This window comes from Pogona vitticeps, chromosome 2 (genome assembly GCF_051106095.1).
Source record: "Pogona vitticeps strain Pit_001003342236 chromosome 2, PviZW2.1, whole genome shotgun sequence".
Taxonomy (NCBI): domain Eukaryota; kingdom Metazoa; phylum Chordata; class Lepidosauria; order Squamata; family Agamidae; genus Pogona; species Pogona vitticeps.
The window spans coordinates 30,030,345-30,093,097 of record NC_135784.1 but is presented as its reverse complement, the minus strand read 5'-3'; the positions used below and the strand labels follow the sequence as shown (position 1 = coordinate 30,093,097).

The following is a 62,753-nucleotide window of genomic DNA, read 5'->3' as shown; positions in this document are numbered from 1 at the left end:
GACTTCTCACTCCTTCACCCAAGTCTGTCTCGATTTTAAATAAACAATCTGGAAGATCTGCTCTTCCTCTTTTTTTTACTATAGGACCCTCTTTTGGTAATATGGTAATGTGGCCAGATCCAAACAATCTTAGTCAAAAATATCCAATTTACTACTGTAGCATGGTCTAAACAAGGAGACAGCTTACAGACAATGTGTCTTTTTATATTTTATTACAAAAGATAACATTTCAACAAGCTAAGTTAACGTCATAACCCCCAGCCTTAGCCACCAGTTATTTCCTCTATAAAATGAAAACAATAAAATGTCTAACTATATCTTAAATAAGCATTCTTACGCAATCCTTTTGATTAAAGTTCTGTCGGCTGCATTTCACTCGGTGTCGTCTCTCTCCCTTCCATCTCTTCTCCGTCCTCCTCCTTCCTCTTTTTTTTCCTTTGCCCATCTTCCTTAAATTAAGCAGTTATGTCCTTGTCCATCGGAGCTGAGATAAGATAAGGGTCAACTTGCTCTTCTTAACTCTTTTTTTTTCTTTAGCTGGAGAAGAACTGACCTTGTACATTTTGTCTCTAATTAGCACCTGGGCATAAGCAGATTTCTAGTTTTTTCGTTGCAGCTCTGAACTAAATCCTATGAAATACAACACTATTCTATTTTCATAATCAAATTCATGACACCTTCCGAGTCCACAATTCTAAAAATATTACACAATTGGCTCCAGAATCGTACTCAGAGAGTGCCTCTCTCTGACTTCACCTAATTAGCTCAGGTGAGTTTGGTAGAGCTGGAGAAGGCGAAAATGTTATTTAGAGGTAAGGTTGGGGGGGGCACCACAGAATCCTGCCCTCCTGTTCACAAGAGAGCCTTCTGTTCCCCCTCCTCCCTGTAAAACAATGCAGCTTCCTCAGTTTTTAATTTTTCTCTTAGAGAAGTCACCACCAGGACGTTTCCCTCAGAGTTCAGGTTCCATCTAGTGGCCAGTCCTAGTAATAAATATTGGGTTTGTCGTATTACTCAAAAATACCAGGAACAGTAAAAATTATAAAAACATTGACTGGTATTATATCACAGATACAAGTTTTGACCAAAAACCTAAGTATGTATTATGTCCCTAATATTGCCATTTTTTGTAGCTCTGATGGTGGTGTGATTTCTGAGATCTGCAACTGCTTATAGTACTGTGTGAAATTTCTTCATATTGTTTCCAAAGCTTCACAGAAGGGGACCACAGAAGTGGGTTTCTTCCCAGGGCGAGATGTTTCAATTGCCAGGTCTCTGTACTTTGTTAGTTTTTCCAATTAGAGTAAAGATGAAGCCAGCCTAGATTCCTGTGGGAGGGGTTGCCAGAGTCTGGGTGCAGCCTCAGAGAAGCCCCTCTCCTGTGTCCCCACCAAATGCATCTGAAGGTGGCAGGATCAACAGAAAGGCTTTCTCGGGAAGGTGCGTAAAAGGAGGGTGCAGTCCTCAAGATAGCTTGGGCCCAAGCCATTTATAAGTTAGAACCACCACCTTGAATTCAGCCTGGAAACAGTTCTGAAGCCAATGAAGCTGCTGCGAGTGGGGTGGTGGTGGTATGTGGTCCCTGTAACCCAGGCTTGTCAACCTCTGGTCCGCAACCCGGTGCTGGTCTGTGGACTTGCCAAAACTGAGCCGCAGATATGGATCTCCACCTCCCCGCACACACGCACGGGGGGCATGTTGCATGCACCCAAGTGCAACGCACCCAAGTGCAACAGGCCCTCCTGCAAGTGTAACACGCACACTGCGCTCGCATGGAGCTTGCTCCCCCCCAACCGATCCACGGCCCCAAAAAGGTTGGGGACTGCTGCTGTAACCTACCCTAGTCAGCAATCTGTTGTTGCATTTTGGACTCAGTGAAATTTCTGGACACTTTCCATCGGTAACCCAGCACAGTGTGTGTTACAGTAATTCATTCAGGATGTAACTAAGGCCTGTGTCACTATGGGCAGAACAGACACTCCAGGAACAGGTGCAGCCTGCACGCTGGTTTTAATTGTGCAAAGGCACTCCTGGCCACTGCCAAAACCTGGACTCCCAGGCTCAGAGAAAATTCAGGAGCGTCCCCACGCTGTACCGCCCTGTTTTCAGAGGGACTGCAACCCCATATGTACTGTTCAATAAAATCTAAAGATATTGGGGATTTAAAAAAAGATTGTTGGTTTTTATAATGAGTGCTCATGATTCATCTGGAAATCAGACGAACTTTTACTGAGTTTACCTATTTTGGGGGGGGGAATGAAAAAGAAAATGTAGGTACCAATATTATAATGTTATACATGCTTAAAGGGTACAATAGTTGCTGTTCAGTAGAGCTCACAGAGACAGTACAAAAGAAGAAAAGAATGAAGAGTTAAAACAAGCAAATTATGTTAGCAGTTTGCGAAGTGAAATTTAAGACTATGAACAATATCATCTGATTTAGACAGACCTTTGCAAAAAATTACTTATTTGAACTATGGATTAAAGTCTACCCCGGCTAGCAGAGCCCATTAACTGGCAGGGTGATCTGGGGAGTTGAAGTTTAAGGTTCAGCAGGAAACAATAATGAGGTGGTTTTGAGCAAAGTAGAGTGATGGATTTATTCAGGGTGGATTTATGCAGGATCTCAGCTTAACTACGGAGCACCTTTGGAAACCATGTGTAATTTCAATCTTGTAGTTCCTCATAAAGCTGGGATGAGAAGAATGTGGAACAATCCACATGGAGGTCATCTTTTTCCATGGAAGACGGAGGATGTTAAGTGGGAAAGCTTTTTTATTAATTAAGTGGTCCAATGATTTCTTTGGATAAATATTATGTCTTCCTTGTTTTTAGGAAGTTTAAGGAGATCTGTAGGGACGTGGTGGCGCTGTGGGCTAAACCGCAGAAGCCTGTGCTGCAGGGTCAGAAGACCAAGCAGTCGTAAGATCGAATCCACGCGACGGAGTGAGCGCCCGTCGCTTGTCCCAGCTCCCGCCAACCTAGCGGTTCGAAAGCATGCAAATGCGAGTAGATAAATAGGGACCACCTCGGTGGGAAGGTAACAGCGTTCCGTGTCTAAGTCGCACTGGCCACGTGACGACGGAAGATTGTCTGTGGACAAACACTGGCTCCACGGCTTGGAAACGGGGATGAGCACCGCCCCCTAGAGTCGAACACGACTGGACAAAAATTGTCAAGGTGAACTTTTACCTTTACCTAAGGAGATCTGTGATAGAACAAATCAATGCACAAGGAGTGGCCCAGCCTCAATCTCTTGAAGTCTCCCCTCAAAGGCATGATGCAGCAAGAGATATGGATCCCATTTCTTTTTTTGAAGCCCTTGGCAATGGCCATCAGATTAACAGCTTCCAGGATTCCGACTGAGGACACAATACTGTGCAAATATATGTCAGCTGAAATGTAGAATTATTTTAGTACCAACCAAGCATTTTGTCACTTATTGAATGTTTCCAAAACTGTGCAACTAATAATACAGTGGTTTCTGTAAACATTCGGGGAGGCAGCTGGCTGATGGTGGTGATAACTAACTGTGCGTGACGCTCCTGCAAGACGTGGCCTCTTCCTCCGTTTCGTCATCCCACCCCATCTGTTGAGCACTGATAAGGTGGACAGTTTACCAGAAGAATCATACAAGAATATCAGACAAGGAGATGTGAGCAAAGAATGTGTGAAGAAAAGAGCCCTGATCCCTTCCTCTTTGCTTCTCCCAACGTCAGGTTGACAAGAACACCAACCCATAGGGAAATGCCTGACAATATTATTATGCCTCGTCAATGATTTCTGGGACGGCTGAACTAAAAGCGGTGGAAACGGGAGCCCTCTTATGGAGAGAATGAAAACAGGAGAAACCCTCAGAACTAGGTTGTATTTGAAGGAAATTTAAACCCAAAGAAGACCCAAGAAACCAGTCAAAAATGCTCCTGAAAAGGTAAGGGAAAATAAGAGAATTGCTGATTCTGCAATGGGTTAGATAGAGAGTTGATTCAACTTCTTTTTAAATACACGAAAGATGTAAAAGGAGGGGCAAGATCTGTTCTCAATCATTGCAGAGTTCAAGAAACATAATAATGAACTAAAGTTACGGGAAGCCAGATTCCATTTGAATATCGGGGGGGGGGGGGGAGAATCTTAATTGTTAGAGCAGTACAACAATGGAACCAATTACTGTACCTCAAAAGGTGCCAAGTGCTCTAATGCTGAAGACATCCAAGAGAAATTTAGACAACCACCTGGCAGATATCCTTTGATTTCTATTCCTGCACTGAGCAGGGGGTGGGACTCAATTGATCTTTACTCCTTGTTCTCTAAATTAATGTAATCTATATTTAGGTACTGTGGTGAATAAATCCCAGTTAGTTAGTTAGTTAGTTAGTTAGTTAGTTAGTTAGTTAGTTAGTTAGTTAGTTAGTTAGTTAGTTAGTTAGTTAGTTAGTTAGTTTGTACCCTGCCTTTCACCTTGAAAAGGACCCAAGGCAACTTACAAACAATGAAAGACAATATTTAGAACTGAAACGAGTATACAATGGTAGTTAACATCATTAAAAGAAGCATTTAAAACTATGAAAAATGAATAAGGCGGCATCTTACAACATTAACAGGCAATGTTAATGCAAAGATAAATAAGTATACCAAAAAAGTCATTCAGAAATGGAAAACACAACAGTACTAAAAGTGCAGCCAAAGCAAACGCACCTGTGAGGGTGGCAGGACCTCTCCTGATGATCTTAACACCCAAGGCAACTCATAATAGGAAATACAGTCTTTTGAGATAGCTTGGATCCAGGCTATTTAGGGTTTTACAGGTTAAAACCAGCACGTTAAATTGTGCCTGGTAACTGATCGGCAGCCAGTGGAGCTGCTGCAACGGGGGGTTATGGGATCCCTATAATCAGCCTCCATCAGCAATCTGGCTGCTGCATTTTGGACCTGTTGAGGTTTCCTGACACATTCCATTGGCAGCCGCACATAGACCACATTACCACTAGGGTGTGTATCAGAGTGGCCAGATCAGAACTCTCAAGAAATCGATGTAGCTGGCATGCTAGTTTTAATTGTGCAAGTGCACTCCTGGCCACTGCCAAGACCTGGGCATCCAGACATAGGGATGAATCCAGGAGGATCCTCAAACTGCGCACCTGTTTTTTCAGTGGGATTTTAATCCCATCCAGTACTGTCTGACCGACCGGCTGGAGACATGGCTATACAGGTAGGCCTTCCCTATAGCCATCACCTAGCCTATCTTTCCTTTTTCCTTTTCTTTTTTTCCCCATCTTGGATTCTGCTGTTAATTTGGGTCTTATTAGTACATTTATACTTTCATAGTTTATTTTTTATATTTTGTGTAAACAGCCCAGAGTAGACACGTTCCAGATGGGCGGTATATAAGTTTAATAAAATAAAATAAATAAAAATACTGGCTGCATCCCTGTTCCTTGATCTGCCTTAGGACTGACCAGAAGCACGTCTGTTTTGTCTAGATTAAGTTTCCATTTATTCACCCTCATCTAGTCCATAACTGATACCAGGCCTTAATCTAGAGCTGAAACAGCTTCCTTAGATTTAGGTGGGAAGGAGATGTAGAGTTAGGTGTCATCGGCATACCGGTGACACCGAACCTCAAAACTCTGGATAATCTCTCTCAAAGGTTTCATGTAGATGTTAAATAACCTGGGAGACAAAACAGAACCCTGGGGGATTCCACAGGTCAGCGGACAAAGATCTGAACAGGAGTCCCCCATCACCACCTTCTGAGTTCTCCTCCAGAAAGGAATGGGGCTACTGTAAAACAGTGCCCCCAAGTTCCATTCCAGATAGTCTTATAAAGTCCTGGGAAAGTTGCAAAATTGGTCTAGGATTACAACTTTAAGTAGCCATGTGATCCATTCATAGAAAGAACATTCTGAATTGTTTCAAGCATATGCTTAACAACCCCCGTTGAATTTACTTAGACTTGCAGCACAGTCTTGACATATGTCTATGAAAAAAATATGGAATGTTAACTCACATTCCATTCAGTGCCGATTGCTCTGCAATTAGTAATAATTCTGTGCTACCAAGTTGCTTCCAACTTATGGTGACTCTTCCCAGGATTTCCTAGGTATAGAGTACTCAGACGTGGTTTGCCATTCCCTTCTTTTGAGAGTACTCTGGAAATGTGCAGCTTGCCCAAGGCCACACAGGCTGGCTCTTCTACTGAGATGCACAGTGGAGAACTGAACTCCCAACCGGATGCTGAATTCACTTAGCTAACTAACCAGCCGTGCTTCATGGTAAGTGGATATACAATTAGAACCCAATGCATTCAAAATGAAAACACACTGATTAAATGATAACTAGAAGATTCAGGTGGAGGGTAGACAGAAAGATCCTGGCTCCAGCTTCCTCCATAAGTCCACTGCTGTGAAGAGAACATGGCTGATAGCACCAAGCTTCACCCTCAAGACAGAATCTTTTTTTTCTCAAAGAATGGTTTGAAGTTAGAATAAAGAAGTGTTGGACTCAAGGGGTACAAAATCTACCACAGTGCCTCGAACAAGAAATGGTGTTGCTAAAACAAGCCTGGGCAGTTTTACTCACATCTGAATTTATTAAACATTGATACATTTAAAAAAGTATAAAATCCAGTAACAAGGTTGGGTCAATCTTTATTGTAACACTGAACCATCATAGAGTCATAGAATAACTGAGTTAGAAGGAGCTCTCAAGGCCACTGAGTCCAACCCCCTGCTCAAGGCAGGAGTCCAAGTCAAAGTAGATTCAACAGAAGATTGCCCAATTTTCTCTTAAATGCCCCCAGCGTTGGGAATGCTCCCCACCTCCCAAGGTCATTGGTTCCATTTTTGTACTGCACTGTTAGGATTTTTTTTTCTGATATTCAGCCTAAATATGGCTTCCTGTAGCCAAACTTTAAAAACCAGACTGTATTAAAAAACATACAGGATTTTAAGTCCCACAAGACCCTACTGTCACCGCCCATCTTGAATAAAAGGTGCATTGGACTCAAAAATTCACCTGTGTTCAGTATTGTAGTGTCCAGTCATATTATCCACCTTTGTTTCTGGATTTTAAATCTCGTGTATTTTGAAGGAAAAATCATTTCCCCCTTCCTTTCTCCCTACTACATATATTACATATATTACATACTGTATATACTCAATAAAACCCTGTCTTTAAACAGTTAATGCTTTGGAGGTGAGTAGCCGAGTCTCACTCAGAGAAGTAGCTGACCAAGGAAACACACACACACACACACACACACACACACACACACACACACACACACACACACACACCCCAACCACAAGATATGAGAACCATAACAGCTTTCTTTAGATGTGCATGGTCAGGAATATAGATGAATGGAGAAGAAACCAGATAACGGGAAACAAAACTGCAAACTAAGTAACTGATATACTCATGACATGATAGCAACTAGAATAGTGACATTCAACGTGACCCATGTTCTGAGTACAAATTTGTTTTCCTCTCTACAGTATACATTTTATTAACACCATCAGTGACTTCAACACATATCAGTAATAAGTTTGGGAAAATTCTATGGCAAGAAAAAGTAAATATGGAGTCTGAATGGGAAAGATAGCCCTATCTAAACATCGCAATGCGATCGCTTTTGCGATCACCATTGCGACATCGCTATGCGGATTCGGCATTAAACGGTGCACTCGTTAAGCGAGGCACCACTGTATTATGAAATCCATATTTCTGTGTCAGGTTGTGTTTTTAATTCTCCCTCCAGGTATCCCAAAAAAGTTGGTTCCTGCCAGGGTAAACGCACCTACATTTTTGCAACACAAAGTTAACTGGTTTCATTTTTGTACTGCTCTAACAGTTAGGAAGTTTTTCAGCCTAAATCTGGCTTCCTATAGCCAGATTTTTTAAAAAGCATACTTTATAAAAAACAGACAAGATTTTAAGTCCCACAAGACTTTAATTTTGTTTCTGGATTTTAAATCTCATGTATTTTTAAGGACTAATATATTACTATTGTCTCCAGGGGTTTTATGACTACATCATTTATTTTAAAAAGTCTAATAGTCTGAGCAAAGGATAGGCCTCAAGGTGCCTCACAGAAACTTCCAGGACAGTCTTTAAAAAGAGGAAGGAGGCTGTTTCCCTGAAAGAAACAGGTATCCTGCAACCACATGTTATTTACAAATGTAAAAAATTGACTCAATATTTTTAGTGGTAATGTTTCTATTTTACCGAATTATGCAATCTCAAAGTAACATTGGTGCATCTTGTAGGCATGAGCTATCAAGAACCATTAAGCATAGACATTTTTGAAAAAAATCATAAATATTTTCAGGGAATTAAAGAAAAAGAGAAAGATGGACATTGAGGACAATATGGCACCATCAAATACCCTGTTTGTGTTACTTTTTAAAAAAATAATGTTCTATTTTTCACAGAATTTACTTTTGCTTCTGGAGACACAAATAAGAAAAGAGAGGAGATGGAAGTGCCTACCTCATCTTGTGATCCAGAAATGAGCTTCTTCCTACTTCTCACCATTTTCTTTGTAATCCTACCCATTAATAATGTGAGATCCGGTAAGAGGCCTGTGCGTAGCTTTGTAAAAATGTAGTGGTTCCTGCTGAAAATGTTTATTCTCAGCAGATGAAAGAAAAGAAGTACTATAGCTGCACATTAGTGTATCAGTGTTATTGCTCAGCGGGGCAAATGAATGTTCTACAAGGCAGTTCTGGAAATGGGGGCAGCTCAAACATAAAAATTATAGCTTTGAAACTGGACTGTATTTGGCATACAGGTAGCAGAGCATCTGCTCTTGCACTGTGCCAAAGGGTCTACATCAGGGGTGGGTAACTTCAGCAGGTCCATGGGGGGGGGGTAATGTCCTATCCTGGTGGCCACAGTAATGAAAAATGAAAAACAAAAAAATGCCACCCCAAAAGGAACTTGCCCCCTTCCAGTTTTCTAAAAATGGGGTGAAGTGGGGGTGTTAAATGCTGCGGGATGATGGGGGGCTGTGAACAGCTACTACTGGAGGGATCTGAGAGCACCTGTTCACTTTTTTTCTGTTGAGAAGCTTTTGGGGGGGCAGGGGGCAGAGTCTGATGGGCCTAAGGGCTGCAGAAAACAGCTGGGAGGTGTGCATGTGATCCCAGGGCCCTTTTTGTCCACACCTCATCTAAATTTGTGTTAGTCTCAACTACAGCAGTTTTCCACTAAATTCATGTGGATCATTTCAGAGGGCCTGACGGTGGTTTTTCTACCACTCCTAGACCGCCCATCCAAGGTCTGTACGAGCTCTAATACAAATGCAGTGGTGCCTCGCATAGTGACGATAATCGGTGCAGCAAAAATCGCTGCTAAGTGATTTCATCGCTATGCAATTTTAAAAAGCCCATAGAAACACATTAAAACCTGTTTAATGTGTTCCTATGGACTAAAAACTTACCTTTAAGCGAAAATCCTCCATACGGCGGCCATTTTAGCTGCGATGATCGGTAAGTGAAACAGGGAACTGATCATCGCAAAGCAAAAAATCCCCATTCAGACCATCGCAAAGCAATCGCAAAAAGTTAATCGCTATGCGATTTCGTCATTAAACGGGGCGCCCGTTAAGTGAGGCACCACTGTAACACAATGGATAAAATTCAAGGAGCCTGTCTTTACAACTAAGTTTTTGTTATGTTATTTAAAAAAGCAATTTCTTGAGGGAAAGAATCCAGAGGATATTGCAGTCACTCAGAGGGCCCTTTCACTTGCCCTCATCATCTAGTGTCACCATCATCTAGTTCTCCAAACCCAGTTTGCCTTGTCAAGCATATAGGCTCAAATGGAGGGGCATATATCCCACTGTTTGGTGCACTACGGAGGTCAATTGCTAGACTAAATGAAGCCATCCCTGGAGTGTCCTTACCTGCACCTTTTTGAGCTCCTGCTAGTTTTTGGTACAGATAGGTGTGCTCTGTTTACTCTATTTCCAGCACATGTGATTGCTGGCAATGACCATGTTGAGCTGTGCAGCTCTCAAAACTGTCAAAGCTCCTTTGGTTGTCTATTTCCAGTATCATGAAATAGCTTAATAAGTAAGCCACTATAGAATATTGGCAAATTGAACACTTTCCCTAGTCCTCTGCAGAGGACAGGGGAAGCAAAATTATTATTTTCTGCTAGATTATCACTGTTGCATTGAATCGCTTGGATTAAATAAAAACTATATATAATTGCCTTTGTTTGAAGTGCCAATAGGAACCATAGCTGTGAGCAGTTTCTCAATCAGCATTACACACAAAGCAGAGAAAAATATTTTGTAAAATTTAATCTAAGTAAGTGGTCCCTAACCTTTTCTGAACTGCTGACCGGTTGGTGGGGTGGGGTCTGTGTGTGTGTGGAGGGGTTGGGCACCACCCTTACGCTTGTGGGGGTGGGGCAGGGTTGCGTGCATGTGCAGATGGGGAGGCTGCACTCACAGATGGGTGGGGTGCGCTTGTGGGTGTGGAGGGCACCCATGCGTGCGGGTGGGCAGGCCGTGCATGTGGGTGGGGTACGTGGGGGGGTGTAGGATGGGCGGGAGGTCTTTCTCCATGGCCTGGTCCTGCCATGTCCACGAACCGGTAGTGGGCCATGTACCGGGGGTTGGGGACCCTTGATTTAAGTGATTCAGTGCATCAGCAACAGTATAGCAGTGGGAGAAATTATTTCATTACTCCTGTCCGTTTGCAGAGGAAGTGTTCAAATTGCTGATATCCTGAAGTGGCTCATTTAGCCATTTCATGATGCTAAAAAAAGGATCTCCTGAGGTCAGTATACCATTTTTGTGTGGGGATTGCACCAAAAGCCATATCACTCCTCCCCTCAACCTCAAGTGACCACGTCACCTCTTTGAACTATTAGCAAAATGCCCTGTTGCACAGTGGTACTTGTGAGGATTCCCTCAAACTCGCAAAGGTTTATACAGGAATGAGTTCCAAAAGTGGTTGCCTCCATATGGAGTGGTATGGACCAACATAATTCTGAAAATCTCATCTTTAATTCTAATGCCTGAGAGAGAAAATCCCACAAACGACATCTTTCCATCCCTTGCAGTAAAAGTACCATCTTAAATTATCAAATAATGTAATAATCTGATACCTTTTCGACACCAAAAACCTCACCATATCTAAGGACGAGGCTAACCCTGATGCATTCAACTCTAATGGCTTAATTTTTTCAAGGCATTTTTGTGATGATTTGTTCTGTGTCCGGCACTTTTCGCAGTCCAGTTAACAGTGAACGGACCACTCCAGCCAATCACTGCCTCCTTGAGTGGCGATATTGTACTACGCTGTCATCTGTCGCCCAGAAACAGTGCTCAAAATATGGAGATTAAATGGTTCCGCTTCCAGAACTCTTCATATGTGCACCTTTATCACAGTGGCAAAGATCATTTTGAAAAGCAGCAGCCAGAATATCACGGGAGGACAGAGCTTTTGAAAGATGGCATTGATGATGGAAACATTAGCCTACGAATTCTTAATGTCAGTGTTTTTGATGAGGGACAGTACCATTGCTCTGTGAAGAATGGAAGTTTTCATCAGGAAGTCACATTGAACATGAATGTCACTGGTAAGTGAGAAATGTTTTTTTTTCCTGGCTGAATTATATAATTCTTTCTCTAACACTTGGAGTTGTCATCTCATAAGACGCTTTACAACCATGTATTTAAGATTTTGACCCAAAATTGGAAAAAGTCAGATTATCTCCAGGAGTCCCTTCTTCACAGCATTTTTTTCCACATCCCTTCTTGATGTTTGGAAGGGATAAGAGCTCTCAACTCCACTTGGCTACAACTTTCCTAATACTGACCCAGCATGGCTAAGTGCTTGTTTTGACATATAAAGCCCTAAACAGCTTGGGCTCTGGATACTTGAAGGACCGCCTCCTTCCATATGAGCCTACCCAGCAGTTAAGATCTAGCCAGGGGGCCCTTTTGAAAGAGCCGACCCTCAAGGAGGCAAGAGGGAGGGCTTGTAGAGAAAGGGCCTTTTCGGCAGCTGCCCCCAGACTATGGAACTCCCTCCCAATTGAGATTCGTCTGGCACCGACGATGATGACATTTCGGTGCCAGGTCAAAACCTTCCTGGGTCTGATGGCAATTTTTAGAGTATATATTTTAATTGCATTTTACTTGTTTTGACTTTTTATAGTATTTTAAATGTTGTAAGCCGCCCAGAGACCGTTGGGTAGTGCGGGCGGCATATAAGTTAAATAAATAAATAAATAAATAAATAAATAAATAAATAAATAAATAAATAAATAAATAAATAAATAAATAAATAAATAAATAAATAAATAAATAAATGTTAAGAAAACTGTAGTCTGACAACACTTGGACACCCATATTTGGGAACCACTATCATAAAGCAATACCAAAACAGTATGAAACGAACAATACCTGTTAGAGAATCACTTGATGGGTATTAGAACTGGGTTTCTTTGCTTCACTGTTTCTTTCAATATTTATTCCATCAACTAAAAATGTTGGTGCTAATTGTGAATGGATCCAGTCTTTGGCATGATTATCTAGTACAGTGGTTCTTAACCTTTTGGAAAGAAACACCCCCTTGAGCCATTGAGGAAGTTATCATTGTCCCCTCCCCACGGCGATATTTTATTTATTTATTTATTTATTTAGGTATGTATGTATGTATGTATGTATGTATGTATGTATGTATGTATGTATGTATGTATGTATGTATGTATGTATGTATGTATTTATTTATTTATTTATTTATTTATTTATTTATTTATTTATTTATTTATTTATTTATTTATTTAAGACACTTAAATCCAATGACCCCTGAAAATAAAATTCAATTGCAAGAAAATGAAATACCCTAAAAAAACAGTAACATTTAATGATTTAGTTACAAGTGAATTTTAAGGTGCAAAAAGAAATATTAAAAGGGCTTAAAAACAAACCACAATGCAGGTTTGGCTTGCTCCAGTGCCCCCCTACCGCCCCCTTCTGTTCCACCGCCCCCACACCGCCCCTTTTCGTTCTACCGCCCACCTGAAAAATGAAATCGCCCCCTGGGGGGCATTATTGCCCAGTTTAAGAACCACTGATCTAGTATATGTTGTTTGGCTGGCATACTTTGTAATTTTTTGTAGTATTCTAGTTGCATTTTTTGTTTTGCCTTTGGCTGTGTGATGGTCTCATATTTCTGGATTTGGGGCTGTTGTTGGGCATGTCCAGATTGCAACACTGATGATTCACAGAGTAGGGTTGTCATGTGGGAGTGTCAGCCTTCTGCTCCTATTGGTAAGGACTACAACTGCAACACAATTTGTAAATTGTAATTTTAAAAACTTTTTCCCCCTTGCAGTATAGTGCTGTACTGATACAAGTACAGTGGTGCCTCACTTAACGAGGATAATCCGTTTCAGCGAAATCGCTGTAGAGCAAAATCCTCATTAAGCAAAATAAAAAATCCCATTGAAACGCATTGAAAACCCATTCAGTGTGTTCCAATGGGCTGAAAAACTCACCATCCAGTGAAGATCCTCCATGGGGCAGCCATTTTCGGTGCCTGTAAAGCGAGGAATCCGTCCAAAAACACAGTTGGGAGCCATTTTACACAGCAGGCAGCCATTTTGAAGCCTCCGATCAGCTGTTTTAAAAACGTCATAATGCAAAGAATCAGTTTCCGAAGCAGGGAACTGATCATCAGGAAGCAAATTTTGCCTATTAAAACATCGTTTTGCAATTGCAAAAGCGATCGCAAAACAGTCATCCTATAGTGGTTGCATCGTTTAACGAGGCAATCGTTAAGCGAGGCACCACTATACTCATTCAAATGCTTATCATCCCAAGATTAGACTACGCTGGATGACCTTTTGGCTTCTGGTGTGTCAGAGATTCTATTGCATCTCTTAATGTTGTTTAACTTCATGGCAGCTCTCATTGGACATAGAATTATTGTTTTTCAGCTGTTATTGTTCAGCACACCTTGTCCCTATTCCAAAAAGACTTTGAGCACACCCCTATCCCTTGAAATATTCATGCTTAATTTGTTTTCATCCCATATCCAGCATTGGGCTCTGCGCCTCTCATTTCCATTGAAGGTTACCAAGACAAAGGGATTCATGTGATCTGCAAGTCCAGCGGCTGGTATCCAAAGCCTGAGGTCCTGTGGAGAGATCCCAGTGGAAATCCTTTCTCTTCATGGGCTACACATATATCCCAGAAGAAGGATGGTTTGTTTGAAGTAGAGAATGATCTCATCCTAACTGGAAGTTCAAGTCAGCGCTTGACCTGTGTGGTCAGGAACACTCTACTCCAGCAGGAGAAAGAATCAACTGTTCACATAGGAGGTAATGTTAGAAAGAAAATACGAACAATTTTGAGATTTTGATGCGGATTTAGAGGAGGATTCTATGACAATCAACTTTGTCATTATTAGGAGTGAACATATAATCAAGCTTGCTATCAACACCAGAACATTCAGAGTGTAAATACAAAATCAATACAGCAGGATTTCCTTTTAAAATTTGTTTTTGCTCTTATTTTCCATCCTACTCCAATGAGTACCCAACCACCCTCTAAAGTTAAAAGAAAAAAAAAACAGAGAAAGGTTATTCAGGGAGGTTCAGGGAAGATTTGAGGCTAAATGTCCCAGGTCCCAGCACAACACTAACCATTACAGTGGTGCCTCGCTAGATGACGATAATCCATTCCACTGAAATTGCTGTTTAGGGAAATCATCGTCTAGCGAAAAGGATTTCCCCATTGGAATGCATTGAAACCTGTTTAATGCATTGTAATGGGGAAGAATAGTCGTCTAGCGACGATCTGCCATAGGAAAGCCGCTTTGCGAACCGCCAATCAGCTGTTTAAATAGCTGTCTTGCAAAGTGTAGGTCCCGAAAACACCCGTTTTGTGAGCACGGAGGGAGCTGTCAAAATCGTTGTCTAGAGAAAATTGGTTTGCGAAGCAGGGACCAAACATTGTTCAGTGAAATTCCCCCATAGGAATCACTGTTTTGCGAATCGCTGTAGCGATCGCAAAAAGTCAATGTCCAGCGAAAAACTGTCATGCGGGATAACTGTCTAGAGAGGCACCACTGTACATCACACTTTTTCCCTGATTTATCAATTTAATTTAGTTTAATTTAATTTAATTCATACTATCACACTGGTCACCTAGAAGCACTTGGGGCAGTATGTGATAGAAACACTTGAATGTTTCATAAAAGTGGGATCACAGAAATATTAAACAATTCCCTTTCAAGTAGGTTACTAGGGAAGAAAATGAAAAATCCCATGTTAAAAAATGAGGGGTAAGAACATGGCTCTTTGTCTTCTTCTGCCTTTGCAACCATGGGGCAAAGATATGGGGAATATGTAAGAACACTGATATACTGTATTACCAAATGCCATGAAATTATAATGTGTTTTTTTCCCACCAGCGATGTGATGAAATGAGACAATGGCTGGAATCTTACTGGTGTTTGTAACCTGCCATATCTGCCATAGCTAAATGTACGTAACTGATGAGGCGCCACGGTGTGTCTCAGCTGCATGACTAGGCATAGGAATAGCCACATGACTCAGATGTACCCTGAAACTTTGTCAAGTTACACAAACTTTTAACGAACACAATGTAATAGGATTCTGGCCAATTTGTCCACAAACCTATCAATCTGATTTTTCAGTGTACTTCTTTTCAAAAAACAATAACTTGACCATCAGATTCCAGGACGTTTCAAACTCCTTATAACTCTGCTGGTTTCTAGTTCACAAAATGTAAGTTTTTGCAATCTCCACTGGTGATGAAATCAAACTGACAACAATTATGCTGATAACATTTGGGAGTAAGCATAGTAGTACTATCTTGGGAACTGGATGGATAGTGTCCCAAATAATTCATTAATCTAAATAAACCCCAAACAATTGATTAATCAATATCTCTAAGATCAACTTCCCGTGCCACTCGCAGTTCCCAGGCATAGGTGCTGCAGGTGGACATCCCGAGGGGGAATCCAGGAAACCTTAAGTACAAGCTGAGCTTTGTCTGTAGTAGCCACCTCTTTATGCAATACTGGAGGTGTGGCAGGCCCTTTCTCTCCTAATATTTAGGAAACATATAAAAACTCAGCTTTTCAGGAAAGAATTTCATACTTGACTATACTGTCATCTTTTTTTAGCTCATTATATTCTGTAGTCCATATCTTGGTCATTGCCACCATCTTGAGTTTTTAGATTTGTCCTTTCGTATTGTACCTTTTAATTTTGATATTTGTGGATTGGACGGGAATGAGTTGTTTTCTTTATGTTTATTTTTATTGCTAGAAACTACCAGAGTAGTGGCAAGGGCACTAGATGGCACATATAAAAACAGAATGAATGAATGAATGAATGAATGAATGAATGAATGAATGAATGAATGAATGAATGAATGAATGAATGAAATGTGAAAAGCAAAACAGCAGTAGGGATTGATGGTAAATCATGAGCCCTTTTGTGGTCTACCTGCTATTCTGCATCATGGCTCACCATTGGCCAGACAGTTTAATTCTTCTGAGAATTCAAATTCAACTTCCCTCGCCTAAGCCTAAAGAATTGCATCCTTAAGCAAGCACACATAGATGTGCCCCATCACTTACAAGGTGAGTAATTCAAATTGTAATGCTGGAAAAGTTAGGGGCTATTCATGTTTCAACACCCCAGTGTAGGTCAGGGAAGTTAACTACTCCTGCAGTATGATCAGAAGGGGAGTCAAGTATGGTGACTCGTCATTGCCTAAACTTTGCGGTTTGTTTTCCTGTTCTTTAATGTCAAATCTACGGTCAATAATAATAGTGAAATTAACTGGTTTTTTTTTTTAATTTCAGATATCTTCTTTTCAAAGATTTCTCCCTGGGCTGTGAGTCTGTATATGTCCCTACTGGCTTTGCTTGGTTTCATGATGGTTACTCTTTATCTGTTTAAAGCAAGAAGTGAGTATATGTGTGGCAGTCTTAAAGAACCAAAAAAGGCAGGCAGGCAGAGAGGAAGAAATGAAATGAAATTGGAATCTTAACATCCATGACGTGTCATGGCATAAGCTTTCATGTAGATGTTTGTATTTTTGGTGGGGGACTTCTAGTGGGTGGGAAGTGTTTGGGGAATGTTATGTGTGTGCATGTGTCTGGTCTCTGGGTGTCTGTGAATTTCGTTGTATGGGTATACTGTGTATATACTTACAATGACAATAAATTATATTATATTATATTATTATATTATATTATATTCATCTACATTGTTTACTGTGTGAAATGCACAGATGTGTTTAGCTAAAATAGATAGATAGATAAGTTGGTTGGCTGGCTGGCTGGCTGGCTGGTTGGCTGGTTGGCTGCTTGCTTGCTTGCTTGCTTGCTTGCTTGCTTGCTTGCTTGCTTGCTTGCTTGCTTGCTTGCTTGCTTGCTTGCTTGCTTGCTTGCTTGCTTGCTTGGCTGGCTGGCTGGCTGGCTGGCTGGCTGGCTGATACATGCTAGAGGGAAGAGATTTTAAACAGTGAAATGAATTGCAAGGAGTCTGCATTTTGCACTGTTTACAACCTCAGCCATCCACCTCTACATGTGTATATAGAGATGAACACTGATAAATTGGGCAGTGCTCAAAAAGGCTGAATATCAGAAGTCTTTGTGGAGTTAGGTTTCTAGCTGTGGAGACAGAGGTTGGGAGTTCTCACAATGCCGAGGTTGGGATTTCAATTCCTCACAGTGCATCCCAGCAGAAAAGCCAGCCTGTGTCGCCTTGGGCAAGCTTCACAGTCCCAAGATGCCCCCACATGAATGCAATGGTAAAACCACTTTTGAATACTCTCTACCTAGAAAACTCTGAAAAAAAGTCGCCATAAGTCTGGATTGATTTGATTGCACACAATTATTACTATGGAGTCAGAATTCGGTTTCTGCTGTTAAGACCTAACATAAGTATCACTTTAAAAATGGTGTGGTTTTGTCACTAGGAGGCACTGAACGTATTGCACTGCTGGGGCTTTAAGGTTTTTAAACATTAAGAGCTTAATGTGTTAACTATGGATTGGGTGGAGCAAGGCATGCACCTCTCCTGCTGGCAGCAATGTCTTTCTGGTGAGTTACATTGGAACACAACCCAGCACCAAGTTAGGCAACTGCAAGGTTAATCCTAAAAAATTTCCAACATTTTTTGATCCAGCACCACTTCAGCTAACATAATGTCAGTTCAACTGGGCCTTGAATAGTGACGATTAAACACTGTCTTATACTATTAAAGAAAGATGAATTAGATTCAAATGAAGGAAGAGTGTGGAATTTGGTGGAAGACATATTAAGAATTTGAGATATGCAGCTGACACTATATGAACAATTGGCAAAAAAGCAACAGTCCGAAACAACTTTAGATTAGGCATCCTTCAGTCTCAAGAGACTATGGTAACGTGCTCTGAACAGCACCTAGTGTGGCTGAGAAGGCCAATTTGAGAGTGCCATTCCTTCCACACTGAGGACAAATAAATCTGTCCCCTGTCCAGCTCCCTGATCTGTCCCCTGTCCAGCTCCCTGATTTGGCTGCTTTTAGGACTGCCTCTTGCCTCGGCCTGCTGGACAAGGGTCTCTTCAAATTGGGAGAGGCCATGCTGCACCGCCTGCCTCCAGGCTGAACGCTTACATGTCAAGGTTTCCCATCTGTTGAGGTCCATTTCTAAGACCTTCAGATCCCACTTGCAGATATCCTTGTATCACAGCTGTGGTCTCCCTCTGGGGCAATTTCCCTGCACTAATTCTCCATACAGGAGATCTTTTAGAATCCGACCATCAACCATTCTCATGACATGCCCAAGCCAGCATAGACGTTGCTGTTTCAGTAATGTGAACATGCTAAAAAATTCCAGCTTGTTCTAGGACTACTCTATTTGGAACTTTGTCCTGCCAGGTGATACCAAAAATGTGTCGGAGACAACGCATATGGAACGTGTTCAGCTTCCTTTCCTGCCGTGCACAAAGGGTCCAGGACTCACTGCAGTACAGGAGTGTGCGCAGGACACAGGCTCTATAGACCTAGATCTTGATATATGCCATCAGCTTCTTATTAAGCCGTACTCTCTTTGTGAGTCTAGAGAACATGGTAGCTGCTTTGCCAATGCAATTATCCAGCTCAACATCTAGGGAGAGAGTGTCAGAGATTGTTGAACCAAGGTACCCAAAGTCATGAACAATCTCCAATTCTTGCACGGGGATGGTAATAGAGGGAGGAGAGTCCACACCCTGGCCCATGACTTGTGTTTTCTTCAGGCTGATTGTTAATCCAAAGCCTTGGCAGGCCTTGCTAAAACAATTCCTGAGTTGTTGGAGGTCTTCAGCAGAGTGGGCAACAATGGCTGCATCGTCTGCAAAGAGGAAGTCCCGCATGCATTTCAGCTGCACTTTGGTCTTCGCTCTCAATCTAGAGAGATTAAAGAGCTTTCCATCTGATCTAGTCCGGAGATAGACACCCTTGGTTGCAGTTCCAAAGGCATGCTTCAGCGTGACAGCAAAAAAGATCCCAAACAGAGTCAGTGCGAGGACACAGCCCTGTTTCACTCCGCTTCAGATGTCAAAGGGATCTGATGTTGAGCCATCAAAAACTACAGTGCCCTTCATTTCCTCATGAAAGGACCTGATGATGTTAAGGAGCAGAGGTGGACATCCAATCCTGGGAAGTATTTTGAAAAGGCCATCCCTGCTAACTAAGGCCTTTCTGAGATCTATGAAGGCCACAAGGAGTGGCTGTTGTTGTTCCCTGCATTTCTCCTGCAGCTGTCTGAGGGGGAATACCATGTCAGTGGTGGATCTATTGGCTCGAAATCCACACTGTGATTCTGGATAGACTCTGTCTACAAGCACCTGGAGCCTCTTCAGCACAACATGGGCAAGCAGCTTCCCTACAACGCTGAGAAGAGAGATGCCATGGTAGTTATTGCAGTTACAGTATATGCATTGATATCAAATTATGGTGCTGGTTCTAATGATGATGCTGGTGATGCTGTGCTGTACTCATACTGGTTGCAGACTTGCTCTTACTCACCTTTATAAGTTACCTGTAAAACGTGTTGAAAATCCATGGTCATTACACACAAAGAATTGATGGCAATATTGTATAATTACCATGACAATCACTATTTCCCCCCTTTCTGTTCTAGGAATGCTTGTCACTGAACTGAGTAAGTAATTCTGTCTCTTTTCAAAATAGAAAAACATTTAGACCACAATCCAATTCAGAGCCAGAGAGTGCAAACCTATTAATGTCAATAGGATTGGCCCTTCAGCACAATTCTTTATTTACCCAGAAGTACATCTCACTGATCTGAGACTTAGCCTCTTGTCTTTGTGCATTGGATTATTTCACAGCTCTGTTTAATTGTGCTTCTTCCCTTGCAAAAGGAATCCTGTGGGCCTAATTTCAGGTTTGTTTGTTTTTAATAATTGTAACATAGTATTTTAAGAGTAGCAAAATTGCTGGAAAGGAAAATGTTGAAATTGAGGCTGTCCTACTTTGGACACATCATGAGAAGCAGGATTCTCTGGAAAAGACAGCAACGCTGGAAAAAGATGAAGTCAGCAGAAAAAGAGGAAGACCAAATATGAGATAGATTGACTCCTTAAAAGAACCACTAGCTTCACTTTTCAAGACCTAGGCAGAGCTGTCGTGGACAGGAGATCACTCTTTCATAGGGTCGCCGTAAGTCGGAGGCAGCTCGGCAGCTCATACATAACAAGCATAAGCAAAATCCAGGATGGCTGAATGAATTGAATTTCACCTTGTATATACAGAAGGTTGTGCTTTTTTTTTTACCAGTGGCCCACCTAGCCTCAGTTTTGTTTACTCTGACTGGCAGTGATCCCTAGGGGTTTTAGAGAGGAGTGTTGCCCAGGCCGACTGAGGCTGGTGTGTGATCAATCACTGAGCTACAGTCCCACTCTATAAATAGGTTCAAATAAATGAGTGAATGTGCAGTTTAAATGATATTGAAAGCCCTTCATACTATTTTTTTAAGGTTATGGGAAAAAGAAATATTTTGCACAGAAAAATTGCCAATTTTTGACCAAAAACTGAACCATTTCCAGATGGTGGAGGAAAAAAAAATAATACATTGTGGCAAAGTATTGTTTCCAAATTCTGGAAATTTGGAAAAGTTTAAATTACAGAAGAGTGCTTTCTCCAGGCATACTTTTTAATTATTATTATTCATCTTAGGGACTGTAAATTCTTCAAACTTAAACTTCAAAATAAAAGAGGCCCTTGAAACCACTTCATTAGGATACCCATTAGCATCAATATAGAGCAAGAACGTGTGTCCGTTTTCGACAGAAACGTTTAATTAAAGCTATATTACTTTCCCCCTCAGTGTACCCTCAGATAAAACACTCACAAAGCAGAGTAAACAAACTAAGATTGTTTGTCTCCATTATCATAAAATCGGTCCAACTCTTATAGGAGGTGGTGTTCTAATGAGGTAGAAAAACATCTTGTGGTGACTTTGCTTCATAACAAGAAATACTGCAACCAACTTGAAGTGGAATGTATTATATGTGTCTTTTGTATTTGAATATGAATGATATGATTTTTTTTAAATTATATGGTTGCTTCTAGATTGGAGGAAGATGCTGGTGCCAATAGAAAAAGGTATATCTATCTACCTACCTACCTACCTACCTACCTACCTACCTACCTACCTACCTACCTACCTATCTATCTATCTATCTATCTATCTATCTATCTATCTATCTATCTATCTATCTATCTATCTATCTATCTATCTATCTATCTATCTATCTATCTATCTATCTATCTATCTATCTATCTATCTATCTATCTATCTGTCTGTCTGTCTGTCTGTCTGTCTGTCTGTCATTTTTCACCATAGGCTTATATTTCACAATTACACGGCCAGGTGAATGAAATTTCCACCTTAACTTCTCATGTGTTCAGATTACTGTGAACCACAGGGCTATCATGGTCTATTTACAAGCTCAGAACCTCAGTGAGTTTGAGCCTTAGAGGTCAGAGTTACTATGCATGGGAACTTAGATTGGGGCGGACAGAGTAGCCAATGGTAAGGAATTATGTGAGAACAACCACACTGAGAAAGCCAATTATCTCCATTTGTGCTTTAGAAGGTCAATGTGTATCCCTCCATTTTCTTCCAAATGTGGTAAACAAGTCCTACTGCATTCATTTGGGTTGCAGTAGGACCTCTTTACTTGTCAGAGCATCTTTCCCTCAAACTGGCTTCCCGTCCCACCCGTATTTCCCAAGCGATGATGCTACGGGTGGCCACTCCAAGGGAGCACCCAAAATCCATGACTAGGAACTAGGCCTTTTCAGTTGTGCTTGCCATCCTATGGAACCCTCTGCCTATGGAAGTACATCAGGCCCCAACCCACCTTCACTTCAAGAAAAAAGCAGACACCTGGCTCTTTATTCAGCCTTTTCATACTCCTGCCCCTGTTTAATTTAATTAAGTTTTTTTGTTTAGTCCTTCTTATTTTTGATGACCCATTATTTTATTGTCGATTATTGGTCTGTTGACATTGCGTATCCTATTATAGAATTAATTTTAGTTGGGATGTATGTATGTATGTATGTATGTATGTATGTATGTATGTATGTATGTATGTATGTATGTATGCATGCATGCATGCATGCATGCATTTATTTATTTATTTATTTATTTATTTATTTATTTATTTATTTATTTATTTATTTATTTATTTATTTATTTATTTATTTATTTATACCCCACCCGTCTGGTCTACAACAGTGGTTCTTAACCTTGGGTTACTCAGGTGTTTTTGAACTGCAACTCCCAGAAACCCCAGCCAGCAGAGCTGATGGTGAAGGCTTCTGGGAGTTGCAGTCCAAAAACATCTGAGTAACAAAGGTTAAGAACCAGATGTAGAGTGGTCTACAAGACTACTCTAGGTGGCTTCCAACATCACACAAAGCAGTAAAATAATACAAAATATTACATAAATCATAAAGTATGTCTGCTCTTTTGTTTGATGTCTCAATTGTTGCTTATTATTGAATCTTAGTTTATGTTGTGGATGCTTTTGTTGCAACGACCTAGGCAGTATAAAAAGTGAATTAAATAAATAAATGCATTCGTGAAGGCGAATTTAAATAAATAAATAAATTTTAAATAGATACAATTGGGGTAGGGAGGACGCTCCTTCAGAATGGATCCCTAGACATCGGCCTCAAAGTCCTTCTCTCTGGTTCTGTGGTTCAGTCCAAAAGAGGAAGGAAGGAGAGAACATTGTTCCACAAGCTGTAGTGGGGGGACCACAGTGTCATCCTCATTCCCTTTCTGAAAAGTAGGATTGATGGAAGAGGCTTGTGTTCTTCACTTCTCCTTTGGTAGAGGGGGAAATTCTCTGTTTTCTTCTTCTTACCAAGAACATGCAGTACTCTGCACTCAATCCTTCCCTCTTCCCCTTTCCTTATTGCCTCTTCCTCTTTCCTCTCAACAGCCAATGTCACTCTGGATCCAGACACAGCCAACCACGACTTGATCATCTCTTCAGACTGTAGGAATGTCATCCAAGGCTTCATGTGGCACAGCCAGCCTGACAACATGGAAAGATTTGACGTAGAGCGCTGCGTGTTGGGAAGGGAAGGCTTTGCCTCCGGGAGGCATTACTGGGAAGTGGAGGTGGGAGAGGAGGGCTACTGGGCTGTCGGGGTGGCAAGATCTTCTGTGAGGAGAAAGGGAAGACTCAGCTTGGACCCCGAAGAAGGTATCTGGGCTGTGGAGAAATGTCGGATCCAAATCGTCCAATACCAAGCTCTTACTGTCCCTCAGACTCCATTGATCTTACGGAAAAGACCCAGAAAAATTGGGATTTACCTGGATTATGAAATGGATCAAGTGGCCTTTTATGATGTCAACCACAAAACACACATCTTTACATTCCCCTCAGCTACTTTCAATGGGGAGAAGATTTTCCCTTTCCTGCATGTGGGAATTGGATGCTGGCTTACCCTCTGCCCCTAATGCCTTCCTTTGCATGAGGACTCATGTGTAAACAAGATGGGGGCAGGGCCGGCCATTCTACATATTCCACAGCCAGCCCTTCGATTGGGCAATAGTTAAAATAATTTGGCTTGGCTTGACAAACAATAATTCTCTCAGCCCTTCACCCTTTATAATGGACGTAATGCTGACCAGTTCCTAGACATTTTTGTGATAATAGTGTATTCATATATATTAAGATTGTATTTCCAGGAGGTGGTATCTGACCCTTGAGTTCTTTTTAAGGAGAAAGGTGAGATAAAAATATTTTAGATAAATAAATACATTTCACAGACTATAAATGTGGAAAGATAACCCTTCATAACAGGACTGCAGTTTTTTTAAATGGTTTATGTAATCAAAGAATTTAATTCATTGTTACAGGGTTGCTTTCAGATTTCTATGAGCAGGGCTACAGCTATGGGGAGGTCTAATGGTTTAGAATAGTATTTGTCCCAATTACAGTGGTGCCCCACATAGCGATGATAATCTGGTCCAGGAAAACCGTTGCTATCCGGAATCGTCGCTATATGGAACGAAAACCCCCATAGGAACGCATTAAACCCTGTTTAATGCGTTCCTATGGGGAAAAATTCACCGCTATGCGGAAGTCCTCCATCCGGCCGCCATTTTCACTGCCCGGTAAGCGAGGAAAGGGCGTGAAAACGCTGCGGGTGGCCATTTTTTCCGGCGGCCATTTTGGAACCGCCGATCAGCTATTTTCAAAACATCACAATATGAAAATCGGTAAGCGAAACGCTTACCGATCATTGCAATGCGATTTTTACGCATTAAAACCATCGCAATGCGATCGCTTTTGCGATCACAAAATCCACATCGCTATGCGGATTCGTCGTTAAACGGGGCGCTCGCTATGCAGGGCACCACTGTAGTCTTCCTCAACTGCAGTATATCTCCCATTATCCCTGGCATTGATCACAGTGGTTGAGGACGATGGGATTGTAGTTAGCTATGTGCCATCAAGTCAGAACCCAACTCCTAGCAACCCTAATAGAGTTTTCAAGTTTGCCTTCCTAAGGGAATATTTACTCTATGCCTCCATCTGTGTTCAGCCTGTATATTTGTGAATAAATGTACATGTTACAAAACACCGATCAGCTTCCAGTGACCTCCTTCAAAAGGGACTCCCACCCACCAATACTTGGTAAAGTCAACTTTTTGGATTTTATTCCGTATAAGTCATTACCTTTTTATCTGCCAGGGAGCATTGGATACACATGCGCATATGTATGTGGGAGGAGGGATATAACCACCCCTTAATTAAAAAGGTGTTTCTTGTTGTTTTAGGATGTTACACTATGTTTACTGAAAGCCTTTGAAAAGCCTGGGTATCACAAGCACAAGATGCATGAACTGTGTTACAATAATCCAGATGGGAAAGTAATTAATGGTGTGATCAGATATTTATTTAGCTCACTTTTTGGAGTGCCTATGACACGGTCTTGTTCAGTCCATTGGATGGCAACCAGATGACATTCAGGAAATTGCTACCCAGACCAACCCAGTTCCGAGCCCAGTTCAGACCTTTTTTTGGTCCAGCAGATGGGTTCTTCTTTTGTAGAGCTGGACTGGAGCATTTGGGACCGGATTGTTATGTGAATAGAAGTGTAAAGAGCCACTTTAGAGATAATATCCAATGAAGCAGTCCTTTCTGGAGTGATCGGACGTGGTTTTCAGATCTCCATCTGATCGCACCCTATGGTTGCCGCAGACACACTAATCTTAACTGTGCCATAGCATTCTTGATCGCAATCAAGTCCTGGCACCAAGGCTCAAGAGAGTACCCAGCTTGCAAATCTGAGTTTTCAGGGGAAATGTGACTACATCCAGAAGAGATCTTCCTTGTCCTTCTTTTCTTCTGGCTAGAAACACCTTCATCTCCTCAAGTTGTTTGCATTTATGCAGTTTACAGCTGACACTAGCAAAGCTCCGATCATCATATTCTTCCTGCAATGGGATATCACTAGTCCCACATTCATTCTGTTTTGGTCAGGCCTCACCTAGAGTATTGTGTCTAGTTCTGATCACTACAGTTGAAGAAGAATGTCAGGAAACTGGGATGTGTCCAGAGGGTTGGAAACAAAGACTTGTGAGGAAAAGTCGAGGGGAACTTGGCGTTTTTGGCTTGGAGGAGAGAAGGTGAAGAGATATAATAAACATCTTCAAATATTTGAAGGGCTGCTCTGTGAAAGGTGGAGCAGGCTCATTTTTGGCAGCTCTAGAGGGTAGGATCAGCAGTAATGGGTTCATGTTACAAGAAAGGAGACTTTGACCAAACATTAGGAAGAACGTCCCAACAGTGAAAGCCATTTAAACAATGCAATCTCCTCCCTCAGGTGGTTTGAGAGACTTTCCTTCAATGGAGAATTTTAAGCAGAGGCCGGATGGCTACCTATCAGGTGGATGCCCAACACTGGCAGGGGTCTGGATTCAATGCCCTTGGGGGTCCTTTCCAGCTCCACAAATCCATGGTTCTAAGATGATACTGAGGATAGCTATACCATCATATAGGAATCTTCTTTTGCAAGTGCATCACACTCATTTCACTAAATGCGTACAATGTGCCAGGATGGTTTTAGACCTTGCAAAAAAAAAATTTTTTAAGGGGGAAGCATGGAAATATTCATGCTTTTACTTCCTTACCAACTATAATTTAGCAAAACTGCTCTGTTCCCCATCACTTTCTAGTTATGAATGTCACAGCTCTCTGAACTTATGTAACACTTTCGATTCTGTTGCTAACTGTCCAGCCCAGTCATTTTGTGTAGAAGGCCCCAGACCTCTGAGTTTCTAGACCACATCCTTTGTCGATCAGAAGTATCACATCGAGTGAGGACATTTCACACGAGTCACCTCCTTCTCTCATTTTTAGAGGTGGCATTTGATGGTGCACACAAAGTTTATAATGGCCAAGAGGAAACAAATGTCAAATTTTGTATCCCATTAAGGGACCTTCCATCTTTTTTGAAGAAGAAGAAGAAGAAAAAGAGGAAGTAGAAGAGGGAAGGATTTTGGATTTCAGAGAGACTGAGATTGGAACAGTTCTGATACAAAATCGCCTGACCCTCTGGCAAAATGATTGGCGTCATTCTTTTATGGGTTCTCACAGGTAAGCAAAAGCAAAAATAAGATGACATTCTGTAAACTGCTTATTTGGGAATGGGGTTGGTTGGACGAACCTGTTGGTTATGCTATTAATGTTTGTGACATGCCATCAATTTGCATCGGACTTATAATGAGCAGGTCTTTCAAAGTATGTGAGACATTTAAGAAGTGGTTCTATCAGTGCCACCAACCGGATGAGTTTCCACAGCCAAGTGGGGATTTAAATTCAGGTCTTCCAAGTCCTAGTCCATCACTCTATCCACTGCAGAATCCTGGCTCTAGCTGATGGACTCATTAAAGGAAGCCTTAGCCTTATGTTTTTCACAAGAGTTGTGCAGAACTGTTAATGATAGGGCATTTTAGACATCATTCATTCATATAGCCATAGTAATTCAGAGTAATTCATAGTAATTCAGCACATAACGGCAATATTTTGAAGATGTCCTGGTGAAGTTTTTTTTTTTTTTGGTATCCTGAAAAGAAGCAATACGAAAAGGCATTGAATTTCTTCGTTTTCTGTGGAGATGCATAAAGCAGACCAGTCATCAACTTGATCTCCGTCCATATTTGTGGCTTCTGAGAATACTGAATAGATGCATTAATTTCATACGTAGATACATTTAACGTACACTCTCATTTTATAGATTAGTTTTGGGGTCTGTCTTTGAAGCAAGAGGTTACTGGAGTATTCCATCATTTAAAATATAGTTGGCTTTGTTTACAAAAGGACAACTGGAGCATAGACGTTAATAAAAAAAAGGTTCGCAAACATACAGGAAACCTATGGCTCCCACATCAGATCTCCACGGGGATCCTCTGGAGTTTTCGGAGGGGATTCTATCCACTCCTACCTTGTAGAGCCTCGTGGTGCAGTGGTTAAACTGCTGTACTGAAGCCAAAACTGTGCTCACGACCCAGGGTTCAATCCCAGATAGCTAGCTCAAGGTTCACTCAGCCTTCCATCTTTCTGAGGTTGGTAAAATGAGTACCCCGTTCTTTGGGGGGGAGGGGCAAAGTCTACCCTGCATAATTAACTTGTAAACTGCTCAGAGAGTGCTTTAAGTGCTATGGGGTGGTATACAAGCAGCATGCTTTGGTTTTGCTTTACCTTCACCCATTTGCAAACACATGAAGTGGATCAAGGCCTCTGACTCCAACTTCTCATGACCCTATGTCAGGTTTCCTCCTGAAACCAGACTGTTCCTTCCTACACCTTACTCCCCATGTTCCCGGGAGCTCCTGGGAGAGTCAATGTTGCAGGCAAGACCCCCTCCCCACTGCAAAAGAAAGGGAAAAGATCAAGCATTTTTTTCCAGCCAGTCTCCAATCCCCACATTAAAAATTGTGTCAAGAGACACACTCACTGACTGAAAAACCACATGATTACTACATGACATTAAACTGACTTCAAAAACTGTTAAGTAGCTCTCGATTTATTTCGATAGTGTAACCATGGCCATTCACAAGATGCTCTACTCTCAAATGCCCCTATTGGACATTGGTGGCAGCTTCTTACAGAAGAGTTTTCCACCATGAATACACCAGTCGATGTTACTTTATCAAAAGATTATTTCATGAGAATAATTAAAAAATGAACATAATGAAGAGAGATTGCTGAGATTAAATATATCTTTGCTCTATTGCCAATATTAAGCGCTCCAGATGGACAATGGCATCATACTGATTTTCAAAAATACTTTCAGGCATGGCAGCATCTTTCACCAACTCTAGAGCCAACAGCGAGGTAATGGCTGTTGTCCACCAGACGGCTCTGCTGCCCCTTTCCTTTCAGCCACCGAGCTCCTTCTGGGCATTCATTCGCATCAAATGGGAACGGATGGCCACCAATGGGAGTGTCCCCATCCTCGTCTGCCTGATAGACCGTTGCAAATCAAGCGGAGTCACTCACCAGTGGTGGGAAAGAGAATGCCTGAGTGACAAAGAAGTGGCCGGTGGATATCAGGAGCGAGCAGACATCTTCAGGAACGGGACACTGATCATTCAACAGGTGGAGCTAAAGGATGCTGGGATATACCTGGCGACAATACTGGCCACAGGTGTCGAACATGAAACAACAGTAAATCTTACGGTAACGGAAGGTAAGCATTTATTTATTTATTTATTTATTTATTTATTTATTTATTTATTTATTTATTTATTTATTTATTTATTTATTTATTTATTTATTTATTTATTTATTTATTTATTTATTTATTTATTTACCACCCGTCTGGCAGCCAAGGCCACGCTGGGACGACTCTACAATGACGAGACAAAACAATAAAAGAACGGAATAAAACAAAATCAACAAATCAAAAAGTGGAAAAGTGGGGGGAAAAGTTGAAGACATAGTGCAATACAGCATGGGATACAGGAATACAATATAATAGATTACATTTAACAGCATAAAAACATAAAAAGCATACATGTTGAATATTACATTTTTGGAGGCACTGTTGCATCAGGCTGTTATTTGTTCAGGAAAAGCCTGTCTAAATAGCCATGTTTTTAATAGCTTTTTTAAAAGAGCCCAGTGAGGGGTCCAGGCGATCTTTGGGTAGGAGAGTATTCCACAGCTACTGCCAAGAGGGCCCGATTTCTAGTGTTTGTTTTCTGGGCCTCTCTCGGGATCAGAACTCTCAGCCACTCTGTGGCTTCAGAGGACAGGAGTCTATGTTCAGGTGTAGAGTAGTTGAGTATTTGTAGCTGTGGGATGAGCTCTTTGTCCTTTTTCACGAGATTGGGTGATTATGGTGATCAGGGTGTTTTTTGTTATGTGTGTATTGTTGTGATAAGAGTGGGAGATGATCTGCCACTGTGATTGATGGGTGTCGTCAGCTAGTCCTTTGTGTGCAGTGATCACCAGTCCTTGTTGTTGGGTAGAGTTCATTTCTAATATAAAATGGTATTTTGTAGCAAATCAAATGAGGTATATAACATATATAGTGCAACTTTATAATTTAATATGGGTGAAGTTGCTCTGTCCCATGGCGGTTATATCATGGGGTTCTTCAGGGCTCAATACTGTCCCCCATACGGTTCAGCATCTACATGAAACCGCTGGGAGAGGTCATCAGGAGGTTTAGGCCGAGGAGTCAGCAATATGCTGACAATACTCAGCTCTACCTCTCGTTTTCCACCAATCCAGATGAGGCAGTTTCTGTGCTGAACTCGTGTCTGGACCTGATAATGGACTGGATGAGGGTTAATAAATTGAAACTCAATCCAGAGAAGACGGAAGTGCTGTTAGTGGGTACTTCACCGGACAGGTTGGAGGGCCATTTCCCTGCCCTGAATGGGGTTACACTCCCCCTAAGGGACAGGGTCCGCAGCTGGGGGGTGCTTCTGGACCCCAGTCTAACTCTGGAAGCCGAGGTGGACTCGGTGGCCAGGGGCGCCTTCCTTCAGCTGCGGAAATTATACCAGCTACGGCCCTACCTGGACGAGCGAAGTCTCATGACACACGGACTGGTAACATCTCGCATAGATTACTGTAATGTGCTCTACGTGCGGCTGCCTTGAAGATGGTCTGGCAACTGCAACGGGTTCAGAATCGAGCTGCGTGGCTGGTGAGTGGTGGGGCCGCTAGGGAACATATCAAGACAATTCTGTTTAAGTTACATTGGCTACCAGTTGCTGCCCAGACACAATTCAAAGTGCTTGTTTTGACATATAAAGCCCTAATGGCTTGGGCCCTGGATACTTGAAGGACCACCTCCTTCCATATGAGCCTACCCAGCAGTTAAGATCTAACCAGGGGGCCCTTTTGAAAGAGCCATCCCTTAAGGAGGTAAGAGGGATGGCTTGTAGACGATGGGCCTTTTCAGCAGCTGCCCCAGACTATGGAATGCTCTCCCGCCTGAGATTCGTCTGGCGCTGACGCTGATGACATTTCGGCGCCAGGTCGAAACCTTCCTGTTCCAGAAGGCTTTTAATTGAAATAATATCAGCTGTGGGTCCAATGAGAATTTTTAGAGTTTATATTTTAATTGCATTTTAATTGTTTTGACTTTTTATTGTATTTTAAATGTTGTAAGCCACCCAGAGACCTTTGGGTAGTGTGGGCGGCATATTAAATAAATAAATAAATAAATAAATAAATAAATAAATAAATAAATAAATAAATAAATAAATAAATAAATAAATAAATAAATAAATAAATAAATAAATAAATAAATAAATAAGAATTTCATAAAGCTGAGTGATCCATGTTAAAATTTTAAAAGAAGATTAAAGAAGTTTATTGCTAAAAAGATAGAGAACCCTTCCTTAAAAATATGGTACAAATCTGGAATGTAAGAAACTATTAAGCCCACTGATTTCGCCAATGACAGAATTAAAGCAATTTTCAGAAAACTTGAGAGGAGAATTGAGGAAAACATTGAAGGATAAACGAGTTATCAGATTAATTTATATAGTATCAAGACTTACATATATTTTCACAATTTCTTCCAGCAACTCTGGCCAGTTCCAAAGCCGACAGCCAGGTAATGGCTGTTGTCCACCAGACGGCTCTGCTGCCCCTTTCCTTTCAGCCTCCAAGCTCTTCCTGGACGTTCATTAGCATCAAATGGGAACGGATGATCGCCAGTGGGAGTGTCCCCATCCTCGTCTACCTGATAGACCGTTGCAATACAAGCGGAGTCACTCACCAGTGGTGGGAAAGAGAATGCCTGAGGCACAAAGAAGTGGCCAATGGATATCAGAAGCGAGCAGACATCTTCAGGAACGGGACACTGATCATTCAACAGGTGGAGCTAAAGGATGCTGGGATATACCTGGCGACAATACTGGCCACAGGTGTCGAACATGAAACAACAGTAAATCTTACGGTAACAGGAGGTAAGGAATAGAAATATGTGTCAATGTATACTCTATTACCATAAATGCATGCTGTCAATTCTGATTTCTGGCAATCCTTTCCCAAATTTTCTAGGTATGGAGTACTCGTAAATGGTTAGTCATTCCTTTCTGCGGGGAATGTGCTGTACTGTGCAGCTTTCCCCAATCTCCACAGGCTGGCTCTTCTCCCAGAACGTCCAGTGGAGAATCGAACTCCTGAGCTGTGGCTGTACAGGATCCAACCATCCAATATTTCTTTCTTCCATGATGTGAACTCTCTGGCTGGATAGCTCAGTGGTTTAGGTATCTGACTGAAGATTTAGAGTCTTGGAGTTTGATTCCTCATTGTGCCTCTCAGGTGCAGAGCCATGGGCAAGCTGCTCAGTCCAAGGATGCTCCCAGATGAAGGAAATGGTATACCACTTGTGTGTACAGTGGTGCCTCGCTTAACGGCCGCCCCGTTTAATGACGAATCCGCATAGCGATTAAGTTTTTGCGATCGCATTGCGATGTTTCTAATGGGGAAAAATTGCTTTGCGATGATCAGCAAGCTGTTTCGCTTACTGATTTTCGCATAGCGATGTTTTCCCAACAGCTGATCGGCAGTTCCAAAATGGCCGCCTGGTTAAAAATAAAGGCCGCCCGTTGTGTTTTTGCCCAGATTCCTCGCTTACCGGGCAACGAAAATGGCGTCCGTATGGAGGATGTTCGCATAAAGGTGAGTTATTTGCCCATAGGAACGCATTAAATGGGTTTTAATGCATTCCTATGGGCTTTTTTATTTCGCATAGCGACGAATCCGTATAGCGACGATTTTGGCTCCACAGATTATCATTGCTATGTGGGGCACCACTGTATTCTCTATCTATAAACCCTGGGAAGTTTTGCCATAAATTGGAATGGAGTTGATGGCATGGTATTATGATGGCAATGACCTGAGATGGGCATGAACCAGGGTTCAGCCACATAGTTTTTCTACGGGTGTTCTGGCTTCACAACCCTGCTTCTTCTGTTGTTTGCTCACAGTCAGTGCTCAAAGGAGGCAAGGCTGGGAAGCCAGGATGCCTGCAGAAAAGCAATGCAGCCAAACTGTACTGAACCATGGAACTCAAGAGGAAGAATCCAAGAACGTTGCTCCTAATGATGGCATGGTGTGTAATGCACTAACCCATTTAAAACAAACCTGATCCAGAGGGTTTGGAAACTTTCTGAAGCTAGTTTTTGGGAGCGAAGCAGAATGCAGTAGCATAGAGGGGAAGCAAAAATTTGTGTGGTCTTCACAGTTGTATTCCAGCAAGGTCTGTTTGCAGTCTTTATTTGTATTTATTTGGGAACAAACAGCACTGAATTCCTTCAAGTCAGGGCCCGATTAAGACTTTTAGAGGACCTAAGCACTGGAAGATTATTGCGCACTCTACAAACATAATGTGTAGTGGGTCCCATGGCTTGCAAAAACTGTATAACACGAACATTATATGCATGCAAATATGGTTGAATAGCATATGGCCAAAAAAAGAAGAACCACATATTTTATACAAAATCATACAATCAAATTACCGGTTTCCAGCCAAATATTGCTTTTTCACACGTTCATGTAGACAGATTTTGTCAGCATCTATAAACTGAAAAATTCAAAGAAGAGCTTAAAACCCCCTATTGGGGTGTTTTCAGTAGCGGCTACTATTTCTTTGGCTTGCACATAGAGTGCAAAAACCAATGGGTCTAAAAGACCGACAGCTCTTTTTATCCTTATCCCTACCCAACCTTCCAAAATACAGAATTAAAATTAAAAGAAAAAACACCAAGTGATGATGATGATGAAGACGACAACTGCTTATTACAATGTATAGTGGTGCCCTGCATAGCGACGATAATCCGTTCCGAAAAAGTTGTCATTATACAGATTCGTCACTATGCGGGGCAAAAAAGCCCATAGGAACGCATTAAAACATGTTTAATGCGTTCCTATGGGGGGGAACTCACCGTTCTGCGAAAATCCACCATTTTTGCTGCCCGGTAAGCGAGGAAAGGGCACGATAACACTGCAGGCGGACATTTTATTTACCCAGCGGCCATTTTGGAATCGCCGATCAGCTGTTTTTAAAACATCGCAATGTGAAAATCAGTAAGCAAAACGCTTACCAATCATCGCAAAGCGATGTTTTGCCATCTAAAACATCACAATGCGATCGCAAAAATGATCGCAAAAAAACACATCACTATGCAGATTCATCATTAAATGAATCGTTTGTTATGCAGGGCACCACTGTATTCTCGAAGGCTTTCACAGCTGATGGTTGTTGTGGGTTTTTCTGGGCTCTTTGGCCGTGTTCTGAAGGTTGTTCTTCCTGACGTTTCGCCAGTCTCTGTGGCTGGCATCTTCAGAGGACTGGAGTAGGAACTCTGTCCATGCTCTGTTGCAGTTTGTTGGATAGTTGAGTATTTATAGCTGTGGGGTTATTCAGGTTCACTCAAAACATGAGTTTTCTTGCTTGGCAAGTCTTTATACATTTTAGTTTTCCCTGGTTCATACTCAGTTGCTTTAGGTAAGGAGGTGGATTTCCTGGGGAAGAAGAGAGCCAAGGGGGATGGATGGATTGTGGTTTGTTAAGGAGGGTGCACCATTTGCACCATGGTCCTGTTACATACAGCACTGATGTTACCTGTCTGTCATGGGTTTGGAGGGAAAGTTCCATCCTATGGAGAGTGGAAGGCGGGACATCAGGAGGAGGGGCTGTACTGTATATATATGTGAAGCCTGGGTGGTGAAAGGGAGACGCTGGGATGTGACGAAGCAGCAGCTGGGAAGAAGAAGCTGTTGTGGGAGTCTGTGTGTCAGACAGGGTACTACTGTGTGTCAGAGTACCAACCTGATAGGTTCAGGTGTCTGTTGGTTAGCCAGAACTGATAGGTTCAGGGTCTGTGCTTCAAGTTAAGGGTTCTGTGTGAACCAAACTGTATGCCTGTATGACTGAGAATAAGCCACGTTACTTTATCTTATTCACCTGATTATTTTATTTTCCCTGTGTGTTGTATTTAAATAAACCTTATTCTTTATTTGTTTAAAAATCCATCCCTGGTCTGTGTGACTTCTTACAGGGAATGGTTGGTGGCAGCTTAGTTAAGTGTGGCAGATCCCAGTAGGTCTGGGTTTGTCACATTGATTGGTGTCCAGCGTGTGGGATACGACTGGTCCAGTTGTCCAGCGGTCCAGCAAAGCCTTGGCAAGTGTGCCCAGAGCAAGGGGGGTCTAGTCAGGGACAATCTGAGGCGCGTAGGTAATCTTCTAGGTGTACCTCACTGGGAGGTGCGCTAGTGGAAGAACGTGCCAAGTGGGAAGACTAGATTAGGGTGCTCTGAGGCAACTTGTTTTGGCGGGAAAAAAGCTGAGGCAAAACTGTGTAAAGTAGCAGTGATTTAGCCTGCCTGCTGAGAGGCCCAGCAGAGGGGGGTAGACTCTGGCTCGCAACTGTTGCAAGATTAGTGCTGAAGAACAGCAGCAATCTATAGAAAGCTGGTTCTGAGGCAAAAGGAAAAAAAAAAGTGGTCGTTTTATTTTGAGACTTGACTTTTTAAAGCAGCTTGTTCTGAGGGGGGATTATGCCCTTGACTCGAAGCCAAATGGCAGAAATGGGTGAAGTGAAAGACCCCCAGGTTGACCAAGGTTCTGAGGATGAATTTGGCTCAGTGCAGGGTGACAGCACGGGAGAGCAGAACCCAGAACTCAGAAAATTGCTCATAGCCCAACAGCATGAACTGAGGATGAGGCAATTTGAAATGGAGGAAAGGGAAAGAGAGGAAAGATTAGAGAGAGAAAGAATGGAGGAAAGGGAGAAACAACGGCAATTTGAACTAGAGAGAGAGAGAGAGAAAATTGCTCTGGAAAAAGAAAGGATGGCGTTTGAATTAAGAAAACTGGAAATGATGAACCAGAACAATAATAACAATAGGGATTCTGAGGGAGGCCAATTGTCTAAAGCTGACCTGAAGAAATTCCCTGTGTACCACAAGGGAGATTGTCCTGAGGTGTTCTTTTCCTTAGTGGAAAGAGCGTTTGTGGACTTCTCAGTGAGGGAAACTGAGAAGATGACCATCATGCGATCTTTAATCAGTGGTAGCCTGGCTGAGGTCTATGCCGAGATGCCTGAGGAACTGATGAAAGATTTTGCAGAGTTTAAAAAACTGGTGTTTGCAAGACATGGGATAAATGCGGAACAGTTGAGACAAAGATTTAGGTCAATCACCAAAAAGCCAGAGCAGACTTTTACCCAAGTGGGGGCCCAATTGGTGAGGCTGCTTGAGAAATGGCTATCGCAGGAGGGGACAGAGACCTTTCAACAGCTTAAAGATTTGATAGCGCTGGAACAGTTCTATTCAGTCCTGCATGGGGAATTGAAATTCCAGGTGAGGGAAAGGAAACCAAAATCTGTGGTGGAAGCTGCCGAGATCGCAGATTTTATTTCGCAAATAAGAAAGCCCTTGGGTGAGGGGAAATCTGTAGGTAAACCCAAAGAAACCTACAGCAAGTACTCTCAGGGACCAGGGAAAAGCCAGCAAGGGGGAGGGGCCCATGGTGAAGGGAAGCCCTCAGACATGAAACCAAGACCTCAGATTTTGGAGGGAAAACCAAAACAAGATGAGAGAGAATCAAAATACACCAGAAAATGTTATTTCTGTCAGGGAAAGGGCTATCTAATCTCAGAGTGTGAGAAATTAAAGCAGCTAAAAGGAATTGTGCCTCAGGATTCTAGTGGAACCAAGCCAAAAGCTGTGTTCTGTGTCCAGAGAGAGCAAGGCTCATTGTCACTGAGGGAGCCTGTTGCCATGGCTGCTCAGTCTGGAACGGCTGCATCTGCTGATCAGGCTGAGGAAGGTGGTCCTCTTGTGGAGGTCAAGCGATGCTTGCTCGTGAGAACAGATTCTCAGTTGTTTGAGACAGCAGGGGTGGACGTAGGAATACTTGACCGTCAGTATCGGGGGCTGCGGGACACTTGTTCTCAGGTGACCCTGTGCCATCCAGATATTATTCCTAGGGAGTATGTAATCCCAAATGAGAGCATGAAGGTGGCAGGGATTGAGGGGCAGATAATCTCACTGCCAGTCGCGGAGGTACCTGTCAACTTTCAAGGCTGGAGGGGAGTGTGGCGGCTAGCGATTTCATCTACTCTGCCAGCAGCCGTGCTCGTGGGAAATGACCTGGCTGAACATGTGAAAAGGGTGCTAGTGATTACACGCTCACAAGCCACCACGGGGACAGTTCAGGGGGGTAATGATGAGCCAGAGACGGAAGCAGGTGGGGGGAGTTCAGAAGCTGTGGTGGAAACCTTGACCACAGACAGCAGATTTGGACAAGAGCAAAAGGCAGACGCCACTCTCCAAAAGTGTTTTGAACAGGTGACTGACGCCCAGCTAACACCTGAAACCCCAGTGAGATTTCTGGAGAAAAAGGGGATTTTATATAGAGAGACCCTGAGGAATATCTCAAAAGGGGGAGATGGGATCAGAAGTCAGCTGGTGGTACCTGAAAAGTATCGCCCCATGATCTTACAAAGGGGGCACTCTGACATGTTTGCTGCACACTTAGGGGTGAACAAAACACAGCAGAGAATCACACAGAATTTTTACTGGCCTGACATAGGGAAGCAGATCAGGGAGTTCTGTAAACAATGTGATGTGTGTCAAAGGCAGGGGAATAGCCGCGACAGGACCAAAGCAAAGTTGTGCCCTTTGCCTGTGATTGACACTCCGTTCAAATGCATAGGGGTGGATATTGTGGGACCTTTGCCCAAGGCCACAAAGAGGGGGAACAGGTTCATTCTCACCATTGTGGACCATGCCACGAGGTACCCTGAAGCCATACCCTTGACTAATATTGAAACTAACACAGTGGCAGATGCCTTGGTGGGGTATATGTCCAGGATGGGATTTGCCTCAGAAATAATCACAGATTTGGGCGCATCGTTCACATCAAAGCTCATGAAACGCTTATGGCAAATCTATGGAATTAAGCACAAGGAAACTACTGCCTATCATCCTGAAAGTAATGGGTTAACTGAGAAGTTCAATGGGACTCTAATGCGCATGATTAGGGCTTACTTGGCAGAGAATCCAAACAATTGGGACCAGAAGCTGCAATCCCTTTTGTTTGCTTATTGATCAGTGCCACAAGCCAGTACCGGGTTTAGTCCATTTGAACTTTTATTTGGGAGAAGGGTGAAAGGGCCCCTTGATTTGATCAAACAAAATTGGGAGCAGATCACCCAGGATGACCCACAAGACGTTGTGACATACATAGACACCTTGATGAATGACCTAAAGAGAAATCTAGAGCTGGCAGCAGAAAACCTGCAAGCTCAGAAGGTCAGAAAGAAAGCTTGGGATGACCAGGAAGGCAGGGAGAGGCACTTAAACCCAGGGGAGGAAGTGCTTTGGCCTAGGCCTTGCAGAGAGAGCAAACTGCAGCTGGGTATCCCAGAAAGAAAATACTTAGGTCACATGGTAGGGGGAGGAGTGATAAAACCCCTGGAGGCCAAAATAGAAGCAGTTCGTGATTGGCCTAGACCCAACACCAAGAAAAAGGTCAAATCATTTCTTGGGTTGGTGGGCTACTACAGAAAGTTCATCCCGAGGTTTAGCGAGATTGCGGCTCCGCTGACCGATCTGACGAGGAAGAAGGCTGATGACCGCATCCCATGGACCAGCGACTGTGAGGAGGCGTTCCAGAGGTTGAAGCAGGCGCTCATCAACTATCCAGTGCTGCGGGCTCCAGACTTCGACAGGGAGTTCATCATCTACACCGATGCGTCTAACAGCGGGGTAGGAGCAGTTCTGTGCCAGGAGGATGAGAATGGTGACCAGCATCCAGTGTCCTACCTGAGTAGGAAACTTCAAAAAGGTGAGAGACATTTGGCAACCGTGGAGAAGGAGTGTTTGGCCATAGTCTACGCGATCCAGAAGGCCAAGCCTTACATCTGGGGAAGACATTTTGTTCTGTGCACTGACCATTCACCACTGCAATGGTTAAAGACAATGAAAACCCACAATAGCAAACTTATGAGGTGGGCTTTAAACCTACAGGACTATGACTTTGAAGTGAAGGTGGTCAAAGGGTCAGTGAACTGTGTTGCTGACGCCTTGTCAAGAAGACCTGAAGAATGAAGACGGCGAAAGAAACATGGACTATGTATATATATTGGTGACAAAAGGTTAAATGTACCTGTTTTTTGAACTTGGTTTGTATGAATAAAGGTAAATTGATGTAATGTATATGGTAAATGTTTAAATGCCTAATTGCTATGGTTAACTTAGAATGTAAGTATAAGTAAGTATGATATGGTATGTATAACTGTTGTTGTGTGTTTTATCCAGGTTGTTTTTTTGGGAAAAAGCACCTTAGCTTTCCCCCTACAAAACAACTTATAAAGAGGGGAGGTGTTACATACAGCACTGATGTTACCTGTCTGTCATGGGTTTGGAGGGAAAGTTCCATCCTATGGAGAGTGGAAGGCGGGACATCAGGAGGAGGGGCTGTACTGTATATATATGTGAAGCCTGGGTGGTGAAAGGGAGACGCTGGGATGTGACGAAGCAGCAGCTGGGAAGAAGAAGCTGTTGTGGGAGTCTGTGTGTCAGACAGGGTACTACTGTGTGTCAGAGTACCAACCTGATAGGTTCAGGTGTCTGTTGGTTAGCCAGAACTGATAGGTTCAGGGTCTGTGCTTCAAGTTAAGGGTTCTGTGTGAACCAAACTGTATGCCTGTATGACTGAGAATAAGCCACGTTACTTTATCTTATTCACCTGATTATTTTATTTTCCCTGTGTGTTGTATTTAAATAAACCTTATTCTTTATTTGTTTAAAAATCCATCCCTGGTCTGTGTGACTTCTTACAGGGAATGGTTGGTGGCAGCTTAGTTAAGTGTGGCAGATCCCAGTAGGTCTGGGTTTGTCACAGGTCCATGGTAAATCCAGCACTGAAAAAACAACAGCAACCTATCTGGTGTTCCCTTCCCTTGTTGATGCCCTAAGAGTGGGTCCCGATGATGCCACAGATGTGGGGCAGACAGGAGTGGGTAGTTTTTTCAAGGCCTTTTGCCAGTCCTGTTAGATCTTGTACCACATGAATCATGAATCATGATAGTAGTACTCTATTAGTAGTACTCTAAATAGCACAAAAGGACCAATAAAAAGCCAAGAGTGGAGGAATGGGTAGGAAAGAGGAGGCTTGAACTATCTCACTATCTTCCTCAGTCCTGTTTGTATTCCCCACTTCTAGGTGCAGAAGCTTTGTGGAAACTCAACACCGAGAACACAATCCGAATGGTCTTGGCTTGCTTGACTCTGTGCTTTCTTGGGCTGCTGGTCATGGAGGTAAGTGTTGCATTTATGGTGTATCACCATAAATGAAACATATTCTGCTCTCCCATGCACAAAGGGCATGGCACCTGATTCCTTTATCTATGGAGAGCATTGCAGAGATTTTAACATATAAGAGCCATCAGTCAGTGGTGGAAATCTGGTACAGTGGTGCCCCGCATAGCAACATTAATCCGTTCCGGATTAATCATCGCTATGAGGAAACATCGCTATACGGAACGGAAAAACATTTAATGCGTTCCTATGGCTCCTAAACTCACCGTTCAGCGAAGTTCCTCCATAGTGCTGCCATTTTCGCGCCCTCGGTAAGCGAGGGCAGGGCGCGAAAATGGTTGCGGTGGCCATTTTGAGTGTGCGGTGGCCATTTTGGAACCGCCAATCAGCTGCTGAAAAAAACATCGCAATGTGAAGATCGGTAAGCGAAATGCTTACCGATCATCGCAATGCGATGTTTTGACCATTAAAATGACGCAATGCGATCACGTTAGAGATCTCAAAAAAGAGATCGCTATGCGGATTCGTCGTTAAACAGTCCGCTCGTTAAGCGAGGCACCACTGTATTGCCCAGATCAGTTCAAATTAATTGGCCACACAGGGAAAGAGAAGGAAAGCCTTGTTTGCAGCTTGTTAATGTAGCCCTCTTGTGGCCCAGCAGGTGACATACCTTCAGAAGAGATATTCAAGTAAGTTGAAATAAGTTGTTAACAAGGACAACATGCCAATTTCCCCTCTTTCTCTCTCTTCCCCTCCCCCGTCTAGTTGCCTTATTAGATCATAGATGTGTTTGCTAATGGTACATGCACACTACCAGCTTGTTTGAATTCTTCAGCTTGCCAGCTTTCAAACACAACCATAGGTAGACCTGCAGACAGGTCAAATTTTGGCCGGCAGACAGGTCAAAATAATACAAATGGTATTGTTTGCCAAGATCCCGACATCCTGGAAATCTCCTGGTTTGGATCTTTGCTCTCCCTCCCGTGGCCAGCCACTGTATCAGTTTTCTGCATCATTTCAAGTGATCAGACTGCCTGAATCAATGCAAACCAAACATTTTTTTAAAAAAAGAAGCCCAACAGAGGAAGGAAATACTATGGATTGGGGGGGGGCTTCTAGGCTGATTCACATTTCCCTTTGAATCATGTAATCAATAGAATCACCCTGCCCCCAAACCTATAGTATTGGCCACATTTGCTGCCAGTGTGGTCGCGCCCTCCATGCATTCTTTCAACATGTGATAGTACAGATTCACCTTTGGCACCCATCGTCCCAATAGGCCACAGATTTGTTGACTATGTAAAGGGATTCTACATGCAAAGAGGCATACAGACACAGAGATTGCCTTCCTATGAGGGGACATGTGCATGGAAGAGACCCATGTGGGCACATCTGTGCCTCCTTTGTAACAGGTCTCCTTCCTAATGTAATCAAAATAGGCAGCTGTGTTCGGTGTGGTTGGGATTTGCATGGATTGGAGGTGGGGGCTAGCCAGTGCAATCCAGCAGCATCTCATCACATGCTGAAAATACTCATGAGGAGGCTTGATCAAATTTCCCTGTGGGCAGGAAAAACTGAAATCTGAAGTGGCCAGTGTGAGATTTGAATGCTTCCATAAACACATACACAATGACCACGTCCTGTAATGCAACCTGGACAAGAGCTGGGATCTTAGAGTTGTTCACACCATGTTCGCGGAAGAATTCTAAGATTTATTTATATTTTTTAAGTCTCCCTCCCTCATCCAAAAGTCCACATTCTGGTCAGGACACATGGAGTGAAAAGTTCTCAGACCTTTTGATTAGCTGTTCCATTTCTAATGTGTAATGCGCTCTGTGTCAGCCATGTGTATTAGAAAAACACGTCTGACAGATGCAAAGTAAACATTCGTTGTTAATGGGAATGGGTTGAAAAATCCACAGCTGGTGGACCGAACATGACAGAAGCCTCTTTGTTTGTGTCCTAGCATGTTTACACTTCAAGCAACCTCATTACCCAAAGAAGCAAGATTATGGATGAGATTAACTTGTGATTTAAACTCGTACGTCATTGATGGTTCACCTTCCCCATCTTCCTGAGACAACAGGATCAATAGCTGAAGGGAGGACATCTCCATGATGCTTTTGGAGTGCTGGCATCTTCTCATCCAACCCTTTTGCTGTACTGCCGTGTAAGTGTCTGCTACTAGCCTGACATCAAACTTGATCTGGAATTTTATGGACATCTACAGTGTCTTCATTGACTTTCTTCATTGACCAACGCACAAATCATCAAACATTAACCCAACAATGGGTTGTTAATCAGATGCCTGACTGGACACAGGACTGAGATGTACTTGGCACCTAGTTAATTAGCCACTATTAGCCACGTCAAGTTATGCAAATCTTATGTGAACACCAAAAGGGTCCTAGTCTATGTGCTATTTGAGCTAACACCATAATATCATCTGTTGAGACTGGACATAGGAGGTTCATATTTTTATCCTAGGGGATACAAAGCTCAGAACCGCAGGTGTCAGAGTGATCCATACCTGTCCCCCAAAACAGCCCAGTCCACTCGCTGGGCTCCTTGGAGCATATGGCATTCTCAGTGGCAACATTGTATCAATTGCAGATGCAGTCCTGCTGGTCCTTCCCCAACTCTCTCCTCAGCCACCGAGCCAGGAGGCTCATCTTCCCGCTTCCTTGCCGGAGCGGTCGGGAAGTGCTGGCAGGACTATGTCCATGATTGGTGTGATGTTGCCACTGACAGATGCTCACAGGATGAGGAGCCCAATGGTTCAGGTGGGGCAGGGATGGACCACCCTGGCACCTATGGTGCTGAGCTTCACATTCATATCTCCCAGGATATGTCTTCTTGTAACGATGGTAAATCTTTTATTTCCAACATTCTTGCAGGTTCAAGTTCAATATTTAACTAGTTCTGTTCCTTCCGAGGTTTATTTATGGTTTCACTTCATTGTGAAACCATAAATAAACCTCGGAAGGTTGGTTGGTTTTTCCATTTCACTCTGGGTTCTTAAGGTTGGTGAGGGTAATAAACCCAATCTCCAAATGGTTCCAACACTTTCTGTCTTACGACTGGTCACAATCTTGGATTCAATGACCCTTAGGGGTCCTTTCCAGCTCTTCAATTCTATGATTGTAAGATAACACTGAGGATAGTGATACCATCATGTAGGAATCTCCTCCTTCATGCATAGAGTTGCAAAACACATGTTCACCATATAAGTTTGATGTTCTCCTATTGTTTCAGGCCTTATAATGCATGTTGCTTTTAAAAGAGGGAAAGTATGGAAGCAAATTTAGTAAAGCTTCACTGTTCTCTCCTTACTTTCTGGTTATGAATGCCCTGTTTCTCGGAACGAATGTAATCCTTTCCATTGTGGTGCTAAGTGCCCAGCACGGTGACATTGTGCAGAAGGCCCCGGACCTCTGAGTTTCTAGACCACATCCTGTTACCAGACAAGCAAGGTTTAAAAAACACCCCTCCAACGTGCATACCACAGGCTGTTTATAACTGGAAAATTTGTCAAGGACAAGTATAGGTTAAAACAGTGGCAGAGAAGAAATGCCTTAAAGGTCAAAAGATAAGCCATGGCCCTGAGAGGAAATACAGCTGTATAGCTCAAAAATGACCCCATCAAAAGTACGTACATTTAAAAAGTACACCCTTCTCTCACTGATGAAACCAAGGAATGCTTCCCAAATAGAGATTCAGAGCAATTCAGAAGCAATATCAAAATTGGCAGCCGTTGTTACACACTTTGGCTGGTCCACTCAAGCTGATGGGATATTCAGAATAGTGACAAATTCTACTGTGATCCATAATGGCCTTAACGATTCAAATAAGAGGAAATGAATCAGTACAGTGGTGCCTCGCATTACGACATTAATTCATTCCAGTTAAATTGCTGTAGAACGAAAACATCGTAATGCGAAAATAAAAAGCCCATTGAAACGCATTGAAACCCCTTCAATGTGTTCCAATGGGCTGGAAACTCACTGTCCAGCGAAGATCCTCCATAGGGCAGCCATTTTCGGAGCCTGTGCAGCAAGGAATCCGTCCCAGAAAACAGCGGGGAGCCATTTTATTTACGGCAGCCATTTTGAAACAGCCATTCAGCTGTCGTTTTGCGAAGAATCGCCAAGCAAAAAACCCCTATTCAGACCATCGTTTTGTGATTGCAAAAGCGATCAGAAAAAAGTCATCGTAATGCGGGACAATTGTAAAGCGAGGCATGACTGTACCACTAAAAGTTCTTGGGATGTTCATCTCAGGATGACCACATGACCATGATTCAATAGAACAGAGGTATGGAAAGTATCGGAACAACTAGAAAACATTTTCCTCATGTGATCAGAGTCAAAGAATCATCAAACGGTCTGCATCCCTATTCTTCCAATGAAGCTTAGGGCTTGATCACACATGAGAAAAGAACTGCAGTTCATTTAATCCGTCTGTTGTACTGATACATTTTTTCCTGAAGTCATGTAATATACCCTGTTTCCCTAAAAATAAGACCTAATCTGGAAATCAGCCCTAGTATGATTTTTCAGGATGCTTGTAATATAAGCCCTACCCCCCCAAATAAGCCACATTTAAGTGTAACCTCACCCTCCACCATTGTGCAGCAACCAGAAGAAGATGACATGACTATATTTGAATAAATATAGATGGTTGTGCTCACTGGAAGGACAGATCCTGAAGTACTTTGGCCATCTCATGAGAAGAGAAGATTCCTTGGAAAAGACCCTGATGTTGGGAAAGTGTGAGGGCAAGAGGAGAAGGGGACGACAGAGGATGAGATGGTTGGACAGTGTCATTGAAGCAACCAACATGAATTTGACACAACTCCAGGAGGCAGTGGAAGATAGGAGGGCCTGGTGTGCTCTGGTCCATGGGGTCACAAAGAGTTGGACACGATTAAACAACAACGACGAGATTGTTGTGCATGACAAAATAAATAAAACAACCCCTGAAAATAAGCCCTTAATGCATGTTTGGAACAAAAATTAATATAAGACCCTGTCTTATTTTTGGGGAAATGCAGTATACATATTGGTGGGAGTGTTTACTTTGTTTTTAACTGTATTGATTTCTTTCTTTCTATTTGACCAATTATATCAGGTTACACTGCTCTTTGATTTTGTATTGACTCATTTTCTCTCCAGTTCCTTTGTTCAATCAGCCCTGTCTCCTTTTTTTTTATTACCAAAGATGATATATCGATAAAGTGGTAGGAGCCTTCTCTCATCCTCCCCCTTTCCCTTCCCTCCTTTAGTCACTCATCCATTTGTCCTTATCTCTCCCACTCATTTCTAAGCTTTCATTTTTCTTTTCCCTTTTGAACAGCATCAACAAGAGGAAGTGGGTTTTAAAAGACTTGCAATGTACAGTGGTGCCCCGCATAGCAATGATAATCCGTTCCGGATAAATCGTCGCTATCTGGAAACATCGCTATAAGGAACGGAAAACCCCATAGGAACGCATTAAACCCTGTTTAATGCGTTCCTATGGGGGAAAAACTCACCATTATGTGAAGATCCTCCATATGGCCGCCATTTTTGCCACCTCGGTAAGCGAGATAATCACACAAAAACACTGTGGGCGGCCATTTTCTTCACCAGGCGGCCATTTTGGAACCGCCGATCAGCTGTTCTGAAAACATTGCAATGCGAAGATCAGTAAGCGAAAAGCTTACCGATCATCGTAATGTGATGTTTTCCCATTCAAAACATTGCAATGCGATCGCTTTTGCGATCGCAAAATCCGCATCACTATGCGGATTCATCATTAACCAAAGGGCTCGTTAAGCGAGGCACCACTGTATTGTTAAAAGCAGGGTTTTTAAAAATGCAATTCTCATTTTTTTACAGTTCAAAGCAGGAAATATTTTTTTATTTTTTTAGAAACAAAAAACCCCAAAAATACAAATAAGTGCTTACTATACACCAAATTCTACCATTAATTCCATACCCACGGGACCCCTTTGAACAATACATTTAGTACAAGCTTCCTTTCCAAAATTGTATAAATTCTTGTTTAGAGGATTTCCCCTTTCCTTTCACTAATATAAATTCAACAAACTACCCCAAATAGCACAAAAAATATTTGAACTTATTTCCCCTCTTTTCCTCTTGAGTTCAGTAGTTAATTTATCATTTAATGCAATGTCCCATACTTCACCAAACCTTCTGTTCCTATCTCTTTTTCCTCTAGTTCGAAGATTAAATTATATATTGTACCTGCTACTCCCTTCATTAAAACATCTTTCTGCAAATCTTCATGTGAGGATAGAAATTGGTCGTACTTAGTACATTCTCTACATTTACCATTGGTTTTCAACCATTCATTTGTCCAGCTGTCTAGCTGAATATAATTATACCATGCTAGTTTATTAGTTTGAAGTTTAACCATAATCTGATCTTTCGATCTCATTTGACTCATCCAGTCCTTCAATCTTGTAACATTTTTGTCCTTAAACAAATCTACTAAACCTTTTAAATTTGTAGGAAAAAATTCTATTTCAGTCACCAGTTTTAATGGTGAAGTCAAAAGACATAACTTCTCTATATATTTATTCCATATATTTAACATATTTCTTAAAAAGGGGTTATTCATCTGGTTTATTATATTTCTTTTTACAACATTAAACAAGTATTTTTCTACATTCCCATTTATTTCTGAGGATTCCGTATCCCACCAAATTAATTTTTCATTGTAGTATATAATATCTCCAATAAATCTTAACTGATTCGCTATATAATAATTTTTTACTCTAGGTATACCTAAATCTCCTCCTTTTTTTGAGCCTTATACCAGTATCTTTTATTTATTCTAGATTTTTTTTACCTTGATTACAAAATCCATTTACTAATCCCTGCCAATACTTGAAATCTTCTTCTTCTAATTGTATTGGGAGTATCCTAAATAAAAAGGTAATTTTAGGTAATATTTTCATTTTAATCATAGCGATTTTCCCAAACCATGATAGATTCAGTTTAGAATACTCTTGCAAATTATCTTTAATATCACTTTTTAGTTTATTAAAATTTTTCTCCTTTAATTTTTGAGTCATTTTATCTATATTTATACCTAAATATTTAATATTTGTTGTATTTTATTTTAATGGTATTTTAATTGTTGTAAGCTGCCCATAGACCTTTGGGTAGAGTGGGCGGAATATAAGTTGAATGAATGAATGAATGAATGAATGAATGAATGAATGAATGAATGAATGAAATTACACATTTTAAAACTATATTTATAAAAAAACTTCTTGTTCATGTTTATTATGATTAAACATCATTATTTGTGTTTTTGCCAATTAATAGTTAATCCTGTTAATTCCCCAATTTTTTCTAAATGATTTTTAATATTGCCCATACTTTCTACTGGATTTTTAATAGTCAATAATGAATCATCAGCTAATAAGTTGATCTTAATTGCATCCTTTTTTCCTACTGTCATTTTAATGGAGTTAATTTCAGTATTAACTACCTTAGAAAATAAATCTAAATCTAAATGTAAATATAAATATAAATGTAAATATAATTTTTTTTCTAGAGTAACTATTATGTACAACTGAAAAATAAGTATATCTTCTTTCATCACCTTTCATTTCTCTCCAAATATCCTTCAATTGATTATTTCTTACCTTCTTGCTCAATATTGTATTTCTATGATGAATCTCATTCCAATCATAAAAGATTTTGTCTTTTATTTTATTCATAACCATATTAAAATATCCTGCCATAATAACATAACCTTTCTTTACCTTTTGCATTTCTTTAAAAACCATATCATAAAAATATCCCTGTTTATTACTAGGTGAATAAACATGAACCAAAATATATTCTTCCGACCATGGAAACTCATAGTGTAATCATTTTTTAAAAATCTTTAAAATGCCATATATTTTCTTGTTTCTGTTTGAGCAAGGAGTGATCCCAAGGATGTCATAGAGATGGAGTGGTCAGGAACTGGGAAGGGGTCGCTTCTCCCAGGCTTCGTACCATTGCTATCTGCTTTTCTCTAATAAATACAAAAGAGCAAATAAAAAAGCCAAGAGGAAGGGCAAGGGACTCAAGAGACATGTAAACAGGAGAATACACTTAAGCCCATCGCTCTGAATGAAGCAATGCACAAATAAACACCTTTAGCTTCAGCCAGTTGGGAAAGGCTGGGTTTGCTGTGTAGGCTTTAAAACTACCATTCAAACCATAATCAAACCATCTTGTCTTCCCGGGATGTTCGCTCTTAAATGCGTCTCCTTGTCTAGAAACCTAAAGAAGCGCAGCATGTTCTATCAAACCTCAGCCAGTGCTCTGAGAGCTGGCCAACCTAGAGGGGGCACGGATGGAGTGGTGAAAATGGATAGGGAAGAGGCAGCTTCAACCATTCTGCTTCCTTCATCAGTCCAGGTTATAACCCATACTTCTAGGTGCAGAAACTTCTAGGTGTTAGGAGAAGTTTCAGGTGGTTGCAAATGAGGGCAAATGTGTTGTACCAACAGCATTTGTTCTGTTGATTCTCAATTTTAGGTTGGGCCGTAGGTTCAGTTCCACCTCTAGTCTTGAAGGCAGGGATGGTGAAGGTGTGCCCCCCAGATGTTACTGGACAACCATTCCCAGCTTCTCTTTCTATTGGAAAAGACATTAATGCTACGAAAAGTTGAAAGCAGCAGGAAAAGAAGAAGACCAAATAGGAGATGGATTGATTCCCTAAAGGAAGCTGTAGGATTGAGTTTACAAGAGCTGAGCAGGGCTGCTGAGGATGGGACATTTTGGAGGTCTTTCATTCATGGTCACCATAAGTCTGAAGTGACATAAGGTTGACATTGTTATCATTAGGCAAGGTAAATTAAGGTGGCTTGGTCTTCAGTGGGCAGTTGAGACTGCCTGGATTTACAAATGGAGATGTCAACTATGACTGGATTGATATGAGGCAACGCAACTGGCAATTTTATTGATTAATTGATTGATTGATTGATTGATTGATTGATTGATTGATTGATTGATTTGATTGATTTGATTTGATTTGATTTGATTTGATTTGATTTGATTTGATTTGATTTGATTTGATTGATTTGATTTATACCCCGCCTATCTGGTCTAAAAGACCACTCTAGGCAGCTTCCAATATAGTAAAAACAGTGAAATAATACAAAAAATTACATAAATCATATTGTAATAAACACAATACAGCAATAGAATAAAATACATAAAGAGAGAATAAACAGAAAAGTTAGATATTAACTGGAGGGAAGGCCTGAATGTTTAGCCAAAGTGCCCAAAGTGGGGGCCGCACGGATCTCAGGAGGCAGGTTGTTGCAGAGGCGAGGAGCCACCACCAAGAAGGCCCGGTTTTGTGTCTTTTCCTTCCGGGCCTCTCTCGTCGTCAGGCTCATCAGCCTCACCTCCTGGCTCATGCGGGTGATCCAGGTAGATCTTGGTGGGAGTAGGCATTCTGCCAAATATCGAGGTTTTAAGTTTTCTTTGGGGACTTTTAGGCTTTCTATGGGACTGTTGTGATCAGTAGTCTAAATGAAAGAAGGCTGACAGGGTCAAACCCTGGAACTCTTTCTGCATAGCAGCAACTGTGGCCTCATCCACACCCACACCTATGACTTCCCCTTTTTTTCTTTAAGCCTAGCTTCCATCCCAAGAGTAACTGGAAGGGAAATACTGTAGGCAATCCCAGAATAAGATATAAGAATAATTAAGAGCCAATTGCGAGTAGATAGCTCGGTGGTTTAGGTATCTGGCTGTGGAACTGGAGGTTGGGAGTTTGATTCCCGACTGTGCCTCCTTGATATGGAGCTGGACATGATGATATACAGAGTCCCTTTGAGCTTTGCAATTCTAAGGTGGTGGTGGTGGTTATATTCCTGATCATATACGTTTTGTGTTACTTGCTGCAACTAATTGCAGCTAACTGATGAGGGGCTGGGTTCGTCTCTGTCGCATGCCGGATCCTGGGCTCAGGGACAAAATTGAACTCCAGGACCTTATCAACTAAACAAAACTAGTCAAAGAAAGTTAAGAACCTTACACAAATAGCGGTAGGATTCCAGCCATTAACTTTACTAAAGATCTTATTTGTTGGTGTGGATCCATCCACCTGCCTCCATTTCTGGAGTTCCTTTATGGGGGGGGGGCTGGTTGGCTATCAGGACTGTCATGATGATGAGCATCTGCAATTCCAAATTTACCATGACTGCACTGGTTCTGATGAGCCTCTTCCCTACAAAAAGGCATTATTATATCACTGGTGAGGTTCAGTGAGTTGCACTGGATATGAAATGGTTGCATTAGATTAGCCCTCCCTCCCTCTCTCCCTCTCCCTCTCCCTCTCCCTCTCCCTCTCCCTCTCTCTCTCTCTCTCTCTGTGTGTGTGTGTGTGTGTGTGTGTGTGTGTGTGTGTGTGTGTGTGTGTGTGTGTGTGTGTGTGTGTGTGTGTGTGTGTGGTTAAATCTTTTTCCAGTCTAGAGGAATCAACAGTTCCTCTTTTTTTTAGCGCAGTGCCCTTTTGTGATTGAGCTAGAATAAGAGCTGCTGAACATGGCTGGCCAAGAAAGCCACAGGGCAAGACCATCGAGAAGATCATTACCAGCTGCAGCATCTCCTGAACAAGAAAAAACGTACTGGGCTTTTAGTATACACTCCATTTTAAAAAATGTTACTATGTTTGGATGTAGATGTTGATTTGAGTATAAAGCAAATCAATGAAAAATCAAAAGGCAGATCAGAGAATAGGGATTCCGCCTGTGCTGGATGGGGTTACTCTCACCTTAAAAACACAGGTGTGCAGCTTTTCAGGAAAAAAAACAGGTGTGCAGCTTTGCAGCAAGTTGCCCTTGGATTCATCCCTGTGCCTGGATGCCCAGGTTTCAGCATGGCCCAGGAGTACCTTTGCACAGTTTAAACTAGTGTTCGAGCTGTGCCCATTCTTGGAAAAATCTGATCTAGCCACAGGGACACAATGCCTTAGTTTCATCCTAAGGATTACTGTAATGTGCTATATATGGAGATGCCTATGAAAAGTGTTCAAAACAGATTCAGCATGCTACAGCCAGATTGTTAACTGGGGCTGGTTATAAGAATCACGCAACCTCCCCCCCCCCCCATTACAGCAGCTCCACTGACTGCGCTGACCCATTTCCAGGCACAATTAAAAATGCTGCTTTTAATCTATAAAGCCTAGAGTAGCTTGGGTCTAAACTACCTCAAAGACTGCATCTCGCTTTATGATTCTGCCTGGGTATTCAGATGGTCAAAGGAGGTCTTTCTTTCAATTCCACCACTGGGACTAGTGGGGACATGGGAGCGGCCCATCCCTGTCACTGCTTCCAAACTTTGGAACATCCCTTCCACGGGAAGCCAGACTGACCCCTGCCTTTGCTATCCTCCCACAGGCATTCAGCCTCATCTTTATGAGTATCAACTACTGTCATTTTCTGCTTGCACTTGTATTAGATTTATGTCAGAAGAAAATATTTATTTATTTATTTATTTATTTATTTATTTATTTATTTATTTATTTATTTATTTATTTATTTATTTGTTTGTTTGTTTGTTTGTTTGTTTGTTTATTTATTTATTTATTTATTTATTTATTTATTTATTTATTTATTTATTTATTTATTTATTTATTTATTCAATTTATATGCCGCCCACACTACCCAGAGGTCTCTGGGCGGCTTACAATAATTAAAATTCAATACAGTAAAAGATAAAATAATTAAAATACAATTAAGATAAAATTGCCATCAGACCCACAGCTAATATTATTTCAATTAAAAGCCTTCTGGAACAGGAAGGTTTTGACCTGGCGCCGAAATGTCATCAGCGTCGGCGCCAGACGAATCTCAGTCGGGAGGGCATTCCATGGTCTGGGGGCAGCTGCCGAAAAGGCCCTTTCACATTCTTCTCATGTAATTTCATGTTCTTCTGCACCAGATCTCTGTTCCATCTTATTCTGCAATGCTATGAAATTATTAACAACTATAAATTTAGTCATGATTAACATAAGGTCCATTGATTTTAATGGGTGGAGTTCAACTCCTAATCCCAATGACTGTAAACCCATTGAGTCAGTGGGATTTACATAATTGGTGACATAGTTAGGCATCCTTCAGTCTCGAAAGACTATGGTAACATGCTCTGTATGGAGGACTTGGAACAGCGTCTAGTGTGGCTGAGGAGGCCAATCCGAGAATGACAATCCCTTCCACACTGAAGACAAATACAATCTGTTCCCTGTCCAGCTCCCTGGTTTTGCTGCTTTTGTGACTTCCTCTTTACCTCAGCCTGCTGGACAAGGGTCTCTTCAAATTGGGAGAGTCCATGATGCAATGCCTGCCTCCAGGCTGAACGCTCAGATGTCAGGGTTTCCCATCTGTTGAGGTCTATTCCTAAGGCCTTCAGATCCCGCTTGCAGGGATCGCAGCTGTGGTCTCCCTCTGGGGCAATTTCCCTGCACTAATTCTCCATACAGTGACATAACCATTCATCAATTGATTCAACAGGTCCCTTTCAGTTGAAATTAACAACTGAATTTAGGCCTGTGGGTTTACTTTAAATATGAATTGAACCCATTCTTTAGTCTGGGGCAAAATTCAAGGAATATCAACTAAATTTAAGGCAAATTCCCCAAGTCTTGCTGGTGTTGCTTTAGGACATATTCTAGGGCAAAATGTTTTATAAATGATAATGAGAGATCAATAAAATATTTAAGAAGAACTTCGGTAAAAGACAGAAAGAGAGGGGAAGACAAATCTGCGCTGGGAACAGGTCATGGGAAGGCTACAGAGGGGGGAAAAACAATATTTTTCATTAATTCTGTTGTCAGCATTCTGCAACACTTACCAATATAATGAAGAATGGCAGAGAAAGAATTAGAAGGAAAGGGTGGGTGACACTACAAAAATCACAAACATTAGAAAGCTTTCAACCTCATACAGATCTTCATCAGACTGGGCAATGCAGAGCTGTGGATGGTGCAGAAAAAACATACAAGTTCTCAGAAATCATGGGCAAATGTGTGTGTATTAAAAGTCACTTTCAAAACAGGGGGTTGCAGTTTTAATTAGCACATGCTGAACACACACAGAACAGCTAAGCATACAATTACAACTGAGCTAAATGCTTTCTAAAATCAACAATGTGTATTCCCATAGGACTAGAATATGACATGACTAGAGATGTAAAATTTACTAAAATATCCACCCACCCACCCTAAATTTTCTGGGTGGGGGACTTTTTTCCATTTTCCCCCCAGAAAAAAAGGGGGAAAATGGAAAAAATTGATTTTTTTTCCGGAAATTTTACATCTAGACATGACAGGAAGTTTGTGCCTCTCCAGATGTTGTTTGACTATGGCCAGAACTCTGTGAGTGCTTTACATGTGTGTAAGTCACACTGCACAACTCACCACAGTGAATTCTCACTAACTAACAAACCATCAGATACATTATTGCCTCTTGCACATTAGGTGGGTATCTCATTTCACAACTGGTACCTCATTAGTCAGTGGCAATCTGCCACACTGAGGTGTGCAGTACACATGCATAAATCACCAACAAGATTTTAGCCTGAAATTCCCAGGATCCACACCCAATAACAGAGATCATGGGAATTGTAGTTTACCAGCATTAAAGGGTCACAGTCTATGGATGCTTTCTCCTGGCTTGGCTGTTAAGGCCTTCATTGCACCACTACCATATCCCACTCATAAGAATTATCATCGCTTTGCATTGTTAATTTTTGCACTATATAACAATAATTCTTCGTAGGTCCTTCATCTTTGTTATGCCTTGGAATTGTCTTTGGGACATTGATATCAGCAAGCATATCTCTCAAGTGCATTTTGATCTTTCTGATACTCTCAGGTAATTTCCTAGTTTTCTTGTACAATACGGGTGAAAAAGATGATGCGTAAAGCTCAACGTTATAATCCATCTGGCTATGTGCCGCACAGATCCTGCATCTAAAGAGCAGGTGGTCTAACAAAAACAATAGAGATAATTCCCGGACTCGTATCTAGGTGTCTTTTTCCTGCAATAGATTAGAAAAGCAAGGGTAGGAGTTAGGTAGACTTCCAGATGTTGTTGGCCAACAGCTCACATTAGCCTTATGTGTTGTTGTTGTTGGTGGTGATGATGTTTGTCATCAAACTGTACATTTATTTTGTTGGCTTTATGAATGGGTGGCCTCCAAAATGTCTTATCATTAACAGCTGTGCTCAGCTCGTACAAACTCAAAATTATGGCTTTTTTTATGGACACAATCCATCTCAAATTTGGTCTTTCTCTTTTTTCCTGCTGCTTTCATCTTTCCCCAGCATCATTGTCATTTCCAACAGAAACGAATAGTGGGAATTTCAGTCCAGTTACATCTGGGAGCCAGATGTCTACCCTTTCTGTCTTCAGAACTAGAGGTGGAACTGAACCCACAGTCCTACCGAAGGGTAAGAAGAACCAACAGAACAGATACTGTTGGCAGAACACATCTCCCCTCATCTAAACCCTCAGCCAAGGGAAGACCCTCTAGAGCTGAGAGGGATTTACAAAAGCTGAAGCAGAATTTTGTGCTGGCAGAGGTCTCCAGGTGAAGGACAGGAAGGAGAAGTGACATTGCATGAGCAGATCCATCGCCCTCAAAGACTGACTGAAACTTTTGTAGATAAGCATCCACTTTTTAATATACATGAAGTGTTGTGTGTATTTCACGACTGAATGCTCCTTTTTTCCCCCTTTTGCTATTCACCCGACAGATATAAAACAGTCCCTGATTTTCAGACTCACAATTCTAGCAGAGTGGAAAATGTTGAGTTGGGGGGAGAGAGGAAGAGAGGGAACATGGGAGAGGCAAATGAGCTGGCTTCTTCTGAACCAAAGCACTGATCTATCTAAACCCAATTTTGTCAGTGGTCCTCCACGATTTTCATGCAAGATTCTTTCACAACCATAGCACTGCTTATATTCCCTGATCATCTCCCCTCCCACTACTCAACTGCCTTGACCCTGCTTATCTTCTAAAATCACAGGACCTGCATGGGTATGTATTGACATGTGCATATATGGTTCAGCCAACTAAGAATAACATTTACAGCAACTGATGGAATGGACTCTAATATATGAAAACTAATGCATCTGGACAAACCCGCATGCAGCTTTAAATTTAACAGAGGCGTGTATAAGAGGAAAAAAAGTGGGGGAGGGATGGTGACTCTGTTCTAACATTGCACTTGTTTCCTAAGCACCCCAGGGCCCTGTTAAGGAAAACAATACGCAAAAAGAAAGGCAAGCTTTCCTGGAAAAATGCATTCCTTGCAGATCAGCTAAGCATTACGTAACAGGTAACTCTAACTTCATTCATCATTGGTCATCACATTGAAATAAATTAAACATTAGTTTCACATGGAGTAAATCAGTTGAAATGAATTCCAGTTCTTTAGTTCCAACTGATTTACATGATCACTGGAAGGACAGATCCTGAAGCTGAGGCTCCAGTACTTTGGCCATCTGATGAGAAGAGAAGACTCCTTGGAAAAGACTTTGATGTTGGGAAGGTGTGAAGGCAAGAGGAGAAGGGGACGACAGAGGACGAGATGGTTGGACAGTGTCACCGAAGCGACCAACATGAATTTGACCCAGCTCCGGGAGGCGGTGGAAGACAGGAGGGTTGGTGTGCTCTGGTCCATGGGGTCACGAAGAGTTGGACACGACCTAACGACTAAACAACAACAATAATTTACATGCCATTGATTTCAATGGTCCTGATCTATGCAGGATTAATGTCACACATAGGCTCTTAAGTCCCATGGATCTAAATTGGTCCAGGATGTGCAAGAAAAACTCAACTTTGGGTGCCCACGGTGATATCCCAAAGTGAATTCTAGAGCTACTTATTCTAATAAATTTGTTGTTCTGTGTCATCTAGTCCACCCCAACCTATGGTGACCACATGAATAAATGATCTCCAAAATGCCCTTTCCTCAACTGCCCTGCTCAGCTCTTGTAACCTTAACCCTGTGGCTTCCTTTAGGCAGTCTGCCCATCTCATATTTGCTCTTCCTCTTTTCCTGCTGCACCTCCACCTTTTCCAGCATTATTGTCTTTTCCAGAAAATCCTGTATTTCCACGATGTACCCAAAGTAGGACAGCTTCAGCTTCAACATTTTTGCCTCCAGAGATAGTTCAGGCTTGATTTGAGCCAACTCAATCACTTAGTGCCTTTTGATTTTTCTTTTTAAATAACCCCATGAATACCAGGTGAAACACAAGGATTTATGTTCCAGCCCACTGATGGCCAGGAACTACGAGTCCCGCTCCATAATCACCCTGGAAATGTACACATCCCCTTGATCCAGTTTGCTTTCACGCATCTGCCCAAAGGCAATGTATGATCCTTCCTTATCAGAATTAAGTATTTTCATTATGTATCAGGGAAGATCCATGACAGCAGAAATATCAGAAAGCACAAAAACAGGATTTAAAATGGTGATGACACAGCAAAGGAAAACTTAGAGCATTGTTTTGTTTTTGCCCTGTTCTCAGTTCATATTTTTTTTTAATGACAGCATCTGATGTTCCAAAATGGTAACCAACCTTTCATGTCATGGTTGCTCTCAGTTCCTCTTCCTTTGCTCAAATGAAGATGTAAGCCAGTTTTGGTTCCCTACTAGTTCTGTTGTGTAGAGAGTCCTTGATCCCAACACATACTCTGAGTGGCTTCTTAGCCTTCTTGAGAAGCAGAAAAATGTTTCGTTATTGGTCTGCTTTGGTAGCACTGTGTGGCTTCTGCAGCTCAAACCACATAAAACAACTTGACAGGACGATTACCACAGTTGCCTTTGACACTATCTAGATTTCATTCAGAGTGGAAAGAAGATTAAAGAACTTCAGGTCAATATGCAAGAAACATTGATCTTGCATTCAAATGGCCAGAGAGCAGTTCCCATTATCTCTCACTATGCAGGATAGGACTGATGGATCGTGTGTTTATTTCTTTGTTTGTTTGTTTAGAATATTTTTACCTTTCTCCACAAAAGGACCCAAGGTGTATTACATCGTTAAAAGAAAATATTAACACTAACAATACTAAAAAAAGATCAAACACATACCACATAAAAAGCGTAAGCAACACCAAAAGACATTCAAAGCAGCATGGTACAACCATCCATTTAAAACCCCACGTGGGCAGCCAGCCACTGAGGGAAACTCCACCTGAAGAGAAAGATGTTCACCTGCTTGCAGAAGGACAGCAAAGATGGGGTCAGCCTGGCCTCTTGTGGGAGTGAGTTCCAAAGTCTGGGAGCAGCAACAGAGAAGGACCTCTCTCATGTTCCTACCAAACACACCTGTGAAGGTGGCAGAACCAAGAGAAAGGCCTCTCCCAATGATCTCAACTTCCTAGCTGGCTCATAAAAGAAGATGCAGCCCTTGAGATAGCTTGGGCCCAAGCCATTTAGGGCTTTATAGGTTAGAGCCGATACCTTGAATTCAGCCCTGAACTTCAACAAAGGGAGGGCCATGAATTACCCACTCTGGCTTTAAAAGCTCAATAGTGGCGCATGTCCAGTGCAATCCTAAATGTATTTATTATTGAAGTAAACCCTGGTCATTTCAGCAGGCATTACTCCTAGTCAATTCTCTTTATTTGTTTGTTTGTTTGTTTGTTTGTTTGTTTGTTTGTTTGTTTTTCTCTATTTACTTTTATTTTTTCCCCATCTTGTAGAATTTGTCATTTAATGTAATAAATTTTTGTTATATTTGTTTGTTGTTTTCATGTATGTATTTGGAAGCCGCCTAGAGGGGTCGCAAGGCCAGATAGGTGGGATAATAAATAAATAAATAAATAAATAAATAAATAAATAAATAAATAAATAAATAAAGAAAGAAAGAAAGAAAGAAAGAAAGAAAGAAAGAAAGAAAGAAAGAAAGAAAGAAAGAAAGAAAGAAAGAAAGAAAGAAAGAAAGAAAGTATGATGATGGTGAACTGTCCAGTTGCCTGTTCAGTTCTGGTTTCTGGGCTGTTCTCTGCCCCAGCACCCTTTCTGAAATGGGATGTCTAACTCCATGGCTCACTTTTCCCCACTGAAAATGAAGGGAGGGAGGCAGCCAACCAGCCAGAAAGGGCCACAAAAAGAAGGAAAAAGTGCACACCCCAAATTTACTTTTGATTCCGAGAAGCTGAGCCCCCAAAATATCATATCCTACTGCCCCAGTTCCTCCATCATCCTTCCCAATCGAATTGTTCTTCCCTCACATTTGGGACACCTCTCCTCACAAAAAGAGGTACACAGATAATGTGAGTCTTTCTCCTTATAGTTTGCACTTTTTTTCACCCTGAGCCTTGTTGTCCAACAAGCAGGCCAATTGCTCTCCGCTGTTTACCATCCCTGCTCCCTCAAGGGCCTTCAAAAAAGCGAGTAATTTGTTATGTGGTGATTCGGGTTAAAAAGAATTTTAAGTTAAGTGTCTGGAAAAGGAAACTCATTTATCTCTACAATAACTGCCTCATGTTATTTGCACTTTGCTAATTTTTGGGCAGGCGTTAAGATGTGGGAATTGTCTAGAAACATTAGTAATGAAAGCTGTTGTTTGTGTTTTCAGGAGTATGAAAGTTAAAGCAAATGCTAAGATATCTACAATCTAGAAACATCAGCTCTGTATGGCTGGGACTTTGCATAATCCATGATAGTATTTAATTACATTGCCTATTTTAGATATTAACAATTGTTTTCCTACTTTAAAAGGAAACAAATTGTGATTTGATTTGTGGCTTGCCTAATCCCCTGACACTTAATAAATATTCCAAAGCAAGGAATGATTAAATTAAATGGAGCTCCCTCCCAATTAATAGCAAGGAAGATGAACAGATATAGGTTTTGTTTCTTATGTATTCAATATATGAATGGATTGTGATATTGTCTTTTTCCTTACTTTCTCTTCCTTACAGCAAGCCTGAGTTTAGATCCGAATACAGCGCATCCTCATCTCTATGTGTCTGAGGATCTGAAAAGCGTGAAATGGGGAGCCACAGAACAAAATGTGATGAGCAGTTCTATCCGATACAATATTATGGTCAGCGTGTTAAGCCAGGAGGCTTTTACTTCAGGCAGAATTTGCTGGGAAGTAGAAGTGTTGGAACCAGGAGAATGGTGGGCTGTGGGTATCGTTAAAGAGTCGGCAAACAGACAAGGGACCATTTTATTTGGCACTGAAGGGGGTTATTGGGCTGTCCAGCGCATTAATGGAAAGTACAAAGCAATCACTTATCCTCAGAGGACAAACTTGTCTTTGCATCATGCTCCCACGAGGATCTCAGTTCGTCTAGATTTTCAAGGAGGACAGGTAGCCTTTTTTTGATGGAGATACTGATGAAGAATTCTTCATTTTTCCAAAAAGTAAATTTTTGGGAAAGAGGATCTGTGCTTTCTTCTTGGTCTATAATTTGAGCGCTGAGCTCATGATCCGTTCTTAAAACAGAACAAGTTCCTCTAAGCTTCATAGACTTACTCTTTGTCTTTTTCTATGTCCTTGGCATTATTTCTTCAAGAGGTGGTGTTGCCTTAAATTTTGGAGTGATCACGTTTGTTATGACCATTGTCCAGAGCCTGATAAAGTTACTTTTTTGGACTACAGCTTTACAATGATTATTCCAGGTGGAAGATTCTGCAAGTCATAATCCCCCCAAAAGTAACTTTTCCAAGGCCTGAGGTCTTTACAGTTACATGCTCTGACAAGATTCTAATGTAGCTGGCTTTATTTATATCAGCAAACTTTTTCTGGCAGTTCTTGCCTTGTAATATGTTTGAATAAATCCATGTGGTATATTTGTATAAATGAATTTATTCTCATTTGATTGGTGTGTGGTGTGGTGTGGCGGGCGGGCTTCCTTCCTTCCTTCCTTCCTTCCTTCCTTCCTTCCTTCCTTCCTTCCTTCCTTCCTTCCTTCCTTCCTTCCTTCCTTCCTTCCTCCCTCCCTCCCTCCCTCCCTCCCTCTTATATTTTTACTCTTCCTTTTTCCCTAAAAAAGACCCAAAGCATCTTACATCAATAACAGACAATATTTTAAAGCGAACGCCAACAAAAACACAAATATTAAAAAATTGCTAAAAATTGTAAACAAAATCAACACAAAAACATTCCAAACAGCAAGGCACAACATTCAATTTAAACTATCTTTCAGATAGCCAGTCATTAAGGGAAAGCCTGCCTGAAGAGAAAGGTCTTGGCCTGCTTGTGGAAGGGCAGCAATGATGGGGCCAGCCTGGCCTCCTGGGGGAGGGAGTTCCAAAGTCTGGATGGAGTCTCCCTTTCCCCCCATGAAACATACTGTGAAAGTGGTGGGACTCAGAGAATGGCCTCCCCCGGTGATCTTGACACTCAGGCTGGCACATAAAAGGAGACGTGGTCCTTGAGATAGCCTGGCCTTAAGCTGTTTAGGACTTTATAGGTTTAAAAATAGCACTTTGAAATGTACCTGGCAATGGATCAGGGGACAGTGGAACTGCTATAACAGGGAACCTCTATGTTTCCTGTAACCAGCCCCAGTTAACAAGCTGCAGCGTATTGGACCTGCTGAAGGTTCCGAACACTTTCAAAAGGCAGCCCCACATACAGCATGTTACAGCAATAGAGATGTTGGGTGTTTGCCAGTATCCTAGAACTGGCCAGAGGCCCTGTTAGGACTACCGTGCTCTGTTTCACAGAATAGATGGAAGGCCAGCATGAGAAGATTTACATGGTCCAGGTCTCCTAGGTCAAGAACCTGCAGGCTCAATCCCCTTTCTCCCTAAAAGCCTATAGCCCTCCAGATGTTGTCGGTCTCTGACTCCCTCCCTCCCCTGCTGTCAAGATATGATGGACGCAGTGTCCAGCAACATTTGGAAAGCCACAGGTTTTCCCTAACCTTCTCTGTAAAGATTAAAAAATCACATGTCTAGATCTGTGTGCACTGGATACAAAGGTTTCCTGCAGCAGGTATGCAATCAACCTCTTCCCTGACTATATTATTTCCTCTACTTGATTACAGTACTGGATTACTGTAACATGCGTTACATGGGGCAGAATTTTGGTTCAACCACAAAGGTTTCCAAATGTCTGAACAAGACCTCACTATTGCAGTTTATTATCATTTGTGAAAATGGCCAGCATGGGCTTTTATATGAAAATAGAACCACGACACTCACTTGTATCTTCTAGTCATTTGGAAGTGTGTGTGAGAAGCTCCTTTTTCCTTGGTCTGCAACTTCCCAAGAAAATCTCAAGTTTCAGTAGTGCAGGAAGCTGCTGTGTCTCCACGCAGATACTAAGGTTCCCTCTGTGCAACATACCAAGGCTAGTTAACACAAGCAAACATTAACAGGAATCAACCTTCTTTACGTAATCCCCAAGCAAGGATTTTTAATAACACTACTCCACTAAGTTACAGAAGTGATGGCGTGTGTGCGTGTTCTGTGCCATCCAGTTGGAACTGACTTATAGTAACCTTAATAGGGGTTTCAAGGTAAGTGAGATATTTAAGGATTGGCGCCACGGGTTAAACCGCAGAAGCCTCTGTGCTTTAAGGTCTGTAGATCTTCAGTTGTAAGATCGAATCCACGTGACGGAGTGAGCAGCTCCCGCCAACCTAGCAGGCTCGAAAGCATGCAAATGCGAATAGATAAATAGGGACCACCTCGGTGGGAAGGTAACAGCGTTCTGTGTCTAAGTCACACTGGCCACGTGACCACGGAAGATTGTCTTCGGACAAAACGCTGGCTCTATGGCTTGGAAACGGGGATGAGCACCGCCCCCTAGAGTCGAACACGAGTGGACAAAAATTGTCAAGGGGAACCTTTACCTTTTTACCAGTGTCTATCCCCTTCCCCCCATGGGTTTCCACGGCTGACCTCTGGATTGAACCTAAGACCCCTGAGTCTTAATCCATCCTCTACATCACATTGGGTGGTCATGACCACAAAGGATTAAAAACAAAAAGAAAAAACAACTGTTCCTGCTCCTGTACTTTATACATGACATTTTCCCAAGTGCTGGAACTCAAAGGCTGAATCGAACAACCTGCCAATAAACTGAAGGACCTGTCAGGATGTTATTCCCAGCTTTCCTGTTCTCAGACATCTCTTCACACTTAGCTCACTGCCAGGAAATCCTGGCAAAGAGCCATCCACCCAAGCACCCAGCCAGCCACACCTCTGTACCTTGTTCAGCAGGTTTAAGAGAGGCCCTGATTACAATGGCACAGAAGCACGCCGAGGATTTCAGTTTTCACGCACAGAGAAAATACGACTCTACACCAGGGCTTTGGAAAGGTACCTTTTGGGACTACAGTTCCAAGAATCCCCCACT

The 62,753-nt window shown here is 41.9% G+C and overlaps 2 protein-coding genes and 1 long non-coding RNA gene across 6 annotated transcripts; all 3 read left to right on the top strand.

Annotated features, from left to right (window-relative positions):
* Positions 1–3,293: 3,293 nt before the first annotated feature.
* LOC110091633 (butyrophilin subfamily 2 member A2) lies at positions 3,294–25,165 on the top strand. 3 transcript variants are annotated; one of them, XM_072989130.2, is made up of 9 exons: positions 3,294–3,931; positions 6,091–6,272; positions 8,433–8,573; positions 11,248–11,595; positions 14,065–14,346; positions 16,866–16,970; positions 20,177–20,197; positions 21,628–21,660; positions 23,511–25,165. In XM_072989130.2, exons 3-9 carry the CDS (start codon positions 8,477–8,479, stop codon positions 24,032–24,034), a joined length of 1,410 nt encoding a protein of 469 aa, XP_072845231.2. In that variant the 5' UTR covers positions 3,294–3,931; positions 6,091–6,272; positions 8,433–8,476; the 3' UTR covers positions 24,035–25,165. The 3 variants fall into 3 exon arrangements, with proteins under 3 accessions (XP_072845231.2, XP_072845230.2, XP_078244836.1); XM_072989129.2 differs by lacking the exon at positions 6,091–6,272; XM_078388710.1 differs by lacking the exons at positions 6,091–6,272; positions 20,177–20,197.
* A 1,617-nt stretch (positions 25,166–26,782) lies between these two features.
* LOC110091637 (uncharacterized) lies at positions 26,783–51,751 on the top strand. Of its 2 annotated transcripts, XM_072989131.2 has the most exons (5): positions 26,783–27,182; positions 28,882–29,277; positions 31,634–32,020; positions 40,296–40,390; positions 42,357–45,535. In XM_072989131.2, the coding sequence occupies exons 1-5, from the start codon at positions 27,149–27,151 to the stop codon at positions 42,420–42,422; spliced, it is 978 nt and encodes a 325-aa protein (XP_072845232.2). In that variant the 5' UTR covers positions 26,783–27,148; the 3' UTR covers positions 42,423–45,535. The 2 variants fall into 2 exon arrangements, with proteins under 2 accessions (XP_072845232.2, XP_078244837.1); XM_078388711.1 differs by lacking the exons at positions 40,296–40,390; positions 42,357–45,535 and adding an exon at positions 50,912–51,751.
* Positions 51,752–51,883: 132 nt separating this feature from the next.
* LOC144587582 (uncharacterized) lies at positions 51,884–60,264 on the top strand. Its single transcript, XR_013542731.1, has 3 exons — positions 51,884–54,284; positions 55,655–55,753; positions 59,359–60,264. It is a non-coding gene; the product is annotated as an uncharacterized LOC144587582 (long non-coding RNA).
* The last annotated feature ends 2,489 nt before the right edge of the window (positions 60,265–62,753 follow it).

Coding starts and splice junctions, on each gene's coding strand:
- LOC110091637 (XM_072989131.2), top strand. CDS start 27,149: ATGATTGGCGTCATTCTTTTATGGGTTCTCACAG. Junction 27,183..28,881: donor TCTTTTATGGGTTCTCACAG/GTAAGCAAAAGC, acceptor AAATACTTTCAG/GCATGGCAGCATCTTTCACC. Junction 32,021..40,295: donor AAATCTTACGGTAACAGGAG/GTAAGGAATAGA, acceptor CCCCACTTCTAG/GTGCAGAAGCTTTGTGGAAA.
- LOC110091633 (XM_072989129.2), top strand. CDS start 8,477: ATGGAAGTGCCTACCTCATCTTGTGATCCAGAAATGAGCTTCTTCCTA. Junction 11,596..14,064: donor ATTGAACATGAATGTCACTG/GTAAGTGAGAAA, acceptor TCCCATATCCAG/CATTGGGCTCTGCGCCTCTC. Junction 20,198..21,627: donor AATGCTTGTCACTGAACTGA/GTAAGTAATTCT, acceptor GGTTGCTTCTAG/ATTGGAGGAAGATGCTGGTG.